Genomic DNA, 67263 nt, shown 5'->3' with positions numbered 1-67263 from the left:
AACTTAGAATACGAGGTGTTATATTCACCCCACCTTTTAGAATTTTGTCCGCAAAATTAACTCATACTTGTCCTCTAACTCAGGATATAGCCGGAGAATCTCATCCTCCCGTTCCTAAGTAGCCTCCTCAGGTGTGTATCTTTACCACTTTACTTTTATCACAGGCATAACCTCCTTTTGTAGTATCTATCGTTTCCCAATCCTTCACAATACTTGTCTAGTCTGGTGCTATGACATTTTAATTCACAATACATTAAACTTTTCCTGGTTCACGATTGCACTTTCGCTAATTTGTAGGTAATAATATAACCATATTACAAATTTATCTGTATCACTTCACCTCATTCTCATCTCTATCTATCTTTCTGACCCAATGTCGTTCTCAAAAGCCTCTAACCGTTTCCATAATAGGCTCTAACTGTTCTCATGCATACTTACTGATTATTCCTGGAATCTTCCCAACTCACACTTTCTTTAATAGTTAACTCTTTTCGCTGTCCTTACTGTTTCAACAATACCCCAACATCTCCATTATACCAGTCTTTTCCATTGATGTTACTAATCTTACTATTTCGTTGCTTCCTTAGCTTTCACATAAGCTCATACCTATTAGTTTCAGTTGCATGCCACAACACCCAAATAATCTCAACTCACATTACATTCTATTTTTACATACTTTACTTTACTTTGTCTCGTGTCTCCATATCTTTTTAGATAATCACCACTATGTCTTCCTCTTTGGGACACGAAGCTAATAATCCTCACAACAACTTATACTCCCCGTCAGTCATTTCAAGGTCTTCACCCACCATTCCATTCATGAATATTTCTATCTACAAAATCATATTTATAATTTACACTCCCTGTTAATCTATTTATCACTTAACCATTTAAACTCTATCAATTTAGCCCTCTCAGAGTCTAAACTCAGCATCCATCAATGCCCTTCGTATCAAAGGTCTTATGCCTAAGGTTTTCACCAAGTAACCATTTTTACTCATCATTCTGTAACAATATTATAGATTCAACATAATTTTGTCATTCATTTATACCACCATTTCCTCATTATCGACACTCTTATCATGGATGTCCAACTTTAAAATATTATAACCTCACAGCTTTACTAACTTCCACCACATATTGGCGAATCAATTTCCAAACCTATTCGATCTATCATATGGAACTACTTTCATTCTTAACAATTTTTAAAATTTTATCAATAATTTGTTTCTCAAGGGACCTATCTCTCACACTTAGCATGTATCACTACCGTACTCCAAAGCACTCCATCGAGTTATCAACAATTCTATCATTTCTCATAGGGTACGGACCCTTCGATCACTTCACAATTTCCGTGAAATCCAAAATACAGAACCCACACTTGGTACACACGTACACAGACCTCCTAATGCTCAGAACCATTCCTCAAAATACATTCTCATGACGTTTCACATATTATATTCCATTCGATATATTACTGTTCACTTAAAGTTACCCGATATCTCATCTTGCGTTCTTTACATGACACAACCCTCCCAATATGGTGGGTAAACACATCCTCAGGTTAAACCCCTCGAGCTCTTGTTGTCCTAAGGGCCCCGATGTAAATGACCCACCGATCAGAGAATCTATCCTTATGATTCACGCAGCAATGTAACCTACCACCAGCTGTCCCTGTTCTAGGAGCATCCCCAACATTTCTTATTTGTGCATTTATATAAAACTTCTCAACTATACTAGCGGTCACATCAATGCAGGATACTTCCTCGTCTCATATTACTCATACAAGATAATAATAGTCTCCGGGAACATAATCCGAACGGAGATGGCCATACACTCCGGGAACATAAGCCTCACAGAGATATTCATGCTATCAAGTCGTATTACATGCACTCAGTGCACAGAGGAACTTATATTTCTATCACTTATCTGTATATAACAACAAACGTGTACCCAGTACACTCCAGATCACACACGGACCCAGTCCATTTGGCGTCTGTATCACATCCGTATATAACGGCAAAATATCTTGGGTATATTCACATGGGGCTACCCCCTATAATAATAATAGTAGTGGTATAATATACCCTATTACATATAAGTCAATTCATTATACTCTCTCGTTTAATTCTTTCCACTGATAGTTCACTTTCATTTTGGTTAACCCTCAAACCTGGTTTATAACATAGTCACTATTATAATAATTCATATTCTCTTCGTAATTTCGTACACATTTCCTTACTCTTAATAGTTTCTTCTGTCATGTTACTGTTCCAATCCATAGTCCATTATTTCTTCCTTGATTATTCTTCTCATAGATTGTTTACTTTTTTTATTTCGGCTAGTCACCTGACATGGTTCATATCATAATCTCTATTCCATGAATTCAGAACTTTTCTCAAGGTTCTGTACACGTCTCACATCTCTTAGTATAATGTATCATATTTCCACATATAATTCTCATCACACAGGGGTTTTCTAAACCCAACAGTCCTTGCACTAATAATTGTTCATCAGCCCTTACACTGATAATTATAAATCAGTTCTTGCACTGAATTTACACGTCAGTCCTTGCACTGACAATTACCTCAGCTCATTAGCTAATCTTATCATTTTCATTTTTACATCTTAGTTCTTTCGCTAACTACATAATTCCACACTTTATGCACCTTAGTTCATACACTAATCATACCATCTCACTTTGTTGTTGTACAACAATAACTCACAAAATCCTGTCACCGTTCTAATCCATTGTCTGCTACGGCTCACATAAACCTATACTCAATATTGTAGAGCAACCCATCATTTTTCCTGCTCACTTCCACCCTTGGTGGTTGTAGAATATTCATTACATTGAAAATACCTCCACTCCGCCTATCAATCCACATCAAATACCAAATGATTTCACAAGCACACTACTATTAATAGTATATATATACAGATCACTAGATCATAATTTCTTTACAATTTTCATTACCATCTTACATATGATTATATGATTCAACCATCCTATCCATTTTATCGTCGCCAAGTCTTTCAATTTGAATCGACGTTCATTAACTACAATAGTGGCTTTATTGTACATTTACCTTATGCCATCCATGGTGATTCTCTCAACTTCTCTCCTATATACATAATACATAGTCAGTTCATCTCCCTATAATTAATCATTACTATACCCTTATGGATTTCAATTCCCTCTTTCAAAATCTCTCAAATTAACACTTCACTAACATAATAATTTCAAGTTTTCAATTCCTTAGGATTAGACATCAAATATTCCATTTGTTTCTCTACATTAACCATCCCAATTCATTCAAGTGTACACCACCTATCAGGGACTTATAACTTCTAATCAACATAACATATTCTAACTCGTACCTAAGCATACCTGTTCATATTCTCAAATAATTCGTCAGGTTCTAAGTCACTCACCTTAATGAAGTTAATTCACCAGGTCCACCTGTACATCATTGTTTTACTACACTACACATGTACTTAGAATTTTTTTACCAATCTCATCTTCATACCATAAACCCATCTCAATTTTTATATTTTTTATCCAAAGTACTACAAAATTCACCTATGCTAATACCGTACATACCAGAGGTTTGTTTACAATTTTTACTTATAATACAACTTTATAAATTTCATCTACAAGGTCAGACAAAACATTTAAGTATGTTTCCCTTCAGTTCTATAATATTCACATTTTACTTAACGCCATCTCTTGTCCATGGAGCAGTCAACACTGCAGCCACAACATCAGGCTAAAGACTTACATTCGGTGCTCCAGGGTTGCCACACAGGTTTCTTACGATGACCACACATGTAACACAAACGAATGGGTTGATCAGACCCACACTAAGGAATCACATATGCAGTAATCGATAAGAATCTACATACAACTATGCAGCACATAACACAGCTATACACTGTCAGAGTTCCCTAATAAAACTGCTCTGATACCATAAAATGTAACAGCCCGTTGTACACCGGTATTGTTAACATTCATTATGATATTAAGCGCAGTTACAATCACAACAATTCATTTATAAAAATGCGAGTAAGCTTTTTACGTTATTACGCGAGTATTTAAAACAATAAAAAGCGTAATAATTAATAGCTGTGACCATAACTGTAAACTCTTGCAGAATATTTTTTTAAACTATTTTTATATCTTATTTTACTCAATACAAGACACTAAGGGGTTCCCATAAACCCACTTAGCTAATTTCTCGATTTTACGTTTTCCACCCATCCGAACATGGTTCGGTTATTATTTTTCTGCGGACACACCGCACAAAACCAGTCCTTCCTCTTTAGCTATCTTTTTTCTTACTTAAATACCTTTCCAATGAAACATCACACGAGTCATTTTGATCTCGTTTGCTCCGGATATCGCCGTTTGAAGTTGGACAAGCAAAACTGCCAACCAACCCCAAAACAGCTCCCAACATCCTTCACTCCACGAATTACTGCAGAGAAACCACTCACTCAATTGCTCTCAAATTTTTATACCATGAACTAGACACCTCAAGCTTCAATTTGTTATATCATACACTTAATTTTACTGAGAAATGAAGCGGGAATAAAATTCCCAAAAACTGCCAGAAACAGCCCCTACACAGGTGCGTTCTGGATAGTCCGTGTTCGCAGGTTTGTACAGTGCTGTGTGCAACCCAGAAATTTCTCATATTTTAACACAATGTAGGGGATACCTCAAGCTTTAAAATAGCGTATGGAACGTCCCTATCAAACCTCTGTGGAGGGAGATATGCTCTCTCGAAGTTCACCTAAATTCAGCCAATTCTACAGAAAATTCGCTAGAGTTTCCTTTGTTTTTACAAAAAATCCCCAATTTGCAAATGTGATCTAAGGCCTCAAATGTACATAATAACCAATGGGTGGCACACACAAGGAACAACAATGCCTTGGGGCACTTACAACCTAACTCAGTTTATAGTTATTACTCAATGTATATCATACTGCTCACTTGATTAATACTTAATACGTTTCAATCATCCAAGTCCATTTACATGCATTTTCTAGGCATTCACATATCCATAATCCTAAAATAGGCATAAAGCCCTTCCATCATATTACGTTAAGTATCCAAGTGCAATTACAACATATTACAACTTACGATTCCTTGACTTTAAATTACAACTTGAAACATGCACTTTAATTTACAACTTGAAACATGAACTTTAATTTACAACTTGAAACATGAACTTCAAATGACATATACAACTAACTAGACTTAGGCAAAATGAAATGAACAAATATGACTATGAAACTCATCCTACATACATATGGAATGTTCATGCCCTAAGTCTAGCCTAGGCCAAATGGCCATCAAAATGCAAAAGTGCAAGTCCTCCAATGACTCATCCTACGGGCTTCTTGCCCGCCGCTCCCGTACCACTGCTACCTCCTGAAATAAAGCCCCCAAGACGGGGTGACATATACGAATATATCTCAGTAACCTAGAGGTTCTGGAGAAAACTCCGCCCAATGGCTCACTTCGATGCATATAAATAATATTAAATAACCTCTTTTCAAAACAGGATCAAGCAAGGGATTTAGAGAAACTGGGGAATATAGGAATACAAAATACGACGAAGCGGGAATGATAGTTACCAATACCACACAACGTCCTCAGCACATAAGCCTATGGGTCTCATCCAAGGCGTGTTCCTAGAACATCCAACCAAGGTACCCCTCCCATCCGCATACACCCGACACTTCCTAGTGTGCTCCTATCTGGATCACACACCACGACCCTGGGTCAACTGGAACTCCCTCTCGGAGACCTATCCAGTGGAAGTCCGAAATGCCCGAAGGCAAAAACTGTCTACTGGCCAGAGACTCGGTACATATGTACCCTCATAAATACTCAATGCTTGTTCATGTCATTCTACATTATTCATATACATTTCCTACCATCACTCTTAACGGGCATGGTGGAACACACAAGGGGATCAAGCCACAGTACCAAGAGGTTACCTCAATGAGCCTCTTCACTTAGCTCCACAGAATATACTCTCTGAGCTCGCTACTCAACAGAATGCCTCAATCCCACAAGGTCCAGGACCAAGGGCAATCCACCGACTCACGGTTCGGGGTTCAAATCGACGTACGACAACCTACAACACCATCTACGAATCATCAGTACACGAAAATTCGATCAAAATACGAAAAACACCAAAAATCACCCCTACACCTTGTAGGTTCGGCCTTCTTAGGCTTATTTCACAATTTATTCTTCTAAATTTTCTTTCTCATTTTATTATACCTCCTTAGGTTGCCAAAAGACCATACCAAGTGTCGTTTTTCACTTTACGTCTTTTAAACAACGTTTTGCCTAATATTTTACTCTAGGATCCTTTATGGCATTTAACACCTTTAAATAATTTTCATTGATTCTTCCACTTTTCAACCACCACACAACCCATCTAAATACCATTTAATACATGATACATCATCCAAGCAATAACAACAACATCAAATTTCTAAAATTCCCTAAATGGCCAAATTGTAAAATATGCAATTCCCAAGGATTTTCTCTCAATTTTAACCACTCCACACCTCATACAATCCCATTGTATCAACATATAATCATACAACAACTCACCAATACAATTCTACACATTTTCAAAACTCAAAGTCATGACAACTTCAAAATTTTCTAAGTTACAAAACCATATTTTTCACCAATAATTTTCATTGCATTTCTAGCTCTAACACATCATTCTAAGACATTATCATCTAATACACATTTTGCATTAGAGCTCTCTAACAACACAAATCACAAAATCCTCCTTTAGGGTTCATGAAATCAATCCAACAATTAAACCATCAATAGTGGAGCTTAGGTGGCTTAAGTGATTTTAAGTGAGGTGGGTCCCACCGCCACCTCACGCGATTTAAAACTAATCCGAATTTCCCTCTGATTCCACTAAACGTCCACAAATTCAAAACCTATTTCGAAACTCTAATTTCTAACATTAACCATTGTCCTTTAATTATACTTGATCAGATGAATCCGAAGTTTTCCGGTAATTCGGGGAAAATGCTGTTTCTCCCCAAACTAACTTATTTCCATCAAATTTCATCAAAAATCATATTTCCTAGCTCTATGAATCATTTATAACTTATTTTCAAACTTAGAGCTCAAAACTCAATCGGCACGTTTTACGGTGCAATTGTACCGCAGTATTTTTACTCGGTAAAAACACTATTCACTGATTTTTCTGAAACTTGCCTAACCATTCAATTTTTCGTTCTGAATCCATTTTCAGTGTTATTTTTACCATCTGAGACCTTCTAATCAATTTTTATCTTCCTAGGGTTGCGAGTTGGCTAATTACCGCTTTGCACTTTCTTTGTATTTTGGCTTTACTTTCAGGATTTTCACTAATCCTTCTCTTTAATTCTCATTTAATATTTTAATATTTAATCTTAGAAACGCGAGGTGTTATATCTTCAGTCAATACTGCTCCAGTTAGGTGTGGAATATGTGCAAGTGCTCATGCTACAGAAGAATATGATTTGATGAGAGCACCTGAAACTGCTGAAGTAAACGGACTCTGGTACGATCAGAAGAACCAGAATGATCCGGGGAGGAACTAGTTAGGAAATAACTACAATCCAGGGTGAAAAAAAATCAAAACCAACACCCAGGGTTTAGTTACAAATCAAATCATCAGCTGAATCTTCCTCCACCAGTACAACAACAGCCCCCACCACAAGGTAACACCTCAGAGTGGGAGAAAGCCTTTGCACAGCTATCCAAGACCACCTTAGACTATATTCAAAATGAAAATGCCTTAAGAGATGAAAAAAGAGCTTCATTCCGGAACCAAGAAGCTTATATCAGGAATTTGGAAACTCAGATTGGCCAATTGTCAATGCAATTTGCTGAGAGAGCTAAGTGTACCTTCCCGGGAGACACTGTCATTAATCCTAGAGAGCACTGTAATGCAATTACCAAAAGAAGTGGGACAATGATTCAGCCTATAGAGAAGCAACCCGAAGAAACTGAGAGAGATGTGGAGGTATCAGTTGAAGAAAAGAATAAAGAAAAGGCAAAGGATATTATTGAAGTTTATAAGAGCAATCCTGAAAAAGTTGAAAGGAAACTGTTTAAGTGGGAGAAGAAGAAAGCTTTAGAAAGGCAAGACAAGCCCTTAAATCTCTCCCCATATGCTCGAATTTCTTATCCTCAGAGATTAAAGAAAGAGATTCAGAAGCAGCAGTATTCAAAGTTTCTAGACATATTCAGGAGGTTGCAGATCAACATTCATTTTGCTGAAACTTTAGAGAACATGCTCAACTATGCAGGATTCATGAAGGATATGTTATCAAGGAAGCGTAAGTTGCGGGAATGTGAGACGGTGAATCGGACGGAGGAATGTAATGTTATCATCCAAAAGAAGTTACCCACCAAAGTCAAGGATCTAGGGAGCTTCAGCATTCCATGCACTATAGGAAAAGTGGAAGTGGACAACGTCTTATGTGATCTTGGAGCTAGCATCAATGTCATGCCACTCTCTATGATAAAGAAACTGGGGATTACTGAAGTGAAGCCCACAAGAACAATAGTACAATTGGCTGACCGCTCTTCAAAGCAAGCTTATGGCATCATTGAGGATATATTGGTTAAGGTTGACAAGTTCATCATTCCTGTTGATTTTGTCATCCTTGACATTGAAGAAGATGCCACTATTCCTATGATTTTTGGAAGACCCTTCTTGGCAACCTTAGGAGCACTGATTGATATACTTAAAAGTGAGCTGATCTTACAGGTAGATTAAGAGCAAACAGTATTCAAATTCTTTGACAAAGAAATCCCCTCATCTGTAGCTCAACCGGAATGTCAAGTATACTATATTGGTGAAAAGAAAAGAGAAGAAGAACACAATGAGGAGCCTTCTCAAGAAAGTAAGCTAAAGGTTAAAATGGAGAAGCCTAAGAGCAAGGGAAAGCATATAAATGCCAAATTCAAAGTTCTTGAGGCTACTCCATCTCACTTATATGCACAAGAGCAATATGGGAGGACACAATTTCTGAACGATGGAGCTTGGTCATCACCAAGCTCATGCTTTGAGCCACCATGAAAGTAAATCAGGTACGTCAGGCTCATGACGTTAAACAAGCGCTAATGGGTAGGCAAACCCATACTTTACTGTTTTATTTTAATTTCACTATTTTAGTTATTTTTACTTTGAATTAAATAATGAAAAAATACAAAAAGATAGGAGAAGGTGTTGAGATTAATGACTATCATTGAGTGAATTTTACAGGTGAAGAAAAGGGAACAAACAACAAGAGAGCGACTGATTGTTTTTATTTCTCGATGCGTTTTCTTTTTAGATTCAAATCTGTTGCTGAGGACAGCAACATTTAAATCTGGGAATGGGAAACGCGCATTTCATCTAAGCACAATTGAGTAAGCCGGAGGAACTTCATGAGCATACACAGAATATCCGGCTAAAACAGGGAACTATCTCAAATCATTTCTCCTTTGCTTTAGCTTAATTCTTTTTGAATTGAATTTTTAATATTTAGTTTGTTTTGAAAAACCCCAAGCCATTGTTTTGTGAAAATTTTAAAAATTTTCTTACTCAGTGCAAATAAATGGAAGATTGGTAGGAAATTTGATCAGTGATTTGATTTAGAGCATGATGATGTGCTTACATAATTTTTTGATAATGAGCATCATTGCAATAAGTGACATGATTCATCTAATATTTTCTTTGGTGATGGAATTATTGATATAAAGAACAGGAAAACTACTGTGCATTCATAGCCGTGAAGTCTTGAGCCTATACAAATTTTTTTTGTTGAGTGTGCATTCCATTGTATGAGAGACTCTAGAACTTGCTTTGTTTCTTGCTTGAAATGGTATGTGATATATTTTGTGGATATGATTGAGACATGTTTTTTTTCTTTAACTAGATGGCCAAATAGCCAACCATTGCTGACATTCCTTAGTTAAACCCTTTTGAGCCTAGGCCTGTTTATTCTTTGAAAATCTATGAAGATGAATAAGCCACTTTCCATATAAATCCTCATCTTATTTGAGATTAAATTTCAGATTTGAATTGAGGAACAAATGATAATTAATTGATTACATAAATTGTGATGTATGAGAGTACAGGGAAGAAAGGCAAAAGCTAAGGAAGTAAGGTAGGTTAGAATGAAAAAGAAACAAACAAAGAAAAGGAAAATTACTCAGAAAGAGAAAAAATAAAAGAAGTGAAAAGAAATAAGAAAACTTGTTATGAGAAAAGAGAACGACAAACAAGAAAAAAGTTCAAAAGAAGAAGAAGAAGAATGGACCAAAAAGAAGAAAAAAAGTTGTTTACAAATTGTAAACGATTACACCTATTCCTTTTTGAATATGGATTTTAATCTTGGAACTCATTCTCTAAATTTTTCCTTCCTTTAGCCAGACCAAGTTATAACCCTAAGCAAGACCTATTGATCTGTGAGATATGTCACAATAACTGTGGAGAGCGAGAACATAAGCAAGCCTATGGTAGTGTTGATTCAGTGGAAACTCATTCTCTATGACTGAATCTTTTGGATTTCTACTGTTTAAGTGTTTTAATATCTTGTATCACTATCAACTGACCTTGAATATGACTGAGAAAGCAACTTCCAAAGGTTGGATTTCAGACAACTGAACATTATAAGGAAGGTGAAAGTGTGGAAACACTTCAATGGTTGCCTTAGGAATAAGGGACCACCTCGTTCATTAAAGGTCATGTGCTGAGTCAACATTGGGAACGTAGTCGCCATAGGAATATGAGGCTTCGTATACCATTTAGCCTATGAGCTGACGAATCAGAGTTGACATTAAATAGACCTGGACAAATCCTTTGACAAGGTCTTGAGCCTAGATTACAGTTGGTTTAACAGTGGATTAATGTATCTATTTCTTTTCTTTAATTGTCGTTCCATTTCTCAAAACCACCCGTGTTTTTCCTTGCCATTGCTCATTTTATCTTTATGCATTTTATTTTCATTTCACATCACACAATACCACATTAATTAATTCCTATGATCTGTCGCTCCTCATGTATTAGGAATGACTTGAGTGTATAACGATGCAAGGAATTGTTTGAAGTTAAACTGAACCATTTGTCACAAGGGAACACCCTTGGGATACTTGGGAACGTCGACCAAAACAGTTCAAACTATTAACTTATTATTTTCATTCTTCAATATAGCTTAAAATATCAGTTAACAATACTTTCTCTGTGGGTATGATAATCTGGGACTTAAACGTTCCCTTTTATTACTTGACGCGGGAACTTGCGCTAAGTGATTTTCATTCTAGGGAAGGAATTTGTTTCCCTTGACTGATTGTAAAAAGGACCAAAAGTCATAATCTTGGGAACTAATGCATTTTTCTCGATAGACTACGAGAGAACCGATATATATATATATATATATATATATATATATATATATATATAATCGACTCACTTTTGCTACATATATTATTTTATTTATTTAACCAACTCATCTATGTCGACATTTGTGTGAAGCCTTTGGTTTCTACTTTCTTCGTAGCCTCAAATTCCAATTTTCGACTTTGTCTACTTTATCCATTTGATTGACAACTCATTAGCTAGTAGAGGCTACCAATTAATCTATGAAGCACCGACACTTCAAAAACTCTGACGTGTCGTGTTAGACACTTCAACACGCGTTGCAGAGACTCAAAAAAGGGTTCAAAGATTGCGTTGCGTTGTTTTTTTAGTTCCAACTATTTGATTCGGTGGATTACGAGTACCATTTTATTGAGTTGAATATTAATATTTGGGATATCTTTTGTTTCTTTGCGAAATTGATGAGTATTATAAGTTTAACTTCATTTTTCTGTTAAATTATTGAATATTAAATATAATATGCACTACATAAATTAAAATATTATTTAATATCAATATGTGTCCTAATATGTCAAAATCTAATATTTTTTACAATTAACGTATCAGAGTGTCGTATCATGCCCTATGTCGATGTCGATGGAATATAACACATGATTTTAACTTGGCGGTGGATCAAAGATGAGGCGGCAAAATCTAAATTTGATTTCTAAACGTATTCCTTATCAATTATATAAAACCACGTACTATATGTAAATATACTTGCAGTACAAAGTAGTATAAAGTTTGCAGAGAAGGCACAACACAAAAATCACTATTATTTTTGTGCGTTATTGACCTGTACTGTCGGTCAGGAAACAATTAAATAAGGGTGTACTTAACAACTTGGCCAAAGCAGCATGAATTGATTTTGTTAACGGTGTGTTGACATCATGATAGGGTGGCAATTCATGACCTTATACATATAATACGATTCTAAGTCAATCTTATATTACTACAATTCATGAAATAGTGCTGCTTTTTTTGTTTGTGAATAAGAGCCAAAGGAAGCATATTGGACTCTTATTAATGTAAGAACAAAACTATGGTGGTTCTTTCTTTATGCGGTGGTTTGAACAACCAACTAGAAGGCTTTGAATCCCAACAACTATATGCCTCCGTCAACTAACGCGCCCAAAGGCAAAACAGCCACGTGCGCCCCTTTGATTAATAGTCCATTTTTTGTTTGTCCTCACATCTCACACGCTCTTATTATTTCATCTCAACCTTACCCAGTGGACCACTCACAACTTCCTCTCTCTGTCTATAAGTTCATAAATACTATTTCTTTTTCCCACCTCAATTTCTCAAGCGCACAACTTCAACAACCCCTTCAATTCCCTGGAAATCCCGTGGGTGATTATAACCGTCAATAAGGCATATATAATGTTTTTCAATTGCTTGATCATAAGCGCCAATCTGGAGTGATATATATATATATATATATATATATATATATATATATATATATATATATATATATATATATATATATTAGAAACAAAGGTTAGAGAATTAGTGATGGAGATTCAGGAAAACCAAGAGGAAACAAGGTCGGAGACAGAGTCTTACAAGGACGAGGATGACTTCGTTGAGATAACGTTGGACCTCCGTGATGATACCGTACCTGTCCAAAACATTCGCGGCGGTGACTCCAAGACGGCGCTGCTGGCCAGCCGTCTTGAACTGAAGTTCATGATAAAAAACATTGGAACTGAAGGTTGGTCTCAGGTGGAGAAGCTCTTTGATGAATTGGCCGTTGATGGAAAATTGCCCAGATCGTGCTTTAGCCGGTGCATAGGTATGTATTATGCCCCCACTATGTGCCCAAACTTTCCTTAGTGGGCTTGGCAAGCATTGCATAACAAAAATGTAGCTAGCTAGGAACTAAGTAGTTTTTATATACTTTTTTTTTTTTCAGGTTATATTTATAAACTTTTTTGTTTATAAAATCTTACAAACTACACTATATTCTCCCGGGAGAATACAAACTTTTACAAACTACACTATGTTCTCCCGGGAGAATACAGTGTAAATTGTAAAAAAATTCAAAAAAGTTTGTAAACGAATCATGTTCCTTTTTTTTAATGGGAAAAAGAATTCTTATGTTGTAGGAGAGCTCTCTTCTCATGTTAGTGAGAGTTCGTTTTGCGTGCAATAATTTTTTTTGTTTTCTTTATTTTTTATGTGTGGACCCCACCATAAATTTGAGTGTGTAGAAAATTTCCTCCTCTCCAATAGCATAAGAAAAACATTGCCCTTTTTTTATATGACTTAAAACTAAAAGATATAACAGAAATAGCTTAGACTAATGGGCTAATTATACATGGAAATGGATTCTTTCATATAAAAAAAATAATAATATGGTCACATGAAAAGATCACAATCATATAAAGGTGAATAAACAATTATGCTTTTGTAATTACTTATTTCAATATTTTTTTCTCTTTTTCTTTCTTATCATTGATATATTTGTATATGGATATGATCATAACATGACCATGTCATATTTCTTTTCACATGAAAAAATCCATGTCCAATTATACTGTGATGATTTAAGAATATCTTTCCTAAAACTAATGTTGTTGATTTTGGACGGAAATGAAAACTAGGAATGCACGAGTCCAGGGAGTTTGCTGGTGAGTTATTCGATGCATTATCTCGTCGTTGGGGTATAACATCAGCTTCCATAACCAAGGATGAGTTGTGCGAATTTTGGGAACAAATTACGGATCGTAGCTTTCATTCAAGGCTTCAGACCTTCTTTGATATGTAAGACTTCATTTCACACTACAAGAAATTTTTTTATTTGTGACGAAAAATTTCATCATAAATTTTGTCACAAATGACAATTTTTGACACAAATAATCAAATTTCGTCATAAATAAACTTGCGACGCAGGAATTCGTGACGAAATTTACTTGCGACGTAGAAATTTGTAACGAAATTTCATAAAATTTCATCACTAATAAGATTTTTTCTTGTAGTGTCACTTTTCGTTTTTCTTTCGGTTAAGGATCCTTTTTTAAAAGAGACAAAAGAAAAAGAATCTTATAATTAGGATATGCCATGAGAAAACGAATGTAATTAAGAAGCTTAGAATAGAGTAAAATAGGGTGCTCAATATTCTAAAAACACTAAACTATAGGAAGATATAGTCGGCGATTGGCGATTGGGTGACTTATGAGTTATTTTTCGCTTTCAGACAGAAAAAGCGGCATATGGTGCAATTTGCATGTGAAACATGCGTCATAATACTCTTATTTTTTTTTGGTAAATAATACTCTTGTTTTTTTTTTCTTTTGGTAAACCATGCTCTTGTTGACCTTATACTATTACCACTTACAAACGAAAGGTACAGGAAGCAATAAGAGGATGAACTTTTTGATACCAACGTGGCACTGGAACAACTTTTTGATATCACCATCAATTGAATTTTCAGTGCGACGGTCATATTTTTATTATATATTTTTTAGAATATATAATAAAAATATTAAAGTTAATTTTTTTCTTTTTTATGTTAGTCGATAATTTATGAGAAAAAAATAATTATATATTTTTAGAAGTATATAGTACAAATATGACTGTCGCACTAAACACTCAGTGAGATGGTAATATATTAAATTTTTTCAAAAAAAAAAATTATTTTTTTGTGGGGTGCAAGAAATTAGATTTTTTTTTTTAAATGCAGTTGTGGAGTTGAAATCAAGAATCTTTACAAAGAAAAAAAAAAGCTGAGTTTGATTCTTGCTAATGGTCCTTGATTGTGGTCACATGTTAATATTATTACAAGTCTTTTTTAAAGTTTATGACATGTCTTAAAACTTTTGTCTATGCATAAGTCTTTAGAATCAGGCAATCTTTCATCATTTTAAACTCTTGTATATAAAACTAAATCAAAATAATAAATACATATACAAATTTTCAATATGTATTAAATTTATGAGTAAATATCATTTTTGGTCCCTAACAAAAAACATGATTCCCACTTTAGTCCCTTACAAAAAAAAATTAGTCTCGATGTCCTTAAGAAATTCAAAGTGGATCAATTTAGTTGAAATCGTGATCCCTCACAAATTCAAAAAAGACTTATATTAGTCCTTCAAAAGGACTAAAATGGGTATACTTTGAATTTCATAGGAACCAATCGACTAATTTTTTTTGTATGAGACTAAAGTGGGAACCGTGTTTTTTGTTAGGGACCCAAAATGACATTTACTCTAAATTTATTTAAATTAGGTTCCTTTTAAGTATTTTTTCTAATTAATCATAAACAAATCATCTAAAATAAAACCTTTTTTTTAAAGACTGAGGTATTTCCAGTCTTTTTAGTGTGGAATTCTAATTTTAACCTCTGTGGTTAACTTAGCCCAGTCACAAGATGTTTTTAGTGAGTTTGGGAACCAGCATTATAACTAAATTATGCTTATAGATGGAGGTCAATTTGCTAAATGAGCTACACCTGGTGGCCAAAATAATAAATTGACCTATACAAATTATTATCCAATTAAAAATAGTGATTTTAAGGAGTTTTACATTTTGTTTGTTTATTCTTTGAGGATATGAGTTATTTTATTAACTGTTCAACCATCAACAAATTTTGTGATGGGATTAGAAGTGGAATAGTCGACTTTGGAGCTAGAATATGAACATAAACCTTAAGTCAACTTTTAGAAATCCTAGCAGTCACGTCCACCGCGTCGTCATCCGAACTCATCTCAGCACGAAACTCTAGGAAAAGGATCATCGTGAAGATACAAATACAATGTCGCTGGAACCACCTGAAATCGGCCAGCCACGCACCTCCACTCTGAATATGTACCGGCGAGTGAAGCTCACGCACAACCACTTCAGGGGGTGCTTCAGGTGTCATTTCCGACCATTTCGACCACTGTTCTTCTTGTGCTTATGTCCCCTTTTAAGCCATGTTGTTAGTTTCTCAGATCGGCCATCGGAAAGTCACGAACACATCCAAACAGTGACAAACATCCTTGTATTCGGCTTCTCTTGGATCTTCTTTTTATTACAATTTTGTAGTACAACATAAAAATATGTACAAAAATTGAAATAAAAATCAAGGAGGAAACCTAATCATATGGGATTAGCCTCCTTGTTACAACCCAAGAAAATACATACAAATATCTACCATGGATTAAAGTCAAAAACCAAATAAAATAATGGTTTTTATGAAAAGAATTACACATGCCAATATTTAATAATAAATATAGAACCCTAGGTGCCATATTTCACGAAGCAAAACTAATTACATGAAAAATTATAAATCAAAACTAGATCCACATCCAAACATGCAATCTGACTTTGATACCAATTATAGGAATTATTGGATCTATGGAAGTTTTTAGACCATTGCAGTTTGGGATGTAATGGATTATCATTGTTTACAATTACCTCTTGTACAGATCTGGGATGATGTTCCACGAATCGGTGTCCTCTGTGTCACAGCACGAACTCACGAACCTATCTATTTTGTGTCGCATCACGAACATATATCTCTAGATTTTGGTAAACCTTCCAAGCTATCTCTCGGGGCGGAAGGGGAAGTGTATAAGCACTTTTCATATCTGAGCTTACCTCTTCTGTTCAATGACCTAGGAGACTTGATGGGACGAAAATTTATTCCCATCTAAGCCCATTTTTATGGCAAAATACCATTTGTTCCCTCACCTGATGAGTAACTTTAGCACTAAAAACACATGTTTTATATCTTTACTACAAAATCACAGTGGGGAACGGAAGGTGACGTAATCTTTTGGAAAATATATATAAAGGGGAACAGATTTGGAACATTAAATAAACCTGTTTCACTTACTCAATCTTTCTGACCACTTTTCAGGAAACGTTGAAAAGAAGTTTCCAATTAAGCACAAGTGGGCAGCAATCAACCAAGGAGAAATATGCGCAGCAGGGAATAAACGGTTCCTATTGGCTGAAAAGGAAAGCAAGGCATGGGGAAGATAAGAAGGAAAGACAAATCTCAACAATAACTGTCCCATCCAGCCACTTGCGCCCCTCAAAGCACTGTTCACTCCGCCCCTTTCATGCAGTCCAGAAAACAACTCCAAGAGATTTACAAGCTTGCCATTCACTCTTCTGCCTATAAATAGGACGTTCCAGCACGAAGACAAGAATCGAATTCCTTAAGAAGAGATCACTTAGTTTATTTTATAGTTTCCTTTATATTTGTATAGTTTTAACTTTAGTTAAGTGACAACACTTCTTCTTCATTCTGTATCATCCACTTTAGACTCCTCACGAGCAGCAACCATATTCTCCACTTTTCATTTTGTTGTAATCAAGTTGTTTTCATTTCAATACAAGTGTTATTTCTCTCATTTCCATTCGTTATCTCTGAACTGAATCTCGGGTCTATGGGACTTTAGTTTGGAATAATTATGTTTAAACTACTAGCCATGGGCTAAACTATCTGTGGAGCAGAAAAACTGCAAAATTCTTAAAGAATTATTTTCAAAACTCTTGTATTGCAGTTTTTGTGTTTCTCTGGTTAAGTAAGCTATATTCATTGTGTATCAATGGAAATTGAAAACATACTGAGAAAGGAACTTCCATAAGGAAGGGATTTCAGACAGCTTAACCAGAAGGGGAAGGCAGTCTTGTGGAAACAATACTGCTGGTTGCCTTAAGAATAAGGGACCACCTCGTTCACTCAAAGGTCCTGAACCTAGTACCAGTTGGAGTCAAAGGAGCCATAGGAATATGGAAACTTGTGAGCCATCTAGTCCATGAGCTGAGGAATCAGATTTGGTAGTAAAGAGACTGGAACAGATACAAAAGTGTTGAGTCTTGAGGAGAGAAACTAACTATTTAAGAATGAAGCAATGGATCCGTTCCTTCTCTTAAAACTGTTTTCAAACCATCCACCCTGTTGTCTCTTAATTTCTGTTATTACTATTTGTAGTATTTTTTTTATTTAATCTTGTATCTATAAACCTATCATGAATATTGTTGTTCCTTCCCTCGAAAAGAAGGATAACATACATAACGAAGCGATGAACTATTTGCTGTCAGATTGAACTTACTGTCCTTGAGGAATGTTGTCAAGACAGTAGGGAACGTTTGACCGAATATGTCAATTACTAACTTTTCTTTTCATTTCCATTCTTTGTAAAATAGTATAAGGCTTTAATTAGAGTTCCATCCTCATGGGAACGATAATCTGGGCATTAATACTCTCATTTATTACTTGATGCGTGCACTTGCGCACTTGGGTTGAAATTAAGAGAGAAGATGTGTTTTGTCTTAATGAACTGAGGAACGTTTTACAGCATAAAATATTTTTCACCCAACAAGCTTTGACCTTACAAGACTGATGACTTAAGTGATAGTATTTATAAGGTTCTAAGAAACCTTAACCCTAAGCTCATTGGACTCTAGGTTTCTTGGGCTCTTCTCATACTTTTAGCCCATTTGGGCATTAGTAAAAGAACACAAATCCAACAGCTAAATAATGAATTGATCTATACAAATTATTTTCCTATTAAAAATAGTGATTTTAAGTAGTTTTATATTTTGTTTGTTTATTCTTTGATGATATAAGTTATTTTATTAACTGTTCAACCCTTAACAAATTTTGTGATGGGATTAGAAATGTAATAGTCGACGTTGGAGCTAGAATATGAACATAAACCAGCAAATTAAACAACCAAATTGAATACAACGAGGAAGGGATATCGACCAATGTGTCACCTTCTTAAAGAAGTTGGAATGCCATGGAGGCCAAAAAATTTGTCAAACTGCCATGTCTTCAAACTTGCTACAACTGCTAGCGAATTTCATTTGACCACACGTGACATGTTTTTTGAGGGGTTCAAACTGGTTTCTACAATGAGTATAGTAATCAAAATGTCAATCTTTTTTCTACAAGAATGTGACACGTTTCATATCCTTACAAAATCGCTTGGGGGTGGAACGAGCCAAAGTTTCTTTCATACACGGGCACAATTCCCCACATTCATTTTCTCTTTCTATCTCATTCACTCAATCAATCAAAATCAATTTTTTTTTCCATTTTCAGCAGAAATGCAAGTCATTTTTTACTTTGTTAACTGATGATGTGAAATGATTATTTTTTTCAAATTGTAAAAACACAATTATTATAAATATTAGTATAGAAGAAGAATAACTGACTTATGTTTACTTATTTTTTTATCTTCTTTTAGAAAAAACCATAAAAAGAAAACTACCAAATAGTTTAAAATCATAAATTATTTTATATTTTATCTAGTACCCTTGATGTTATTTTATTAATTTTGACATAATTACAATGACTTTTATATCCTTAACTACTTATATTTACAAAATATTAATTTTTTAAATTATTTTTTGTGTCAGTATTTGACATATATCTTATTTTGATATTTTTATCGGATGTCCCCGAAGAGACTTAATCACCTGACTTCTCTGAATTTATGGGTTATAATTGGAAATCATGCTATGATTTCTGTTTCATCTTGCGATGTTTGTTAATCATTTGGGCAGATGGAATAAAAAGATTTATAGGGATATCTTTAATCAGAAAAGGAACTAGATTTAGAGCTCGGGCAAATCCAATAAGAGTGGGTTCTGCATGACTCAAGGGAATTGGAAGCTAAAGAAAAATGTGCAATCAACAGCTGATTGATATCTTAGAAAGGGAGGAAATGCTCTTGTTTCAAAAATCTCATCACAAGTGGTTAACAAATGGGGATTGCAACACCAAGTTCTTTAACTTAATGACAATCACTCGTCGCAGTGTCAATAAGATTATTAGGCTTCAGGATCACAGAGATATATATATGGTATATTCAAGATGAGCAACAACTAAAATTTATGGCGTGTAATTTTTTAATAAGTTGTTTACGGAGGATATCTCCACTCACAGATGGCTTACATCCTAGTGGCCGGTTACCTTGGGAGAGCTTCTTGACAGTCTATACAGGATGTCATCTTGCATGGAGGTTTGTCAATGTCAATTTCATATAGGAAGCTATAACGCCCCATGCCTAGACGGGTTTCTGGTGATTTTCTTTCAAAGAAAGTGAAACCTTCTACAGGACCAAATTCTGAACTAATAGTGGATGTACGGAAAAACCCAGCACATATCTCACATTTGAATTCCACCCTCCTGGTGTTGATTCCTAAAGTCCAGGTACCCGTTTCAGCGCTCCAGTTCTGACCAATATCTGTATGTTTTGTCATGTACTAGGTGATCTCTAAAATCATTGTCAAACGGCTAGAACCCATTATGAAAAATGTAATTTCCCCACACCAGGCTAGTTTTGTTCCTAATAGACAGTTTCATGGCAACATAGTTATCACACAATAATGTAGGTTGTATCTTCTTCGACTATAAATATTATTTGGAATGGAGGAAAGATGGATCTATTTAAACCTTCCTGTGGTGTAAAGCAATGAGATCCTCTAACCCCGTATTTGTTCACTTTGGCCATGGATAAGCTATCCCATATCATATGCGTGACTGTTTTAGGAGGTCTTTGGAAGCCTATCAAGGCTGGGAAAAATGGTCCCTCAATATCTCATTTATGTTTATTGATGATCTATTGTTATTTGCTGAGGCGGGGGAAGATTAGATCGATATTGTTCTAAAATGCCTCTCGTTTTTTTAGGAGACTTTGGGCATGAGGTTGAGCATTGTGAAGATGAGTATTTATTTTTCACCTAATACCCCTAAGGAGTTGGCATATCCGTTGAGAATTAAAAGTGGTTTCAAATGGTTTCAGAATATAAGGCAATATTTAGGCGTTTAGATGGTGTATGTTAGGGCCACAAAACAACATTACCAACAATTGTGGAAAAGGTCCATGTTAAACTTGGCGATTAGCAGCAAAGATGTCTATCTCATGCAGGGAGAGTAACTATAGTGAAGTCGATTATGTCTTACATCCCTTATTTTTTTATGTAGTACACAAAGATTGCAACAAGGAGTATGCAATGAGTTAAACCAAATCCAACAAAACTTTATCTAGGGGATACTCATCAAAATAGGTCATACCACGTGGTGGGCTGAGATATCCTGACTAGTCCAAAATAGATGGGTGGTCTTGGCCTGAGGAAAATAACTTTGATGAACGATGATTTTCTAATGAAATTTCTCTTTGGTCTCGTGTATTGCGTGGCAAATAAAAGGTGCAGGTTGAACAAGTGTCAATCCCAAGGCTGGATGCTCTCTTTTCTGGAAGGCAATCTGTAATATCATGCTCAATATGCAAGATAGCATAGTTTGGGAAATCAAAGATGGGGAGACAATATCCTTTTGGAAGGACAAGTGGGTCAACTCTTCTATCTACCTCTTGGATCATGTTCGAAGAAGTATACCCGAAGACTTGAAGGGCTGCCACCTAAATCAAGTGGTTGGTCAAGATGGTAAGTGAAATTACAACATGCTGCTACATTATGGCCCAAATAGAAGTTTTCAGTTACTTGGTGGTGCGACAGTAGTACAGGTCAGTAATTATAATCTATATCTAGCAAAACAATCCTTTCAGCATAGCAACTTTTCTAAGGAGGTTTGGAACAAGATGTGGAAATGGAAAGGGACTAAACGGATTAAAATGTTTATATAGAGATTACTACTCAAAAGTTTTCTTATAAAAGACTGAATCAACTAATGGTTAGTGGAGAACCTTCTTTGCTCGGTCTGTCAGCAGGAAATAGAGTCTTTGCTGCATAGTTTTCAAGATTGCCTGGTGATCTATGATATATGGTACAGTCTCTTGCCATATGATAGACTAGCTCAGTTATTTGATGCCAATTGAGATGATTGGACTATTGATAATTGAAGTTGCGATGTCATAGGTGTGGGAGGGTGTGTTTGGAGTTCATTATATATTGTCTGTTGCTGGTATATTTGGCGCTGGAGAAATGAAGTGACCCATGATAACTCTCCCAATGGGGATCGCCACCTTACTCCTCCAATCATTGACTGCTTGAAGGAGATACAACTTGCTTTTATAGACGTAAAGCCAAGGCTGCGACTCTATTTCTCTAAGGATGTTAGCTAGCAGCCTCCTTTGACTCCGTATGTTAAATTAAATACAGATGAGGCCTCAAATGGTCAAATAACTAAAGCAACTTGTGGAGGGCTTCTTCGCGACCACAAGGGAGTTTTGGGGGAAGGGGAGTTTGCTTCAAGAATTGGACATTGTGCTGCTTTACAAGTGGAACTGTGGGGTGTATTAAAAGAGCTTGAGTCAGCTTGGGAGGCAGGTTGGAGAAATATTTTGGTTGAAATTGACTGCCAAACAGTCATTGCATTGTTTTCTAAGGAATGGGATGAAGCTCATGAGTCACACCTAGTGACTCGAATACGAGCATTTATTAGTCATAATTGGAATGTTCGGTTTATGCATGTTCTTTGGGAGGGAAACCAAAGCGCAGATTGGTTAGCAAACAATCTGTTAGTGCACCTGGAGTTACCTGATGAGGCTCACTTCTATGACCCCTCCTCCCAAGGACTATGGTGTCATCTCTAGGCTAACAGTAGGGTTGTGATTTTTGCTAGACAGGCGCAGACTCGCTAGGTGCTTCCCTGTCTAATCTTTTCTACGTTTTTTTTCTTTACTTTATGTCTTTACTTCAATGTATAAAAAAATACTTAATAATTAAATAAATAATAACATTTTATTGCTTTGACACTACTTAAAACTAACATTTTAATATTAGATTTTTAATGTTATATTTTAAAGGTAATTTAAAAAAATTTCAGTATCTATATATTGGTATTATCAGTGGCGGAGCCACGTTGGCTCCAGCCAGTACCTTGGCACTGTCTAAATTTTAGAAATTAGCCATGGTTTACAAGTAGCTAAATAATCGTAGCTATCCACGTTTCAAAAATTTGTTATTTGGCCCAACCTAATTTTTTTTTGCCCTGGCTTAATTCGTTGGCTGGCTCCGCCACTAGGTATTATGTTATACCTGTATCGTGTATTTATATATGTTATAGTATATAATTAAATAATAATAATTTTTTACAATATATCCAAATGAAACTCTTATTATATGCCAATTTTATGAAACCAATCAGGATGCATCGTTTTTAAGAGACTATTGTCATATTTAATTTCAGATGTAAATCATAGATTCATTGAAGTATTGAAGAGGTTACCCAAGCCAACAGTGCTAATCAAGTACCTCTATGAAAGGCTCAGAGGATTTTTTTTAATGTGCTCAAGGAGCATATTACTATTTCGTGGTCCTTTTTCAAAAACGGCAAAATTTCATTCCATTTATATTCTCTCTTTTCTTTTAAATTCTTTTTTCAATCCTTTTTCCCCCATATTCGAAAAGAGAGCACATGCTCTCGGACCATAGAAAATGAGCTAGCTCACAGGAATATGTGGGGAAAAAACTTAAAAATGTTGAGATTGATTGAGTGAGATAGAAAGAGTAAATGAATGTTAGAAATCATGCCTATATGTGGAAGAAACTTTGGTTGTTGGCCAAACAGTAATTGCTTCACCCTCTACTGACTTTGTAAGGACATGACACGTGGTAATTATACTTTTGCAGAAAAAGAATTGACATTTTGATCACTATACTAGAAGCAGGTAAAAGCGAGTTTGAATCCCTCAGAAAATGTTTCACGTGGCTAAACCAAATTCGTTAGGTTGTAGTAAGTTTTAAAACGTGGCAATTTGGTAAATTTTGTGACCCGTGACATTTCAGCAAAGTTTTTTTAAAAAGGTGACATTACTCATTGTCCCCACAAAGGAACATTAAGGGGAAAAAGAAGGAAAAAAATCAACGGTTGGCTCCTTTAAGAGAAAGAACATGTCAACGGGTGGTTGAGTTGACAGTTGGAAAGTTTATATGAATTAGCAGCTATTTGATAAACATTATACGTATGTACGCTTAATAATCTTAACTCATGTGCCAGGGTGGACAAGAATGCTGACGGGCGAATTACCAAAGAAGAAGTTACAGAGGTGAGAGTTTATTATGGAAAAAAGAAACCAGATGTACCTAATCAGTAATAGTTTAATTTATCAAAGCACGTTGATTTGTGTGGTTTATACTTGATTTCGTTTAAATAAGGTTTAGAATTTAAATATTTGTGAATATAATTTTTTTTAGGAGAACTAGTTCCATGAAGTAGATATTTCAGGCTCGAACATAAATGCTTATTGTAAAAAATACTTGTGATTTATCAAAAAGAAGAAGAAGAAATGATAGTTTAATTTTATGCATTTGAGATCCAATCTTATATTAACACCTTATGTAATAAGTTTAATTATATTAACAACTAGATAATTAAGATGTTAAATTTATTAAACATATAAATATATTTTCTTTATATTGGCATTATATCAAAATTAAATTCAATCTGCAGTACAACTGGTAACCATTTTTTGCTACAAAAACACGTTCCTAGATCTTTAGAACAGCAGCACCAGAAGGGAACAGATGATGATGTAATCAGCTGATACTGAAAGAAAAGGGGAACAATTTGACTTATTTGTACACCTGCTCTACTAACCTCTTCTCTGACTCCTTTGCAGGAAATGTTAAGAAGAAGCTTCTAAAAGAAGAAAGGATTACAACAATCAAGCAGGAAGAAAAGCGTACAACAGAGAACAAAGAATGCTTATTGGTTTAGAGAAAAAGCAGGCATAGGGGTCTCAGAATAAAAAGGCAATTCTCAACCCTAAGTCATCCCATCAAATAACTTGCTTCACTTGTTAGAGCACTAGTTCACCGCCTCTCCATACAATCAAGGAACAACTGAAGAAGAATCACAAGATCCATCCATTCCTTCAGCCTATAAATAGAAGAATCCCATATGAAGAAAACATCTAATTCCTTAAGAAGAGATTACCTAGTGTAGTTCAAGTTTCTGTATTTTTCTTGTATAGTTTTAGCAATAGCTAAGTGACAACAACTCTTTCCCCATTCCTTTTCACCATTTGAGACTCCTCACAAGCATTATCCATATTTCTCCATTTTATTTCTTTGTAATATAAACTTGTTTCCTATTAATATATGTTTATTATTTCTCTTCTCTCCAATCGTTATCTTCAAACTAAATCTAGAGTCTGTGGGATTTCATATTGAAATAATTATGTTTGTGTTTTCAGCCATGGGCTAAGTTATTTTGGAATGGGAAAGCTATGAAATTCTTAAAGAACTATGCTCAAAACTTTTGTACTGAAGCTTTTGTATTTCTGTGATTTAAGTAATTTTAACTCTTTGGGTGTCAATGGAAATTGAACTCAAACTGAGAAAGGAACTTCCTTTAGAAAGTGATTTAGATAGCTTAATCATAGGAGGAAGGTAGGACTGTGGAAACAATCCTACCGGTTGCCTTAGGAATAAGGGACAACATCATTCTCTGAAGGTTCTGAACTTAGTAACTGTTGGAGTCAAGGGAGCCATAGGAATATGGAAATTTGTGAGCCATTTAGTCCATGAGCTGAGGAATCAGAGTTGGCAGTGAAAAGACCTGAACAAATTCAGAAGTGTTAAGTCTTGAGTTGAGAGCATAGTTATTTAAGAATGGAACAGTGGATCCGTTCTTTCTGTCAAAAGTTGTTCTTGTTAATCATCCATCTTGTTGTCTTTTAAATATTGTTATCTTTAAGTTTTTAGCTTTTAATATCTTGTGACAATATAACCAAACCTCCAATGATTTTATCGTTCCCCCTGAAATCAGGAAGGATTTAATACATAACGATGAGAGGAGTTGGTTAGAGTCAATCTGAACATACCACCTTGAGGGAACGTCCTAAAGGCATTCGGGAACGAAAGACCAAACAGTTCAATACTGTCTTTTCTTATATTTTGAATTCTTTTTAGAATAGTTCAATGTATTAGTTAGAGTTACTATCCTCGTGGGAACGATAACTTGTGCACTAATAATCCCACTTATTACTTGATGCGTGAACTTGCGCAACTGGGTTAATATCTAGAGAACAAATCATTATCTCTTGATGGACTAAGTAAAGTGAACATCCTTAAGAGCATCAGCACCCAACAGTGATGAATCCGATCACTTTACGAAGACCGGGAGAGCTTTGGATCCGAAAGTAAAAGTGCATTTAGCTGACTTCCTCAAGAAGAAAAAGGATATGTTTGCATGGAAGTCGCAAGAAATTCTTGAGATCGACCCTGAATTCTGCTGCCACAAATTTGCAATTGATCCCGAATTTACCCCAATAGCGTAGAAGAAAAGGAAGCTGAGATAGAAAGGCGATAGGCGTTGGACAAGCATGTGAAGGAGCTTCGAGAATCCGGCTTTATAAGGGAGATCCTATATACCACCTAGGTGGCAAAAATGCTTATGGTCAAGAAGCCTTGCGGATTACACACTTAAGAATTTTCACAGATTACACTGACCTCAATAAGGCATGCCCCAAAGACTCATACCCCGTTCCAAATATAGATCAACTGGTTGATAACTCATTTGGGTTCCGACTCATGTCGTTCATGGACGGCCACTCTGAATACAACCAGATCCTTGTGCACCCAGCTAAACAAAAGAAGACCACTTATTATTGCTACAATGTCATGCCTTATGGTGTGAAAAATTCTAGGGAAACCTATAAAAGAATGATGAATTGGGTTTTCGAAGACCAGATAGGTAAAAGTATCGAAGTATACATAGACGATATGATTGTAAAGTCGGCAGAACCAAGTGCACATGTAGAAGATTTAACACAGACTTTCACGAAATTTCGAGCTCACCGCATTCGGTTGAACCCAGGAAATGTGCATTTGGAGTCTTTGCAGAAAAATTCATAGGTTTCTTGCTTACTCACGAAGGGATTGAGGGAAATCTACACATTCGGAGTGCGCATGCAAAATCGTCTTTGATTAAATAAAGAAGTGCCTGGTAGCGCAACCGATTCTATCTAAACCCAACACAAATAGGACATGTTGGTGTCCACAAAGTATCAAAAATTGAAAATGGTCAATGATAAAAATAAAATGGTGACTATCAAGGAAGATCAGAAGGAATTCAGACATAGTTATTATCAGGAAGTTAAGGATAACGAAGGTGACTCATCCTCCCCTTCTCGGATCAGAACTAGAGAGAAACTCCAAGGAAAATTCGAAACCTCTGGCCATAAAGGAAATTCAATTAACATGGTTGAGCTTGACATGAGAGAAGAAAACCTTCTGCCGAGATCAAAGCCGGATGGAGAATTAGAAGAGCCGCACCTGGGTGATAAACCTGATCAATTTGCGAAGATTGGAAGAGCTTTGGATCCAGAAGTAAAAGTGCGTTTAACTGACTTACTCAAGAAGAACAAGGATGTGTTTGCATGGAAGTCGTCAGAAAAATCTAGGATCGACCCTGAATTTGGCTGCCACAAATTGGCAATCCATCTCGGATTTACCGCAATAGCTTAGAAGAAGAATAAACTGGAGGTGGCAGGCGTTGGACTAGCATGTGAAAGAGCTTTTAAAATCCAACTTTATAAGGGAGATCCAATATATCACCTGACTGGCTAATATGGTTATGGTCAAGAAGCCTAGCAGATTATACACTGGAAAGTTTGCACTGATTACACTAACCTTAATGAGGCATGACCCAAAGACTCATATCCCATGCCAAATATAGATCACTTAGTTGATAACTCATCTGGGTTTTGACTCATGTCATTCATGGACGCCTACTCTGAGTACAACTAGATCCCTATTCATCCAGCTGACCAAGAGAACATTGCTTTCATCACCGAAAAGGCAAATTATTGCTACAATGTCTCGCCTTTCGGTTTGAAGAATTTCGGGGCCGCCTATCAAAGAATGATAAACTGGGTTTTCGAAGACCAGATAAGTAAAAATATCAAAGTATATATAGACGATATGATTGTATAGTCGGCAGAATCAAGTGCGTATATAGAAGATTTAACATATACTTTCACGAAACTCCGAGCTCATCGCGTTCGGTTGAACCCTGCAAAATATGCATTCGGAGTCTCGATAGAAAAAATTCCTAGGATTCATGCTTATAGAAAGATTGAGGCTAACCTAGAAAAATGGAAAGCCATGAAGGATCCTAAGAATGAGAAAGAAGTGCAACAATTGATAAGACGACTTGCCGCACTCACTAGATTCTTGCCGAGATTAATAGAGAAAGCACTCCAATGTTTCAAATTATTAAAGAAAAAACTAAATACGAGTGCAACCCGGAGTGCGACCCAAACTCGGAGAGACGCTAATCTTATACTTAGCAGTTGGGGAGGAAGCATCGAGTGTTGTTACGGGAGACAGAGTAGGGACAAGCCCCAATTTATTTTGCTAGTTGATCGCTACAAGGTCCCGAGATAAGATACCAGAAGTTAGAGAAGATTGCATTCTCCCTGCTCACTATAGCAAGGAGACCTTGACCTTACTTCCAGGGTTACCCAATGATAGTCAGGACGAATCAACCAATACGACAAGTTCTCCACAAGCCAGATCTGGCAGGGCAAATGATCAACTGGACTATTGAATTGTCTGAGTTCGATCTCACATATGAAGCCCAACATGTTATCAAGTCTCAAGCTTTGGAGGACTTCGTTATAGAACTCACCCCGCCCTCAAAAGGATACCAAGAATAGGTTGACACATGGAAGATCAATGTGGACGGCTTGTCCAACACTAAAGAGAGTTGAGCCAGAATATCAATTGGGAGTCCAGGGGAAGTATCTGTAGAATATTCCATCCATCTGAACTGTCCAACTTCCAACAATCAGGACAAGTACGAGGAGGTGATAGTCGGGCTCCTACAAGCTAAGGAGCACGGAGCCAAAAAGCTTAAAGTCTTTAGCGGCTCCTAGCTTGTTACTTCACAAGTGGATGGAAATTACAAGCCAAAGGGCCTCTGATGGCAAAGTACCTTAGAAAGATAAGAGAACTCCTGGTCAACTTCAAGGAAGTGATAATTTTTTACATTCCAAGGAATGAGAACAGTAGGGTGGATATTCTCTTTAAACTAGCAAGCATGAAAAATCCTAGAAATCACAAAACGGTGGTCCAGTAAAGCATTCCAAAACCAACCTACATAATGATGACCACAACCATGGAAGATTCGAGGCAGCCAATCATTTATTACTTATAAACAGGAGTGCCGCCAGATGACTCAGTTGAGGCCAAAAAATTAGTTTAGAACTTGATTTGGTACACAGTACTGGAAGGCCAGCTATACAATAAATGGTTTCATTCCCCCATGCTGAAATGGTTGAACCCGATAGAAGCCAAGTATGTCCTAGCCGAGGTCCGCGAGGGGATCAATGGTCACCATATGGGAGCCAAAACGTTAGCCTGAAAAGTACTACGGGCTGGACACTACTGGAAAATGATGGAATCAGATGCAAAGGAGAACGTTAAACGATGTGATAAATCTCAAAGACATGCAAAGCTCATTCTGGCTCCTCCTGAAGAGCTGAGCTCTATCATGGCCCCATGGCCATTCAAGAAATGGGGGACAAATTTGCTGGGCCCATTTATAGCTGCAAAAGGACAATTGCTATGGCTAATTATAGTTGTCGATTATTTCACCAAGTGGATAGAGGCAGAACCCGTGGCGACAATCACGTCAGCATAGATGAATTTTTTTTTCCAGAGGAACATGATATGCAGATTCGGCGTCCCGGCTAAAATTGTGACAGGCAACGAAACCCAATTTGTTGTCAAGAAATTCGAGGAGCTTATGGCCGACTTTCACATCAAACACCATTTTTCCCCAATAGAACATCTGCAATCAAATGGTCAGACAGAGGTAGCCAATAAAGTTATCGTCAACGGACTATAGAAACGACTCTACGTTGCCAAATGAAATTGGGTCTAATAATTATGCTTTGTGTTATGGGGCTACAGGACGATTACCCAGTCAGCTATAGGAGAAACACCATTCAAACTCTTTTATGGATGAAAAGCAATGATCCCGATTGTGGCAGGGAAGCCATCCTGGAGAAGGATGAAGGCCCTAAATGCAAAAGGCGGTTCCATTGATGACAAAGAATAAGGAGAGCTGGGATCAAATAAATGAGCAGACATACTTAAATCAAAAGAGCTACTACTGTACGAGCTAGAAGTTTCATCCAAAATTTCAATAGGATGGTAGGCATTCCCAAGACCCAAACCCGGCTAAGAGAGATCTCTTTCATGATTACAATCGTCTAAAGTTGTCTGAGCCAGAGAACGTAAGCCGTGCTCGGAAAGTTTATCACTTAAAGATGAACAAGGTATACAGGCCCTAGACCCGAACTCGGTCTCCCAAGGAAGCGAACGCAGTCCAAAAGTAGATGAATGTGGATATTCTATTAAAGAAGTTATCACGGCCACAAAAAGATACGTTTGCAGAGAAACATGCCTAGAAGAAGTCGTAGCTGGGGAACTCAGAGATGATGACCTAGTATCCCGCCCAATAGTTATGAGCCACGACCTCGTCCAATAGAACACATCATGGGTCTCCTACTACTACCCTCGCTGTGATAACCACGGAGTAGCGCTGCTTGCTTCTCCTCCTCAGTCTGATCTACACCCCAAAGCTAAAACCTAGCCCCGGGAGAAAGGCTCCGCACAAATTTCACCTCCTTTTCATCACAACCACTTCCTCTCGAATCTCCCTCAGTCATTGCCAACGACAAACACACATGCTTTGGAAAATTTGGGTGAAAAAATATTATGAAGTTTATACCCAAAACACTAAAGTTCAGGACACCAAGAAGGAAACACGCGAAACACTAAGACAACACCTAGTATGCTGAGACAAAACCCAAAATGCTAAGTCCAGAACTCCAAGATGGGCACTATTTTTGCTCAAAAATGTATAAAGTATACGAAAATGAAAACACATAGAATAACTCAAAAGCAAAGGAAAATGCTTAAGAGGATACCTATTTAGAAAATGGCAAGAGTCAGGAAGTGTTCTTGACGAGTAAAAATGGAACAACACAGCCCTCGAAGCCAACTAAGTTTCACAAGAAGAAGAAAACCAGAAGAATGAAACTGTGGATGGAAATGCAAAAGATGAAATAAAGAAGACAAAGGAATGAAGGTCAAAGCAAGCGGGGTAAAACAAAATGATACAGGGCACGAAATGCAAAAGACAGAGACAGAAGTGTCAATCCACGAGAGACAAGACGATTTGAAAAGGCATTTAACAACAACAATAAATGGTCACAGAGCGGGAAAGAGGCATGTGCAGCCCTAGGCATGTCTCAACAATGAGGAAGCCCCACGTGTAAAGGCATTAACATCATTTAGAAGATACAAAGACACTCATCCATACCACACACTCTGGATGTCGGAATTGAGACAAATTCCAACAAAGGAAATGTTGACTGAAGTCGTAGAACTCGACAAGGAAAAACCTTGCCTATTAGGGACTCGACGAAGATGTTTTTGGCAAAGGAGGATGCCCAAAGAAGGGACTTTGCACGACCAAATTAGCACGACCAAATCAAGGATTGAATCCCGACATTGTAGACCAAAGCTGAAGATTAGACAACTCAGATCAAGAATATGGCCGACTCCCTAATACGGTGAATAGCAAGGCTAACAAATCAACTTGCCAAAAATGGCTTGCAGCATCTAGGTCGTACAACCCCGGTAGAGAGCACGAACTCAGCAACATCATCTACACCCCGGCAGCCTAGACACCTAGACTATTGGGCTGTGGGGCATATTCTAGAAGACTCAAGAAAGGGCAACAAAAAGAAGAAACTAACAGAAATAAAGGAAAGAATCCTTGATTAATATTAATCCTAGTATGACAGAAGTAGACCTAGCATTAGGCTCACAAAAAAGCCGCAAGATCTAGAATTTCACTACCCACATATAAATTATATAAAGAAGAGGTAAAATCTAAAGATATGACAGTTAATGTATATGCTATTATTGTGCACCATCCCATTTGGCTATGCTGTTATTCAGTGCATAATAATATTTTACCTCAAAGGTATCTCCTTCATAGATACCTGAAAAAACCCTAGATCCAAGATGTATTGATTAATCTTTAACTGACCATCTCTATCCATCGGATAGAATAAATACATAGAATGCACATGCTCGATCCACGTGACTTAATAACCTAATACATGGGCTTAGTAAAGTATAAATCATAAGTAAAAAAAAAAAAAAGTATAAATCGAAAGTTTCTTTTGTCAAGCTGTTTTTTTTTTCTAAGTACACCAAAAGTGATTGAACCTAAAGTTATCATTTTTACAGAATTGTACACCCAACAACTAAATTTAAATACTTAAGCCAAGCCCAAGTGATTTTTGTAACTGTATAACGTAAATGTCTGACATCATGCAGCTGCGCAACTTGGAAATGCTTCGTCTACAAGGCCCGGCAAAACCAACCCGCTTTACCACGGAGTACTGGCATGCCAGAGAGGACAACCCCATCGAGTCGGGCTTCTGGGCACTGGCCTACTTCATCGAGGAAAATTGGAAACGGATTTGGGTTATAGCACTCTGGCTTTTCATTTGCGCTGCACTTTTCACTTGGAAGTTCATCCAGTACAAGAACCGTGCCGTGTTCCACATCATGGGCTATTGTGTTACAACAGCCAAGGGGGCCGCTGAGACCCTCAAGTTCAACATGGCTTTAATCTTATTACCTGTTTGCAGAAACACAATCACTTGGCTCAGGAGCAAAACCAAGTTAGGAGTTGCGGTCCCCTTCCATGACAATCTCAACTTTCACAAGGTGATAGCTTTCGGCATTGCAATTGGTGTTGGGATGCATGCTATTTCGCATTTAACCTGCGACTTTCCGAGGTTGTTACACGCAACAGACGAGGAATATGTGCCCATGAAGCCTTTTTTTGGGGTTGAGAGGCCCAACAATTATTGGTGGTTCGTGAAAGGGACCGAGGATTGGACCGGGATAACCATGGTGGTTCTTATGGCTATAGCCTACACTTTGGCTTTACCTTGGTTCCGACGAGACAAACTAAACCTCCCCAAATTTCTCAAGAAGCTCACTGGTTTCAACGCGTTTTGGTACTCCCATCACCTTTTCGTCATCGTCTATGCGCTTTTCATCGTTCACGGACATTACCTATACCTCTCCAAGGAATGGTACAAGAAAACGGTATATATGCATGCATGCACTACTATATATATATATATATATATATATATATATATATATATATAAATAAAAGATCAGGATCATTTATTCAAAAAAAAAAAAAAATTAGGATCATTTTACACTAGTGTAAGTTACTCTCTTAATCTTGTCGGTTGATCCCATTTATATCTAAGGACTATAATTTTTTTTAGTAATGTGAGCCATTGGATACAAGTGGATCAATGGTCAAGATTGAGTGTAAGACTTCTAACTACACCGGTGTAAGAATATCCTGCCTTATATATATATATATATATATATATACACATATATATATATATATAGGGGGAGAGATCATTTGACTCCAGAGGAAGATTTATAAGTCTTACTCCTCATCTCAGCCGTTGATAGACGGAAATCAACGATTGTCATTTATAGTGTAATTAATAATTAATTAATTAATATAACTTCCTAAATTATAACCGTTGGATGGACGAAAATCAAATGATCTCTCCCCATATAGGGGAGGGTTCTTTACTTCTTTTGACTCCAGAGTAAGATTTATAAGTCTTATTCCTCATCCTAATCGTTGATTTCCGTCTATCCAACGGTTATAATTTAGGAAGTTATATTAATTAATTAATTATTAATTACACTATAAATGACAATCGTTGATTTCCGTCTATCAACGGCTGAGATGAGGAGTAAGACTTAAAAATCTTACTCTGTAGTCAAAAGAACCCTCCCCTATATATATATATATATATATATATATATATATATATCCCGTTTCCCTTTTTCTTTTGCTTCAAATTTTCTTCTCGTTTTCTTAATTTGGTTTCACAATATTCATTGGCACAGACTTGGATGTATCTTTGCATTCCTATGATACTATACGCATGCGAACGACTACTTCGTGCTTTTAGGTCCGGCAACAAAAGTGTCAAGATTTTGAAGGTGCATTATAATTCTCAATAATTTACCTTCTCTATATTAATTAATATCGATTTTTCATTTCGACTATTGATGGCATTACGAATTTGCTAAATTTTTAACGCTCTTTTCCGGAAAAAAAAAATCCAGGTTATAGTGTACCCAGGAAATGTATTGGCTTTGCATATGTCTAAACCTCAGGGATTTAAGTACTCTAGTGGACAGTATATTTTCGTTAACTGCTCAGATGTCTCTCCATTTCAATGGTGAGTGAATTTAAGCTCAAAATTCATGTTCTTATTATTGTTATTACTGTTAAAATGCATGAGGAGGGTTTCAGCAAAATTAATAATTTTGTGTTATGGAATCCATAGGCATCCCTTCTATATTACATCAGCTCCGGGAGATGACTACTTAAGCGTTCACATTCGGACTTTGGGTGACTGGACAGCACAGCTGAAGGCTGTTTTCTCCGAGGTAAGACAACCGCTTTTCTTTATGGAAAATACAGTTACACGACAAATGAATAGTTGTTATATTAGGAAAAAGACAAATTATATAATATTAAAAAAAATGAGAGAACACATAATTCAATGAATTAGTCTTGTTTTTCTTCTTAATATAACAATTATTTATTTGTGATGTAACATAACAAATGCATTTCTCTTTCTTTATTAGGAGAATATATATGGTAATGTTATAAGCTCTAGTACTCTACATTTCCTCAAATATCTTCATGACACGTGCAAATGCTTACTTACTACTCCGTCTACATGATTGATCCAGGCTTGTCAGCCAGCAAGTGGTGACCAAAGTGGTCTTCTACGTGCTGATATGTTACAAGGAAACAATATACCAAGGTAAGCTATCTTTGATATCGTTTTAAGGATGTAACCAACAAAAAGGGTTTAAGTGATTAAGAACTAGAGCCCGTGATTTTATTAATAAAATTATAATGCCAAAATTGAAATTAATTGCAGGATGCCAAAGCTCTTGATTGATGGTCCTTATGGAGCTCCAGCACAAGATTACAAAAATTACGAAGTAATCCTTCTCCTGGGCGTAGGAATTGGTGCCACCCCTTTGATCAGTATACTCAAAGACATACTAAACAACATTAAACAACAGAAACACATAGAAGAAGGAGTGGTAGAGGGTGGAGTTAAGAACAACAAGAAAAAGCCTTTTGCCACCAACAAAGCCTATTTCCACTGTGTTATTCGTGAACAAGGTTCCTTTGAATGGTTTAAGGGCGTGATTGATGAGGTTGCTGAGAATGACAAGAATGGAATAATCGAGCTTCATAACTATTGCCTTAGTGTGTATGAGGAAGGAGATGCTCGATCGGCTTTGATCACAATACTTCAGTCCCTTCACCATGCCAAAAATGGTGTGGATATAGTTTCAGGGACAAGGGTCAAGACACATTTTGCTAGACCAAATTGGCGTAGTGTCTTTAAACATGCAGCCCTCCAACATCCGGGAAAAAGAGTTGGTAAGTATTTTGATTTTGCTCTTTAATTTAAGGGAAAAATATCTATCATTTAAAATGATGGTCCTTTTAGATGAATGTAATGCATTTTTTTAAATTTGAAATTATAAATTTTTTCCTTCCACTCTCTCTCCTCATAGTTTATTCCTTTATCTCTCTTAAAAGGATATAAGTGTGTGTCCTTTAAAAGGACACACACTTTTCCCTTAATTTAATTGTCCAAATTCATATACCATCATATCTTGCTTAGCTCATGTTCAATGCATTTAATTATTTTCAGGTGTTTTTTACAATGGGGCGCCCGGATGGATTGGTTGGTGAACTTAAAAGTCTTTCTTTGGAGTTTTCCAGGAAAACCATCACTAAGTTCGATTTTCATAAAGATAACTTTTAGATTTTTCTCTCATAGTTGCTGCTTTTTTGTTCTGTAGGTAGATGAGCAGCTAGCTGCATTTGATTTATCTAATTGTATACGTGAAAAAAGAAGAAGAATAATTGTATTCACTTTGTTGTAAAGTGAAGTCATGATGTTGTTAGCTTTCATACCATCAAAGATATAATCAAATGATTATTGCCAGTAGGGAGTCCGAAAAAAAAATTATGTGTGCACACTTAAGGTGGGGGGTTAGGGAGCGGCGCCCCGAAGATTTTTTTTTTTTAAATTTTTTAAATATATTAATTGTAGGGTTAATTAATCAAAAACCAACCTCTATTGATGTCTATTTGATCCAAAGTTGAGCACTTTTGCTTCACAAAAAAATGTGAAAAATCTCATGCGATTCTCCTCCACTTGATGAAGATTGAATTTCAGGAATTATTAATGTCCATTAAGGTTTGGAGCTAATAAAGTTTATGTTTAAAAAAAAAAGAGACAAAACAATGGGGTAGAGTTTAAGCTTTAAGCTTTTAATTATATGGGTTGGTTGGGTAGGGCTTGGCCTATTTTTACTTTTTTCTTTTCAATCTTTTTTTTTTTTTTTACTTGACCTAAATCACTCACTCCTTTTAAAAAAAATTCTCAAATTTTTGTGTATACATGTATATGTGCAGACACACAGGCAACAACACCGGTCCCCCTCTGGTTATTGCAACATGCAACAAACTGTTTAATTTATTGAAGTTAATTAATAACATGTTTTACCGAAAAGAAAAATGAATTTACAGCACATAGCTATACATTGTAATTTAATTATTTGGGCTATTACAAGTATCATCCGGAATACTTGGAAGGATTCATGTTATTAGGGATATCATTTTAAATAAATATGCATATTTTGATATGCAATTCTCATTTTAAACAAATGCTTCTATGCATTGGAGTTGCTTTGTAAATATATTTATATCAAATAAATAAAAATTCGCATTCAAATGGTATCAAGAACTGTTAGAGTCTTTTCATTTTTATAGTATTAGTTATAAAGAGCCTGTTTGGATCCTCTTATTTTTAAGCTAGAAGCTACTTATAAGCTAAAGCTAAAAAAAAAGAGCTTAAAAAAATAAGCTAAAAGCTGTTTGGAAATTACATAAAAGTTTTAGCTTAAAAATTACTTAAAAGCACATATTTCAAGAAAATTATCTCTTTCTATCATTATCACTCTTCATTTTAAAAAAAAGCACACAATTCAAGAAAAACAGATAAGAGCTTAAAAAAAAGCTCCTCCTAGGAGCTTTTAGTTTTCAGCTTTTTTCTTCATTATAAAAAAAAGAGCTTTTCGTTATAAGAGCTTTTCCCAAAACCTGTTTGGCCTAGCTTATGCTTATAAGTAGCTTGTAACTTAAAAAAGAGAAGGATCCAAACAGGCACAAAGTTTAATGATTTTTCAAGACTGATCGATATAATGGGTAAGTGGTGGCTACACTAAAGTTGTTTAATGATCTTTTATTGGTGATGTAATAGGTCAGTTATAGGTTGTATAATAAGTCATTAAGTTAGTGTTTATTTAGGTGTAACGTGTCTCCTAATTGTTATGTTTTCAGTTTTAATTTCTGACTTATATATAATAAGTTTGGGTCTGTTGATGAATAAAGCAAGAAAAAAGCATTCCCTCATCTAAGATTTCTAACAGGAACTGATTGTGACGGACAAAAGAAGAAAAAGTGATCAACTGGTGGTAGTTCAGTTGGCGCATGGGAGCTGAGCAGGTAGGAGTGAGCATGTGTTCGATCCTCCCCAGTACCACCTTTGGAAGGAATTTAAAGCCTTAATCCTAGACCCACCCGAATCGGACTAGTTGCGAAGTGATGAACCGATTGAAATATTTCAAAAAAAAAAAGTGTAGAGGCATCAAATGATGAATTGATTGATGTATGGTATACAAGTTGAATTTAAATTGAATTGAATGACAACTTCCATTATAAACAGAAGGAAGGACCTCCTACACGTATAAGCTAAAGAATTTTTGCTTAAATGGTTTTGATGATGTCAAAACAAAGCAAAGTCTAATGAAGAACTCAATTTGAAGTTTGAAGCAAAGCAACTATGGGTAAGATGTTTTAGATTTTGTGTAACACACTAGTTATATCATTAAGAATCATTCCAAGCTCCAATACATTTCATATATCCTTGATGAGTCTCCAATTTATTATGTATTAAACGTTAATATGAGCATGGAATTGATTTAAAAATAATTAAAAGTTATGAGAATTATAACTAAAGTGTTATTTTATTCTCAGAAATAATCTAATAAAAAGTCTTATATTTTGCAGTAATTTTCAACTCTATAAAAAGATATATTTGAGAGTATTTTGAAGGGTCAAGAAGAGGAATTCTATTGTAGAGCATTGGAGCACTGAAGATTCAAGACAATATCACATCAATGGAGTCTTGGGGAATTATTTTCTTTCCATTTATTTTTTATTTCAATATGCTAGGCTAAGTTTTTATGTAGTTAGGGGAAGATGAAACCCAATTGAATCTTTGTGTTATGAATTAAATTGTCTCTGAATTCTTCTCTTTTTATATTTGAATGATTTTGTCTGTTTCTAGTTTTCTATGAGTTTGCTCCTTATAGATTCATTTAGGAGAATTGTATGATAATAAGGATGTTGGCGCATGAACCCTGATTTGATAAATCATAATCCTTGTGATCTAGGGATAGATTAGAGCAATTGTGCAATCTTTGAATTCTTGATTTTAATACATATTTTCTTGGAAAACAACCGGGGAACTAGGATTCTTTCAAGATCACATAGAATTAGGGTAACAAGGAATTGAGCATTAATTAACTTAAAGAATTGATTGGCATTATATTAAGAGCAAATTCTTGATTATTTAATTCATAGCATACAGAGGATATTTGGGGAAGTCGAAACCTTAACTACGCTCGTTCTTGATAATTAAACAACTCATCGTTTTAATTATTTTTAATTTTGAATTTCCATGCTATTAATTGTTTTTAATTTCAATTCTTTTTATCTCAATCTTGGTTGTCTAATTAAACCGCAATTACTGAACTAGTGCTTTAAAATTAATTCTCGTGTGAACAATCTCGTACTTAGTACACTTTATTACTTTTACAACCGGTGCACTTGCCGAAATCGCAACAAGTTTTTGGCGCCGTTGCCGGAGATTGCATCTTTCAACATTAGAAGTAGCTAAAGGCCTTTTAGATTAGACGTTTTTAAATTTCTGCAATTTAAAATCTGCAAAATCAAATTCTGCATTAATTTTTTCTGCACAATTTGCATTTTTTCCTGCATAACTTTTTCTGCATAAATTTTCTGTTTTCTTCAACTTTAAAATTCTGCATTGTAATTTTCTGCATAATTCCATTTTCTACATAATTTTGTTTTTCTGCAATTCTCTTCCTTTCTTAATTCCTTTAATCTTGGTTTATGCGAGGTACTGTTATTCCAAGATCCTTGCAGTTTGATCCTGAGATAGAGAAGACAACCAGGAGGCTCAGAAAAAGCGCAAAAGAGATAAAAGAAAAAGAAGCTTCCAGCTCGACGGACCTAAAGGAAGAAGCCACAGCTACCAATGATCGAATTCAGAATCTCCAAGAACCTTGGGAGATTACATGACTCCAGCCTGAGTTCCGCAGACGACAAGCATTGTTAGACCAAACGTGGATGCTAACAATTTTGAGCTCAAGCCAGCATTGTTGTAACTAATTCAAAAAGATCAGTTTGCCGGAGGAAGCACAGAAGACCCCTACATTCATCTCGAGAATTTTCTGCTTTACTATGACACCTCAAAGATGAATGGAGTCTCTCGTGATCCTATCTTGCTCAGGCTTTTCTCATGCTCTCTTAAGGAAGAAGTAAGAGGTTGGTTGCAATCATTGCTTCAAGGAAGCATCACCAACTGGGATGACTTGGCGACCAAATTCTTGGCTCGATTTTTCTCATCTTCAAAGATGGCAAAGCTCAAGGCGGATATCACTTCTTTTGAACAAAAGGAAAGTGAATCCTTATACAAAGCATAGGAAAGATTCAAAGGACTACTCAGGAAGTGTCCACAACATGGTTTTGAAGCCAGGGAAAAAGGGAGAATTTTCTTCCAAGGGATGACGCCTAGCACAAGAACCTTGGTGAACGCTGCATCAAGAGGATCCTTGAAGACGAAAACTCCCGAGGAAGCATTGGAATTGTTGGAATCTCTAGCCTCCCAAGAGTTTGATAATGCTCCAGTACCTCAGAGGAGAGTAGGGATTAAGGAGCTGGAAGGTTATGATGCATTGTTGGCACAGAATGAGCAGATATTGCAAATGAATAAGAAGTAGCAACAACAATTGGATTCCCTCACAAAGCAGTTCACAAACTTCTAAGTCTCTTCTGCCAATACTCCTCTAGTTACTTGTGGAATTTGTGCAAGTGCTCATGCTACAGAATAATGTGATTTCATGAAAGCACATGAAACTGCTGAAGTAAACGAACTCTAGTATGATCAGAAGAATCAGAGTAATCTTGGGAGGAACCAGTATGGGAATGACTACAATCAAGGGTGGAAGAATCATAATCAACATCCAGGATTTAATTACAAGTCCAATCATCAACTTAACCCTACCCTTCCAGTGCAACCACATCCCTCACCACAAAGCAACACTGTTGAGTGGGAGAAAGCTTTTGCTCAACTTTCAAAGATCACCTATGGTTATATACAAGGTGAAAATACTTTCAGAGAGGACACATCTGCTTTCATGCAAGAGACTAGATCAGCACTGTAGAATCAATAAGCTTCCATAAGAAATCTTGAGATTCAAATCGGTCAATTGTCAAGGCAGATTTCCGAGAGAGCTCGGGGTACTTTTCCAAGTAACACAGTTATCAATCCAAGGAAGCATTACAATGCAATCACCACTAGGAGTGAGACAGTCATTCAGCCTATAGAGAAGTAGCCTGAAGAAAATAAGAAGGATGGAGAGACATCAATTGAAGAAAAGAATAAAGAAAAGGCAAAGGATATTATTGAAGTTGACAAGAGCAATCCTGAAAAAGTTGAAAAGAAACTATTTAAGTGGGAGAAGAAGAAAGCTTTAGAAAGGAAAGACAAGCCCTTGGATCCCTTTCCATATGCTCGAATCCCTTATCCTCGGAGATTGAAGCAAGAGATTCAAAAGCAACAACATTCAAGGTTTCTAGACATATTCAGGAAGTTGCAGATTAACATTCCTTTTGCTGAAGCCTTAGAGAACATGCCCAACTATGCTAAATTCATGAAAGATCTACTATCAAGAAAGCGTAAGTTTCGAGAATGTGTGATGGTAACTCTGACAAAGGAATACAGTACCATTATTTAAAAGAAGTTGCCTACCAAGCTCAAGGATCCAGGGAGCTTCAGCATTCCATGCAACATAGGTAAGGTTGAAGTAGATAATGTACTATGTGATCTTGGTGCCAGTATTAATGTCATGTCACTATCTATAATGAAGAAGCTGAGGATCACTGAAGTAAAGCCAACCAAGACAATCTTGCAACTTGCTGATCGCTTAGCAAAACAAGCTTATAGCATCATTGAGTATATACTGGTAAAGGTAGAAAAATTTATCATCCTTGTTGATTTTGTCATCCTTGACATAGAGGAAGATGCCACAATTCCAATGATCTTTGGAAGACCCTTCATGGCAATCTCAGGAGCGCTGATTGATGTACCGAAAGACGAGTTGACCTTACGGGTAGAAGGAAAGCAAGCAATTTTCAAGTTCTTTGACAAAGAAGTCCCCTCACCTGTAGCTCAACCAGAAGATCAAGTCTATTATATTATTGAAAAGAAAGAATAAGAAGAGCACAAAGAGAATTCTCCTCAATAAGGTAAGCCAAAGATTAAGATGGAGAAACCTGGTAGCAAAGGAAAGCATGTAAAAGTCAAGTTCGAAGTTTCTGAGACTACCTTACCTCATCCATATGCATAAGAGCACTATGGGAGGACAAAATTTCTGAATGATGGACCTTGGTCATCACCAAGCTTATGCTTTGAACCACCATGATCATAATTCAGAGTTTTTCAGGTATTGTGAGTTGCAAATCATGCAACTATGAGACAGACTTTTGAGGAGAACGAAGAGTATGAGAACTGACCAGACCAAAGTTACCAAAGTCGTCTTGATCTCAAAGTTGTTAGCCTCAATTGTTGGCTTTGTTATGCTTGAGTTTGGTCTCTTGAAACTCGGCGTGAGAAACACATCCATCAGAGCTTCTGGAAGAGGTTGACGATTATTGTCAGCCATCTTGTTTGGTTCCGCTCTTGGCTGTGAACTGTAAGATTCTTCTTGTTTCTTTTGTTTAGTAAGCTTCATGTTCTTCTTTGCTGTCTTCTCAATCTCAGGATCAAATAGCAGAAAAGCAGGATTTACTGTACCTCGCATAAACAAGAAAAATCAGATTAAAAAAAAATAACGTCCAATCTCAAATATCGAAAGCTATAGATAATATTGGCGTAATTTAATCCCCGGCAACGGCGTCAAAAACTTGTTGCGATTACGGCAAGTATACTAATCGTTTCAAGTAATAAAGTAGTGAGAAAAGTGGAACAGTGACCAAAGTGCCACTGTTCACCAACTTTTTTACCTAAATGCCACGCGAACAGTCTTATTTCTCAATCTGCCACGGGGGAAAGTTTGCTACCCGGTGTAGCGAACTCAGTTTGCTGACGTGTCACATTTCTAGTGGATAACAAGTACCAAATTAAAAAAAAAAGGTTTGAAGGTCGCTACATACGGTAGCGAACTTGGTTAAAACCAAGTTCGCTACCCCGTGTAGCGACCTTGGTGTCCACTAGAAACGTGACACGTCAGCAAACCGAGTTCGCTACACCGGGTAACGAACTCGCCCCCGTGGCAGATTGGGAAATAAGACTATTCGCGTGGCATTTAGGTAAAAAAAGTTGATGAACAGTGGCATTTTGGTCACTGTTCCGAGAAAAGTATCGTCCCACGAGGATTAAAACACCAATTACTATCCTAACAATTTCCCTTAATTTGGACAATCCAATTTGATTCAACAAATAGATTTTGAATTAAAAGAAAAATAATTGAAATTAATTGCAATGAAAATCAAGAACATTCAAGAACGTGAAGAATGATTATGAGAGAAGAAACTGTAATGACAAACTGTAGTCAAGGTATACTTCACCTTTGATCCTCCTATATAAATTTTAATTAATTCTTATAATTACTTAACACAACAGTTCAAATAATTCATCTTCTTCAAATCAGTTTAGTTAAACCCTATTGTCTTAGTGTATTTAACTCTTTAACTCAATTAGAACCCTAGTGTCCTAGTGATTCTTCTTAAACTAAGCATTAAGTTAGATGAATTATAAAGTTTGCAATTCATACAAGCCTATGTCTAGATCATTCACAAATTGTTATTTTACCCCTGTCAAGATTAAAATTCCAATATGCCTATTGCGAGCTTTAACCCTCAAAACCCTATAAAATTGATCAGATCTCATAAGGATATATGAAACTTATGCAAGGTAAAATAAAGCTAATTGAATTAAAATAATTATAAAAATAATTCAGAATTCATAAAGGATTCACATCGAATCCATAAACTTAACTACAAAAGAAAATTAGTCAGACATATCTGACTTAAACACAATAAAATAATAACAAGAATTCATTAAGAAGAAAGAAAAGAAGAAGAAGAAGAATCAGAAGTCTTCAATCTTCAATTTCTCTGAAATCCTGATCTCCAGCGTAAGCCTTTTCAATCTTCAATTTCTCTGAAATCCTGATCTCCAGCGTAAGCCTCCAAGAATTCTCTCAATTTATTGATCTCTCAAAAAGTCTCCAGCCAAAGATAAAAAATCCTCAATCAGGGTTTACATCCCCTTTTATAGCTTAATGTCAAATCTGTCCAAATCCTGATCAAATCTTTGAGGTAGAATCCTCCTTAAATTGTAATTGGATCTATTTTTAAAATCGGTCACGTGCTTCCCGCACTACTAGCGTGGATCCCATGCTTGTAGCACAGTAAAAATAACAAGGGTATCTGAATCCCGCGCTTGTAGCACAGTAACACTGTGTATGTAGAAATTCTCTCTCGCTACTAGCGCGGATCTCGCGCTTGTAGCACGACACTTTTGCGTTTTGTGAAAATTTTCCCGCGCTACTAGCATGGATCTCGCGCTTGTAGCGCGGCAGCTCTGTCTTCAGATGAATTTCTCGCACTTGTAGCACATGTACCGTGCTTGTGCGCGGAGACTCTGCCTTTTGCTTTCTCTGGTGCTTAAAACACGTTCTTTTCTAGTACTTTTTCCTTCAAAAATCACAGAAATTCAGTGAGAGAATAATTGAGCATGGTTTATCAACTTTATAACAAATTTAAGCATTTTTCTTTCAAAGTGGATTAAATCCTTACTCTTTTTTAACTTAGAAAACTAAATATGCTGGAGGCATATCAATTAGACTTCTAAGTCATTGAAAATTTGAAATATTTACTATACATATTAAGAACATAAATATCATACTTGTATGAAACAATCATGACAACAGAATAAGAAGATATACGTAACCCTTCCTTTTTTTGTATGTTATAGAGGGTGTTTTAAGCTTTCTATTGATATATCATTTATATATTTTGGAGTACTACAGCTCTAGTTAGGCGCATATTAACATTTCTATCGAAAAGACTAGTTTTTTTTTTGGAAACGTCAGAATAATTTTTTAGCAAAACAGACATCTTCCTAAGGGAATTGGGGACAACGAACTAAACCAAAAATCCTGAAATTCTGATATGTTACAATAGGCTTCTCAAGCTTTCTGTTCTATCATTTTAAACCAAATTGAATGGGTTACCTACTACATAATGCTCACAGCCATGTACATGGACTAATGTTATGTAAGCTAAAACATTAAATCAGCCACATAACAGTAATTGATCATATTAATCCACATATATCATTGCCAATGTATTCCACTTATTGGTTAAATGAATATAATTAAAAATTACATTCAATAGTGCATACATTTACTTCCAGACATATCAGTTTGCATGGAAGCCACCAATCCTAAAATTCATGTGGTTGTTAACTTGTCATCATCATAACTTTCTCATAATCCGAAGATCTACATGTATGTCGTACGACAAGATATACTTCAAAGCATACATATGGTTCAAGTTTCATCACCAAAAGTACATCATTATCAAGCTTTCTATTCTATTTACATAAAACTCCAAGATTCTACCCAAGATATACCTACACAGCCCTTCACCCATCAATTTATATTTTATAGGTAAATAAAATTACACAGACCGCCCCTTAGACATCCTTACATAACTAAAATCCACATTCATTAACAAGTACCCATATCCTTCTCCATACCATTAAATAATCAATAGAATGAAAAGTTACACAGTACTAATCAGCTCTATCGTAACTCAAAATTACTCATAACCAGCCCTTCTGTATATCAAAACATACTGTACTTTCCAAAATAGTTCAAGGAAAAGTCAAGTGTATCAGTTCTAATATCTATGCAACTTCCAAAATCATATTGATTCTCTAAGGTTCAAGATTGATCCCTCAAATCGTATTGTCTTCAAATAGTTTGCGATTTCTGTGAAGAGTGAAATGCCTTTCATGTACACCTTAAAACATATAAAAAAAACAAGGTAATTTTAATGCAGGCAATGTATAAAAATTAGGAACATAACAACAACAAACTCAGTTTTGTTGTATTTCAGCCAGTACAAATCAAAAAATATGTAAATGAAAATAGCGTAATAGGGAACATACATTGTCAATCTCTTTCAAAAGACATTCTTGTCTTATTGCACCACTGAACTCTAGCTTTTGAGGAGGCAAAGACACAGTATAAGTGGTTACAGCAGAATATCTTAATATTGCAACCATGTGAAATAATCTGCATGACAAGGAAAAACAAAATAAGAGCCAAAATCAATGACATTTTAAAAATGCAAGATAAACATTCTGCCTAACCCACCTAATAATATTAAGCCACAAGATATGGACTTTTTAGAGAGCACAAGATGCAAATATGCAACTTAAACACAGTAAGGTACATGCCTACAAAAAATCTCTGAAATAGGTAGCACTTCAAATTTGTAATGGTCCAAAATGAAATGTACCTGTATTGGTGGGGACATCTTTATAATTGCAAAGACCGTGTACCTGTATATAAGACACCAATATGATATGTTCTTCAAGAGTTCAACGTCCTTTTCTCACACCTTGTTTATCACACCAAGGTGGTCTTCACATCTTTTCCTTGCACGTTTATCTTTGTATACTCCAAAAAAAATGTATAACTTTCCCTCTCTTGGATCTGAAAAGTAGAGTGTTACTATGAATACTACGACGACATTCCATTTATAAAAGAAAATGGAAAATCATAAACAGACTGAAAGTCAACAAAAAGTTCCTTTATAGCCAAATGCTTCTACATCATTACATCCAATGGTGCGTTATACATAAAATTTAGCATTACTATTCCATTACAACTCAACAAGCATTTTTCATTGTATGCAATACAACCCCAAATACTATTACAGTTACAATATGCAAAATCATAGAAAGTTTCAACAAATTGTCCTTTTGTATGCAGTTACGGCATATGGGTGCATCAACCCACTCAAAAAAAATTACACTTCCGACTTGTATTGAAATTAGGACATCCAAAGAACTTCCTCCCTGGGTTCCTTAAGGTCTAACTCTTGCGTAGTACAGGCGCCACTCCACAGTTGCACATCTTAAGGTTCGATGACGACAAACATGAAGATTGCCCGAAAAATAGACTTTGACACCCATCTCCACCCATTCTACTTTCGATCAGAGTTATGTGCGTGAGCCCGAGAGAAGCAAAAGAGTATAAGGTACAACATTAGCTTTATTATTACTACAAAACCACATACTCACGGTCAAAATTACATGAACCAAAAAAAATACTCCAATTAATTTAAAGTAGAAAATTGAAAATTAGTAGTGTCAAAATGACTAATAGGGGATTTTGGTCGAGGGTTACCACAGTGAGAAATTCCCACTGTTGAATATAACTCTAATAAAAACAAAAAATACCTACTTTTAATATTGGCTACAAAACGACAATCGTTTAGGTCCGAAGTTCGTGCGTCTCGACAACTTAGCAGTGCACGCTAGGGGTGTAAATAGGTCAGGCTGGCCCAGCCCGGCCTACATTGAGCCCAGCTCAGGCCCGGCCTTTCAGAAAAGTAGAGTAGGCTTAGGCTTATAAAAAAGCTTTTTTAATAAATAGGCCATAGGCCAATTTTGTCAAGCCCAGCCTACAGCCTTGTAGGCTGGCCTATTTAATTTATTAAAATAAAATAATAAAATAATATTTATTTTATGTGACAAAGACGCAAAGTACCAAATACCAATATCTCTTACTTTTTGTGCTATTTTATTTTATGAAATGAAAACTTGTCTAATGTCTCCAAATTTTACATGTTGTTGGAGCTTAATACCATGGAGCAATGGGTACCTTGCTGGATTATGATGTTACTGATGAAGATCTTTCAATAATACTCTTCTTTTCCTTGTCTTGAAGGTGGTTTAAAGATTTTTAGATGAATGACATTCTCTTGTAGACTTTATTTCAGCATCCAGTAATTGTATTTTTCTTATTTTTTTCCATTTCTTTGACTCTATTCCTCTATGATATACATTCTAGAGCTGAGGTATTATGTTGACTCTTTCTTGTTTGTCATTTTTTTCTTATGAGAAGTACTAGTGCATGCATGAATGGAACTTTCTTTGCTCTATACAAATATTTTTTTTGCTTAGTATATATAGTGAGAGGCCTACAAGGCCTGTAGGCCATGTCAGGCTTTCTTATTTTTAAAAATGGGTCGGGCTTGGCCTACAAATAAAGCCTTTAATAGGCCAGATAGGCTGGATTTTTTTTGACGTAGGCTTGGGCCAGGATGGCCAAAGCCCAGCCCAGCCCATTTACACCCTTAAGGGCAACCAGTCGGTGTTAACGGAGGAAATAGAGGCTTGGCACAAGGAGGGCTTGGCGGTGTTGATCAGATCTCCTCCAACTCTAATACCGAATAGAGAAATATAGGTGAAGCAAAATGGGAGCAGAGAAACAAACTAACGTGGAAAGAGGAGGTCAAAAAACGTTTTTATCACAAACACATCCAATTTTCAAATAGTTGGGTAATTTGGTTCACTTTCCCATCAATATTTTACAATCATCCAAACATAACATCAGTAAATTTCATCCAACTTTCCTGGAAAAAATTTGGCCTACCAAACACATTTTCTTAACTTACCCGGCAACAAAGTTTTCCCACAATATTTCCATAAACTTTTTTTTCCTGGTAAAAAAAAATTTCTTCTCTACCAAATGCCCCCTAAGGGGTTGTTTGGTACATGGTATTATTTTGGAATCCTGGAAAAGTGGAATTAGGAAACTTATTTTCCCACGGTTGGTAGAAGGAAGAGTTAAAATTTGGCTGGGAAAATTTTATTCCCAGGAATTTACTTTACACTACCGATGCTCAAAGTAAAATACCAATGAAGACATGGTATTTTTATTTTTCCACACCAAGGAAAAGTAGTCACATATACATTTATCTAACTAAATTATCCTCTTGAGCCCTAGCTTATGAGTTAGTGCGGAAAAATGGATTTGATATGAAAGATATGCTTGTTCTGGAACGATTCTATATTTCCATAGAAGCTTGGCTTTGCTAGGTTCGCACGATTTGTTGTGTTTGTTGGCTTTGTTTTGTGTGGTTCACCAAAACAAGTAACCAGCTCTCCACCATGGTGCATCACACGGTGTGAAACTTGCTTAAGCTCGTACAAGTCCGAGTTTATCGCTATATCACACCCCCAACGTGCTGTCTGAATGGTGAGTTATCTTTCAAGGTATCCTCTTGACGGTGTGGGTGGTAGGTCTCATTTCGTATATAATATAAGTTCGCTTGGTACCAAATGTTAGTTTGTGATCCACGATTCAGCGCATGATCTCTTATTTTGTTGACTTTATGTACGACATATAGGTTCATCTATTTATAAAACTAAACTTTCAGGGAACATTTTTCAGAGATTGTACTAGTACTATGCTGAGTAGAAAATGGGTATTTCTTTGTCTTTTTTTAATTTTTTTTCCTTTTTAATTGTGTGAAATCATATTTTGAAATTTGGGTGTAAAACTTTGCTAGGAATCTGTGAGACCCTCCCTTGTATGCATCCAGGAGAGTTGTCTGCTAAGCGGATTAGAGTCCAAACGTTCTTACTAAAATACTGAAACTCATTTTTAAGTTACTAATTAAACACTTAAGTTGAAATCTGGTTGTTCATGAAAATCAGAGTGGACTTTTAAAAATACATAGCTTACTGAAAATATTATTTTCCTGGCAGACCTTGCTGTCTTGAAATATTCGTGTAAAATCAAGTTTCCAAAATTCCATTGTAAAGTTTACAGAATCAAAAACTAGACACGTGGGGCTTCGCGTGCATATAAAATATAAGTGAATCGGAGGTCGTTAGCCCCTCGAAACCTAACTCGCAAAGTGCTCGTAAAACTGTTTATAAATCAGCACTTAATAAAACGTTCAGAAATTATTTTCGCAAAACATTTTCAGAATTTTTCCAAGGTACTAACTGATCATAAAAGTCTTAAAACATTAACTAAATCATAGTTCCAACAGTAATCCAAACTTTCCAAAATAATACAGTCATCCATCAAGTAAACAGTAACAGCAAAAATCCAAACAGCAGCAATTAACAGCAATTATCCATATAACCACGTCCTCATATGCTCTTTCGTCCTCCTGCAATTTTATAAAAATTGCAGCCCGAAAGGGGTGAGAAAAATCCCAGTAATATGATAGCGAAACCAATAATGCAACAGTATTAAACTAGGCACAAAATTATAAACAGTCACATCAATATTTCATTTTCCGGATAAATATTAACATATCATAGTGCGTATATAACGCCATCATTACGCTCATAGCACCGTCGTGCGCGTACAAACATACACAGTGGATATTCCATAATGGCTCCCTCAAAGGTGAATTCCAATTGTGGCCTATGCGGACGGAAGCCAAGTCTCCCATGCCCTGGTACCGAAGGGATGCCTATATGATGCGTGCTCAGACACATGAATCTTTTATAAATATTCTTAGTGTCAAGGATAACATGAATTCTGTACTTGTATGCCATGCTATGCTTTCACACACAAAATAGAAAAATAGATGCGGTATGATGTAAACGTGCATAACTAAATCATTATCATCATAACATATTCTTCATCCTGCCATACTATAATTGTACCTCGTAACAAAATTGCCATCAAGACATTTCCATAGGCAGAATACTTTCATCATAAATAACAGAATAATTATTAGGCACATGTGAGCAACATGTCACAACTTTATACACTAGTCAATAGTCACATTAGGTAATACCACCTAACACTTACCTCGTGCGTCACAATAAATTTACCAGGCAGCAGCGAAATAATCCAAAGTCTCAAAGGTTTTGCGCACCGAATATATCAACGTACCAAATCAGTATTGGTTTAAGCATATAAGGAGCTCATGACATTTATTCGAAATTTAACTCAACAAGACCATGGGATCGTGAAGATAGACCTAACAACATGCAATATTTTTAATCAAACTTGGTACATAACAAGGTTCATCAAAACAACATTTGTTTTATCCAAAAAAAAACATCAAGGATAATTTATTCCAAAACTCCACTAATCCATTTATGGTGCGCTACAAGGGGGTCTAAGCATGCTGTCCAATTAGATTTTAATATATTCAAAGCCATAACTGTTATCCTAGTTTCATAAAATAATCTACCCAGCGATGGGGGTTATTTCCTAAGCCTCATAAACGATTCTCAAACATGCTTACAGCAAGAGTTTATGGCTGGAATGAAATTAAAGGAGAGGCGACAACCTGAACTTAACTCCTCATGCCAACAAGATCGGAACCCAAATGAATAAGAAATGGTTGGAGATGACTTACGGTTTCTTGGCTCTATACTCCCAAGGTTCCCAATCGGCCAAAGGGTCAATTTTTCCTTTCCAACGTTCCAAAGACTCTTGTCCACACGCATGCAACGGAGGGGCTGACTCAACCAGACTGAACCTTATTCAATCGACATAACCCTCCATGAGAACTGATTCGAGTGAAGAGAGGAATAAGGAGCAAAGAAAATAGGTCACCTTCTTATGTGAACCTTCGGCTGAACAAGAGAACAAAGAGAAGATGGTTGAATTAGTTTTGTTCCTTGCTCATGGAGCTCACGGTTCTAACAAGATAAGGGGAAATGAATGGGAGATGGTAGAACAACTCGGTTGGGTGCTGTATGGTGAGGGTCACGGTTTTCGGAAGAAGGGCAGATTGTAGAGCTATGTTTGGGTCTTGCTTCAATAAGGTAGTCTTCAGCGCTAGGAATGATGGAATGAGGGTAGGATGGCTGGTTTAAAATAACTACAAGGGCCAGAAATGTTAGGCTCCCTCTCTCTTTTCTTGCGCACAAAAGGAATGAATAGCTGAAGGGATTTCTGCCTAATCAATTAACATGCAAATCTGACTACAACCTTCTTATTGGCTGCATGTAAATAAAGTTGTTTGAGTTTGGGAGGTGCAGCAGGCAATCAGCTTTCCTTTTACACTCTCTATGCGCATGTGATAAGGGAAGCAATGAGAGAGGCTGACTTACTTAGTATTTTATGCAAGCAAAGATCAGAATTATAGTTAAGCCCTATGCGCACAAGTGGAGGGGAAATAAGGATGGGCTTTGCCATGTGGAGATTACTAACCAATTAGGGCTGCCTTGAGGGATTCCTTAAGATGAGATAAGGAGCAATACATGATTAGGCTGAATCTTATTCATTCCCTAAGGCCTTAAGGCTTCGGCTAACTCATGGACTTGAGTCCAAAAATATTCTAGTCCAATAGCCTACTAATTCATAAACCAACTTACTAATTTATAATCTCCCAAGCCCTTTAAGCACCATGGTCTTTTAAATATTATTAGACATTCTATATATATTACCATCAAATTATTCATACATTTTTAATAAGGGTTTCACATGCCTACATAGGTACTCTCCTCTCATTGTAATTTAAATAATTCTCTAATTTACCCTAATTCCACTCTAGGAGAGATAGTTATACAATTCGCAAGCAACACATGTATTAATACAAAAATTCGAATTCTACTCATGCATTCACATTCCTTATAGCATTAATATATTTTACTAATTTACATGCCTACATAGGTACTCTCCTCTCATTGTAATTTAAATAATTCTCTAATTTACCCTAATTCCACTCTAGGGGAGATAGTTATACAATTCGCAAGCAACACATGTATTAAAACAAAAATTCGAATTCTAATCATGCATTCACATTCCTTATAGCATTTATATATTTTACTAATTACGTGGGATGTTACAGAATCGCTTTTGAACTCTGTTTGTTTGAATGTAATTCCATCTTGGTCAATTTCTGGACTACAACTTTGTTCACATATCTTGGCCTGCCTTATTGTATTAAAGACGTATCTTTCATATCATATTACATTTATGTAAACTTTAATTGAATAGTTGTTGAAACCTTATCTAACTTGTGGAGCTGGATTCTTTAGCTGAATAGTTGTTCATTGTGTCCATGTGCTCTTAAATTTTCTTTTTCTGTTATTTTTTTTATAATGTATATTTGGATGTCACAATTGTTAAGTTAACATTTGATTTGTTATTTTATTCAATTTAAGGCATGCAAACACTTAAAATTGTAAAAGAGTATTCAATTTAAACATTTTTGTTGTTTAATGCCCATTAACAATAGCAACAATGCTACTAGTAATATATTGCTATATGGTTCTGTCAACTCTTCATTGGGCTCTGTAAAAAACCATAATTTCAGTAAAGCCAATTATATGAAGACTTTTTTGAAAGGTTTTTCATTGTGTTTTATTTACCCCTTTTAATGTGATTATGTTGCATTTGATAAACTTTTCATGAAGGATGTTTTTGTAGCTGTTTTCATGCTATGTCTGACATATTCATCAATATTCCTATCACTCTGTAATATGGTTACAAGATACCTAAGTTGTGCAACTTGCAGTATGATGTGATATCCTGTTTTAAAATGATGTGACTATATCATCCGCACTTTGATTCATGGTTAATTAGTTCAATTCAACTTGGCTCTTTTGTAGTGTCTATTCGTATTATTTCTTAAGGATGCTTATTTGTTACATGCTTTGTACTTTCACTTCACAGTTGATGACTCCACGAATCCGCCAAATCTAGGAGCATATTCCAGCTTCACAACTCTACAAAATACATTGTTTTGCTTGTTTTTGGTACCATCTCTTTCTTCTTTTGCATTCTTCAATCTCTCTCTTTGAATATCCTTTTCTTTTCATTACTTTAGTGGAATTTTTGTAGTTGAAATCTCTGTATTTGGTGTTGTATATGCAGTTCCAAATGCTAAAATATTAGTGTGCTAAAGGCATAAACATATTTGACAAGGAAATGTTCAAACCAAAGACATATAAATTATCTCTTGTACTTGGACATGTACTTATAGACTAATACTCTTTCTTTCTTGCCTGTCAATACAGAAACCTATAATTGTCACTATATTAGTGTGTTGGTCTTTCACAATTAGCATAGGTCCATTTTTGAACTCTACCAACTCTTGTACTTTTCGTTTGAGGTCGTGGCAATGATGAATGGAATGGAATGCAATATCATTGTTGTATTCATATGCTATTTGGAGTGTTTGAATCAACTGACCATTATATTAATTAGTATATGTGGTTTGTTATTAGCCAATATCGCAAAAATGATAAATGGTAGGAAGAGAGTAACATAGAATTGTTATAGTAGAGCGAAGATAAGGGAAATCAATTTCCGCAAAGTAGTTTACATTAGTGAAACAGCTTGTATTGAGAATACAAGGATGGATAGGAGGTCCTTTTATAAATTGTGTGGTTTACTTAAAACTGTTGGAGACTTGAATCGACTAAGCACATGGTTGTAGAAGAGCGTGTTGCAGTATTTCTGCATATTTTGGCTCATGATGTTAAGAGTAGGATAATTAAAAGATAGTTCATGAGGTCTGCTGAAACGATAAGTAGACAATTTGCCAAGGTTTTGCAGGCTGTGTTATGATGTCATCAGTTTTACTCAAACGACCCGAGCCAGTCCTAGAAAATTCAAATGATGACAAGTGGAAATGGTTCAAGGTAAATATGAGTGTAGATAATGTTGCATTTAATAATCACGACAGAACAAAACATTTATATATCTGTGACTTGATTACTAAATGTATTTTTTTGAATTATAGAATTGTCTATGAGCGTTAGATGGGACACACATCAAGGTAAATCCCCTACAAGTTGATAAGGCTAGATATCGGACTAAGAAGGGTGACTTAGCAACAAATGTGTTAGGAGTTTGTTCTCAAGATTGTCAATTTATTTATGTATTGTCTGGAAGGGAGGGTTCAGCTGCAGATTCAAGGATCCTCAGAGATGTTATATCTTGTAGGAATGGATTAAGGGTGACAAAAGGTAATTGAACATAATAATTAGTTCACATTTTATGGTTGGTTAACTTACGAAATTTTATTAAATTGTTTATAAAGTGTTGGTTTATTTTTTTAGGCTACTATTATCTTTATTATCTTTGTGATGTTGGTTACATGAATGGGGAATGATTTCTTATACCTTATAGAGGGCAAAGATATCATCTTAGTGAGTGAAGACATGGTGCACAACCAACAACACCGCAAGAGTTTTTTAACATGAAACATTCATGTGCTAGGTATGTTATAGAACGATGTTTCGGGACGTTGAAGGGGCTTTGGGCCATTTTAAGATCAAAATCATTTTATCTGGTTAAAACGCAATGTAGGATTATAACTGCATGTTGCTTGCTTCATAACCATATAAGAAGAGACATGGCAGTTGACCCTTTAGAAGATCATGCAATGCACATCCAAGAAGCCCAAGCTGATCACCTAGAATAGGCTATGATAACACATGTAGAGACATCTAATGCTTGGACTCTTTGGAGGGATGATATGGTGCAACATATGTTTAACACGTGGATGAGACGTGTTTGAATTGGTTTTATATGTTACGAACAACATATATGGCTGTTCTTTTTTTATATTTTATTAATTTGGCATAAAAATACTTTGCATTTTCGGGTTTAATGTAATATTAACTATTAGACAGCTTATTGCATTGTGTTCATGTAATGGTCCTTTTGGTTTGATATTTCTATTTTAATTAGCTATCATTTTGTCTCTTGTTATTTTTGTGAATCACAGGTTCTCTAATGGTGTTTCTCACAAAACACTTTAAAACACACAAGGAGTTCTCTGAATATACCTCTTTGTATATCTTTAACATTCAAGCCTCACATTCAAATGATTTACATGGTACTATTTAATAGCAATAGCAAATAACTAGAAATACTAATGACTAACTTAGGAAATCTAAACACATTAATTGTCCACTAACAAATTCCTAAGGGACACACCTCTTCACCACAAAACCTTTCATTTTCTATTTTCTTTTAAATAAAGTTTAAAACCCAACAAAACTCCTCCTTAAACTTTAATATCTCTACCATCCTTCATTCCCATCTTCTTCTTGCAATTTTCAAACAACAACGTCGGAAGGGGCTTTGTAAAAATATCTCAACTTGATCTCGGCTTGCAACATGAGTGAGCTCCATTTTCCTTCTTTGACCTGACATCAATATGCTTGCTCCTTTCATGATTGACCGGGTTCTTTGCTAACTCGATCGCAGACTTGTTGTCAACTCGGATTTCGCTTGCGCCGACTTGCCCTTGCTCCAGCTTGCTTAGTAAATTTCTTAGCCATATTGCATGGCAAACACACCAAGATGTCGCAACATACTCGGCTTCACATGTAGACAGGGTCACAATGGGTTCCTTCTTTGACACCCACGTGAAAGCCGTGTTTCCCATGAAAAACACATAGCCTGCCGTGCTCTTTCTATCATCAACGTCTCCGCACCAATCACTGTCTGAATAACCCGTCAACTTATATTTGTCCGACTTCGAGTAATGAAGTCCTTGTGAGATTGTTCCCTTCACATATCTCAGAATTCTCTTAGCCGTCTTCCAGTGAGTGTACCCCGGGTCTTCCATAAATTGACTTATGATCCCAACACTCAGACACAGATCCGGCCTCGTACACGTCAAGTATCTCAGACTTCCAACTAGACTCCGGTAGTAACTCGGATCAACTCTCTCTCCTCCATCATACTTCGAAAGTTTCAACCCGGGTTCCATTGGCGTTGAAACCGGGTTGCAGTCTGTCATTTTAAACTTCTCTAGAAGTCCTTTTGCATAGGCTTCCTGAGAGACGAAGATCCCGGATTTATCTTGTCTTACCTCCAGACCAAGAAAGTACCTCATCAGACCGAGATCTGCCATCTCGAATTCTTCCGTCATTTTCTTCTTAAAGTCTTTTATCATTCTTTCATCATTACCCAGAAAAATTAAGTCATCAACATATAAGGCAACAAGTAAAATTTTACCTTCCTTCTTCTTTACATAGAGAGCATGTTCATATGGACACTGCTCAAAACCATCCTTTTTGAAGTAATTGTCAATTCTTGTGTTCCAGGCTCTTGGGGCCTGCTTAAACCCATACAAGGCTTTCTTCAGTCTCAACACTTTTCTTTCTTCTCCGACTTTCATGAACCCCGGAGGTTGTTCGAGATATACCTCTTCCTCGAGTACTCCATTCAAAAATGCCGACTTCACGTCCATCTGATAGATCGACCATCCGAACTTTGCTGCTTGAGAGATCAACAGCCGTATTGTCTCCATTCTTGCTACGGGTGCTAACACCTCGTCATAATCAATGCCGGCCTTCTGCCTATATCCTTTCGCCACTAGCCAGGATTTGTATCTTTCGATTTCCCCTTTAGCGTTCATTTTCTTCTTGTAGACCCATTTCACACCAATGGGCCGACTTCCTCTTGGTAGCTCGGCTAACTCCCACGTCTTGTTCTTTTCTATCGCCTTTATTTCCTCCTCCATGGCTGATTGCCATTTCTCATCTCGGATTGCTTCTTCAAAGCTTACTTCTTCAGAATCTGCCAACAGACATACCAAGTGTGCTGCACTGGTGGAATCATACAAATCTTGTAGACTCCTCAATCTCGGTTGTCTCTGCTCTTCATCACTATCTGAGTCATTCGGATTCTCAGGAATCCGGGTCGAAGGTTGTCCGACCTCAATTGATTTTAGTCCGGGTTCCACATTGACCCCGGATGGACTACTCCAGTCCCATCCATCTTCCTCATTCACTTTTACATCTCGGCTCACCAACACCTTTTTATTGACGGGGTCCAGCAACTTGTACCCCTTCGTCTTCTCATCATAGCCAATAAACACATACTTCTTACTTTTATCTTCTAGCTTTGTCCTCAATTGATCCGGTATGTGTGCATACGCAACACTACCAAAAATCTTGAAATGAGCCACTGATGGCTTTAGACCACTCCATGCTTCTTGTGGAGTTTTATCATTCACACTTGAGTGCGGACATCGGTTTTGCACGTACACGGCACATTGCACGGCTTCTCCCCAGAACTCCTTTGGCATGTTCTTCGTTTTCAGCATAGATCGGACCATATCCAGGATAGTCCGGTTCTTTCTCTCAGCTACTCCATTCTGCTGGGGCGAGTACGGAGCGGTCAGGAACCGCCTTATCCCATGTTCTTCACAATACTTCTTGAAAGCTGTTGACACGTACTCCCCACCTCGGTCTGAGCGGACCGACTTGATGTATCTTCCAGTACCATTCTCTATCATTGTTTTAAAACTCCTGAATGCCTCTAGCACCTCGGATTTTTCCTTCAAAAAATATACCCAAGTCTTTCGACTAAAGTCATCAATAAAGGTTACAAAATATTTCTTACCACTGAAGGACCCCGAAGTAATGGGTCCACACAGGTCGGTATGTATCAACTCCACAGGCTGCCTAGCTCAGTATCTCGCCATCCTTTGGAACGGGCTTCTCGCATGTTTTCCCAATACGCAGTCCTCGCAAAATCTTCCTTCAGAATTCATCTTTGGTAGTCCCACTACCATGTCCTTCTTCATCATCTCGGTCAGACCACCATAATGAAGGTGTCCAAACCGTCTATGCCACAAATCCATCTTATCTTCTACCCCGGCTTGCAGACAGCCGACCTCCATGCTCCTTAGACTCAGCTTGTACATTCTGTTCTTTTCCATCTGAACTCGGGCTATCAGACGCCCTTGTTTATCTTTCAACAGTAGAACTCGGTCTGTCATTAGAACCGAGTAACCCTTCTCCATCAGCTGTCCAATGCTTAATATGTTACTTTTGAGCTCGGGCACGTAATACACCTCCCGGATTGTACCAACTCATCCATCCTTTTGCAAGAAACAGATCGTACCTCGGCCCTTTACTTCAATTTTGGACACGTCTCCAAAAGAGACATGTCCGGCTTCCACCGTCTTCAACTCCTTAAACAAGTGTTTGTAACCACACATGTGATTACTGGCACCGGTATCCAAATACCACTCCGTCTCATTCTTTGAACTGGTTTCACCATGGGCTAGCATAAGAACTCTTCCATCTCCTTCTACAGCGAGGTTTGAAGCCTCGTCAACTCTTCTTTCATCTCGGCAATCCTTAGCGAAATGCCCAACTCGGCCACAATTGTAACACTTGTCCGAGTTGCAATCTCTTGAGTAATGGCCATACTTGCCACACTTATAACATTCCACATTTGTTTGATTTGACCACCGGCCTCTTCCACCTCGGCCACGTCCTCTTCCTCTCTGACTCGACTCAGCTCTTTCTTCATTTCTCACCTCATGACCTCGGCCACGACCACTTCGGCCATTTCCACGTCCAGCTCGTCCACGACCTCTACCTCAGACATTTTGAGAATAGAGCGCCTTCTCATCTTTAATGGTTGCTTTTGTCTGGAGTGCTTGCTCCAGCGACTCCTCCTTTTTCTTCTTCTTGCGCTGCTTATGCGCCTCAAGGGAACCTGCTAGCTCTTCAACAGAAAGCGTAGCCAAGTCCTTCGACTCCTCAATTGCACATACCACATTTTTGAAGTCGTCGGTCAGCGACCTCAGAATCTTCTCAACAACTCTAGTATCAGATATCTGCTCACCATTCTGCTTTAACTGATTCACCACGGCTTGAACTCGGGTGATGAACTCGGATACACCCTCTGAATCTTTCATCTTCATGCCTTCCAACTCGCCACGTAGAGTTTGAAGTCGTACCTGCTTTACTCGGTCAGCACCTTTATAGACATTTTCCAAGATGTCCCATGCTTCCTTAGACGTCGTTGCTCCTGCTATCTTCTCAAATCTGGACTCGTTTACGGCTCGGAAAAGCGTGTATAAGGGCGACTTGTCCTTCGCACGCGTCTCTTTCAACGCCTTGGTTTGAGCTGCTGTAAATCCTGCAGTGGTTGCAGGTTCAGCAAAACTGTCCTGAACAACATCCCAAGCATCCTGGGATCCGAGCAACGCCTTCATCTGGATACTCCAATTCACGTAATTCGCCTTTGTCAGGCGGGGCAAGATATACTGGAAGTGCTCACACTCTCCATAACTCAAGCTCTGATACCAATTTGTGAATCACAGGTTCTCTAATGGTGTTTCTCACAAAACACTTTAAAACACACAAGGAGTTCTCTGAATATACCTCTTTGTATATCTTTTAACATTCAAGCCTCACATTCAAATGATTTACATGGTACTATTTAATAGCAATAGCAAATAACTAGAAATACTAATGACTAACTTAAGAAATCTAAACACATTAATTGTCCACTAACAAATTCCTAAGGGACACACCTCTTCACCACAAAACCTTTCATTTTCTATTTTCTTTTAAATAAAGTTTAAAACCCAACAATTTTCAATACCCTATATTATTTTGTTGCATTCCATAGATGGCCGAGGAGACTCAAAAATCCAAGAAACATAGCAATCATACTTGGACAGCTGAAGAAGACAAAGTACTTGTAGATTGTCTTCTGGAAATTGGATTATCATGGAAGGGAGATAACAACTTTAGGCCGAGTTTTGCTAGTCATCTTGAGAAAATGATACAAGCAAAAATACCTAGTTGTCCTTTGAAAGCAAACCCACATACAACTTCAAGAATTAAACTGCTAAAAAAACACTACAACGCTATTTGCGAAATGATTGGCCCTAATAGTGGTAGTGGATTTGGGTGGAACGACAAGGCAAGGATGATTGATGTGGAAAAAAATTCACTGAGTGGGTGAAGGTGAAATATAATGTTACATTATGTCTTAAATTCTATTAACTTAATTTTGTTAGCATACAAGAATCATGTACTAATATTAACTATATGCTTATTTTGCAGACACATCCCAATGTCGAGGGGCTTTACAAAAAGCCATTCCCCTTCTTTGATGAACTAGGTCCAATCTTCGGTCGGGATGTTGCTTCCGGACAAGATGCAGAAGGTCCCGAAGATGCTGTAGAGGAATTGAAAAGAGAAGTTGTTATGTTTAATGAGAGTGGGAATTTTGCATACGATTTCTATGGCCTAATTGATGACACTACACAAGCATAGAATTATAATCCAATTCTCGATACTACAACTAAAGACTGTGTACAACTTTCTTCTGCCTCTACCTCAGCGGCTAAAAGGGGTAAAAAACAACGAGCTAGAAGTGAGGAGGCAGTCACTGTTGTGGTTATTGAAGCTATGAAAGTCCTTACCCATACTTACAGAAACACTAATGACAAATTGGACATATTGGTTTCATGTTTTACAAATCAAGTAGAGGGAAGTAACCGAAGAATGTCAATTCTTGATGAATTAAAAAAGATTGAAGGATTAAGTGTATCTCAAAGGGTTAAGGTTGCTAAGATGATGGCCAAGGATAGCAATATGACTGATATTTTCATGCAAAAAAATCATGAGGAGAGAGTGTTTGTTGTGGCAACGTTGTTGGAAATGTCTCACTAATCTAAGATACCGCCTTTTTTTGGAAGCCTATGTATATATATGGGTGCTTATGGTCACCTTTTTTGGGATGTACATGAGTAGGTGTACATTGCAAATTAGATTCATGTTAATTTTCTTGGAAATTTTTTTTGGTTCTCTAGGTCCTATGTGGTCCTTCCATTCAAGAGGTGACACTTGCACAAAAATTTATTTTTACTTCTTCTCTCTTCTCTCTCCTCATTAGTTGTATGATTTTGATTGGTCCGAACCACTGAATAAATAGTGGTCCAACATCATTCTTCTAATCTTCTTGGCAGTCAAAGGAAATGGATTTTTTGGTGCAGCAAATCATGAAGCACACGGTCTTTGATGTACCTTGGTTGTTAGCAACTTTACACTAATTGTGCATTGGACTTTTTGGAAGACAGCAAATCATGAAGCACACCGTTTACTGACAAATCATGTAGTCCTTCACAATTTTAGTTTGTTATAAAGAATCTCTTGATCACAAAACCTACGGGAGAAAAAATTCAATGGTACAGGTTCATTGAATTTTTTAGTAGTCGTTTTTACAAACAAAAAATTGTTTTCCCTATTTTATTCCTTTTTTTTCTTATTTACCCATCTATTTGCGAGGGAGCACCCAAAAATTGAGTGGTCTAGAAGCATAGAAAGACTTCTCAACCTACGGTGATATTTGAAAATATTCCACACGTAGTCTCCATTTTTTATACATACATGAATTTATCAATTACTCAATTAATTTGATTTAAATTAATATTATGAAAAAATAAAAAATAATACATAAGGTACACACAAAAACAGAAGTTAAATTTTGGATTGGCTGTTATCAAAAAAAAAAAATTTTGGATTGGCAACCTACCAATTTTTTTTTGGATTAGCCAAGAATCAAAAAAATAAATGGGAAATGTATTTTTATTTTAGCAAATAAAGATAATTGTAAAATACATGGTTAACATTAAAGTTTTTAGATATTTATATTTTTTTAATTTAAAAAATAAATTTATATTTATTACAATAAGATTAAATTTTATTTTTCTATGAAAAATAAAATTGAATTTCAAATACTAAAGAAGAAGAAAATATTTATCATTTTAAAAATTATGTCATTTTAAATAAAACGTGCAAAATTAATGATTTTTTTACATTGTGTTTCCTTTACAAAGTTAGTAAGAGAGAGAGTGGAAAAATAGTAAGAGAGAGTGGAGGAAAAGAATGTAAAAAATTATTACCAAAATGTGGGTGATTTTTTTAATTTAAATTTTAAATAAAAAATATTAATTTATATATCTGTATTCCTTAAAATAATATAATTTTATATCTTTAGGAGACAAAAAAAAATTCTAAAATATTTAAAAACGACATTATTTGTGTAATTTATTATTTAAATGTAAATTTTTAAAAAACAATTACCCGACTTGAGATTGAGACACCCATAGGCCATAGCTATTTCAAAAATTGAATGATTGGCACCCTTGCAAGAAAGGTGCAGTGGAAAACAAGAAAAGGGTGTGAAAGGAACAAGTGGAAATGGAAGATGAAGAAGGAGGAGGTGTAGAAGGAGAGGGTAAAAAATGGGCGACACATTATTGCAGTGATCATCAAATACTGTTGGTGGGTGAGGGTGATTTCTCTTTCTCCCTTTCCCTCGCCAACTCTTTTGGTTCCGCTGCCAACATCCTCGCTTCTTCTCTTGACTCCTTTGGTCTCTTTCTCTCTCTTTTTGCTTGGTTTTTGCATGACCCTTTACCATTCTGCTCGTGTTTTTGGCTTATGCAGCATGTTTCATTGAGAAAGTTTCGACCTTGGATACATGGGGTATAAAGAACATGCTTAAGAAAACCGTTTGTTTGTTATGGATGCTCCTTTTGTCCTCTGGAATAGAACGTTATTTACAGGAAAGAGTGTACTGGGTTTGATCATGTGTGATTCTTCTTTCAATGTGACACTTCCCCTTTTTTTTATTTGCAGGAAAGAGTATATTGGGTTTGTTCTCCTTGTCTTTTCTTAAAAATATTGTTTATTTTCACTTGGTTGTCTTGAAAATATATGTATTTTTTTCTCTTTTTTTATTCCCTTGATTGTTTTATTTATTTATTTATTTTTGGGTAGTGTTGTTTATGTAGTTTATTGTATATAACTAGTTTGCTCTAGTTTTAAATGTGCTTGCAAGGCGTGAAAATATGAAGGAGGAAAGAGGATGCATGAAAATAAGGGATAGCTTTAGATTCATGTAACTTATTTGTGTTCAAAATCCAAATGCTATGTCAGTTGTTTTTCCACTAATTTCTTCCCTTTCATTTTGGCTTCTACCAAGCACAAACACCCTTAATTAGTGTAAGTATATTTGTTGAATTGCAAAATGCTTCTGCCTGGCTTGTCATCAATGCTCACCCTGTTCATGTAGATGATGTTACCAAGAAGTACAAGAATGCAAAGTCAAATTTAGACGACTTACAAAAGCTGGGAGCATGCTTGTTACATGGAGTGGATGCAACCAAAATGAAGCTTCATTCAGATTTGAAAATGCGGAGGTTTGATCGAATTATATTCAACTTTCCTCACGCGGGCTTTCACAGGAAAGAAGATAATCCATTAATGATTAAGTGAGTTTTCTAGTATAATTCAGTTTGATGATTAGTTAATGTCTTGAGTACTTTATAAAGAACAAAAATTTATTTCAAATACTCATGGTTCTGCTATGCTTCTCTTAGGCCAAAATAGGGAATAGATTTAAGTAGAAAGTGTAGCTTGGTTCTGTCTTCTGTACTTTGTGGAAACTTTAAATGGCATTAATTTGGTTACTCAAATATGTTTCTGAAATGTGATCATGAATTTAACGTTTTATTCTGCTAGTTTTTTGCCGAATTGCTAATATGTTAAATTTCTTTGTTTATCACACTTAAAATTAAGTATGGAATTCCTATCAACCCTCCATGTGATTGTATGTGAAGTTCTTTGTGTCTTTCCTCCTGAATTACAGGATGCATAAAGACCTTGTGCTTGGTTTCTTCAAGAATGCAAGTTGCATGCTTCGAGCCAATGGCGAAATTCATGTTAATCACAAATGCACAGCTCCTTTTAGCGACTGGAACATAGAGAAGCTTGCTATGCAAAGCTTTTTGGCATTGATTGAGTGTGCTGACTTCAAGATTGAAGATTACCCAGGTTATAACAATAAGCGAGGTGATAGCTATAGATGTGATGAACCCTTTCCACTTGGTAAATGCAGCACTTTTAAGTTTGTTTTCAATCCTAGAGCTAAGGGAAAACGTAGTAGGAGAAATCGTAAGGTGGTTTCTAGACAACAAACAAAACTTCCATTTCAAGAGACTCGGGATGCTATGGAACAATTACCAACTCCACTTTATCTCAATTATTGTCCTCAAACAAGTCACATTCCAAAAATCAATGAAGCAATGACATCTACAAGAGCCAATCATTCTTTTTTCTCGGATAGATGGTTAGAATTAGACAGATGGTTAGAACATCATCTGGGTTCGAATTTTATTGATAGATCATCTAGAGATCATCATAAATTGTTGACCAATTACTATGGACCATTTACTGAGAGGTCCATTCAGGATTCTATAGAGCAATTACCAACTCCAGGTGATCTCAATTACTATCCTCAAACAAATCACATTCCAAAAATGAATGAAGTAGTGACATCTCCAAGAGCCAATCGTTCTTTTTTCTTTGACAAATGGCTAGCACTTCATCGGGTTTCGAATCATGCTGAAAGGTTCACTAGAGATCAGAAATTGTTAAACTTTGGCTTGACAAAGGGATACCCTCCGATCTCTGATGCCTACTTAAACAATGTGGCTGAAATACAGGGAAGAACTGCTCCTGGTATGAGTCTAAGCTCTCAGAGATCATTTCAACCTTTGCAGCCAATGGAGTCATTGCAATTGCAACAATGGCAAACATCAACTAATGTTAGATATTCTCAGACAGATCATGTTAGAAGAATGGATATTGTTCCCTTATCACTTGGTGCTAGAAATGAAGGCTATAAGGTCTTTGGGGCAAGTTCAAATTTTTTGCAAGAAGCACATCAGAGAACAAGTTATTCTTTTGATAGAGTAAGACCTAACTTTGAGAGGTACATTGCTGAAGTTCCCGAGAGGAATTTGAATGGAGACATTTATGTTCAGAGTGAGCTTCGCCAAAAGAGTTTTTTTATGTCAGAGAGGAGAAAGATGTATGATGGGTCCTGATGATGCCCTGAATGGAAGTGCAATAGAGGAAGTGGAGTACCAGTTAACACTATTTTTTTGGTTTTTGGTTGTCTTTTTGAAGTGTTTCTTGGTATATGCAAAAGCTAGTTGGAGATATGAAGCTGGAGAATTTTAAATAGTAATCAACAGTCATATGTTGATTTTTTGGCAGCATGCTTGTTTGGATCAATTGTGCTGTAAGAAATTTATCCCTTTTCCTTAAATGAATTGCCCAAGCAGAACAAATTCACTAGCCTTTCTATATTTCCAATAACAATAAGGAGGAGGAGGAAAGAGTGTTTCTCCGATACGACGTGGTTTTGGGGTTAAAAGAAAAAAATATAAAGCATTTTAAGAACTTTGCTTCTCTTTTGTAACATGAATTTTTGTCAAAATATCTGAATTTCTTTTTTCCACATAAAAACACTTCATATCTATTTGACATGTCTTATTTTTAGTTTCTTTTTTCCTTAGTCAAATATGTTTTTATAAAAAAATTTATTATAAAAAAAAGTAGTGAAAAAAAAAGCTAAAAGTTTTTAAGAAGAGGTTCTTTTAAGATGAATGTCAGCTTTTTAGACTCTTCATATTTATTTTATAGTTTTATTTTTATTCTAAACTTGTATTTATAAATTTTATTATTTATCTGAATAATTTATTCTAATAATAAATTATTTTATCTTCTTCTTTTATAATCATTAGAATAATTTTATATAATCACCAAATAACTTTTAGCTTTATTTTTTTAAGTTTTTTTTTAATTGTAACTTAAAAGTAACTTTTAACTTAAAAAAGAGAGGTGTCAAGCAGACTCTTCTCCCAATTATATAATATTACATAATAAATAAAGTGAATATAATAATAATTATTTGAAAAGTAAAATAGAGGATTAATTAATTCAACTAATAAATTTCTTTATAATTAATTATATGAGTTTTGTTATAGGAATTTCAAAATAATCTAATTACAGGAAAAACACATTTTTTAAAAAGCGAGTGATAATATATGATTTGTGGAAAGTATAAAAAGACTTTAGATTGATAACAATTTATATTTAAATTCATTATTTTAACACTGCATGCATGAGTATGAAGCCATTTATGCCACAGATTCCTTTATAGGGTCTTAGTGTGCCTTCACGTGGGTCAAGAGGCCCAACGGGCTTTTGTGTTAAGAAATACATATAAAGCTGAAAGAGAAAACAGCTTTATATGAGTTGAACTAGTTCAAAGCATTGATAACATGTAACTTTAATAATGAACTATAATTAACACAAAATCATGTGCAACAGGTCAGGATGGCCGAGTGGTCTAAGGCGCCAGACTCAAGTTCTGGTCCTCGTGAGAGGGCGTGGGTTCAAATCCCACTTCTGACATTTTTATATAATTTTTTTTTTGAAAAAAAAGAAAACTACTTTTAACAAATATGCATTTGGACATTTGTTTACGATAATTTTGGTCAAATAACATAAACAAAATTATGTTGTTGACTTTAAGGTAAACATTATCTTAGTCCAATCCAACTCATATAGCACATAGACTTCCACTAGTCATAATAAAGAAAGAAATACTATTTGGGCACTAGTTGCACATGGCTCTAGTACACCAAGATAATATGTATGTGTACATTGAATCATTTTTTTTTTTTTAATATCAAAAAGTTTAA

General features: G+C 36.1%; 2 protein-coding genes, 2 non-coding genes and 1 pseudogene across 4 annotated transcripts; 4 read left to right on the top strand and 1 right to left on the bottom strand.

Moving 5' to 3' along the window:
- Positions 1 to 7468: 7468 nt before the first annotated feature.
- LOC133298044 (uncharacterized) lies at positions 7469 to 8819 on the top strand (the record flags this gene model as incomplete). The annotated part of the gene is made up of 2 exons (XM_061497285.1): positions 7469 to 7581; positions 7713 to 8819. Coding segments are annotated over 2 exons (1220 nt in total), but the record flags the coding sequence as incomplete, so codon positions are not given.
- Positions 8820 to 12962: 4143 nt separating this feature from the next.
- Positions 12963 to 36307, top strand: LOC133298042 (respiratory burst oxidase homolog protein B-like; annotated as a pseudogene).
- A 3970-nt stretch (positions 36308 to 40277) lies between these two features.
- Positions 40278 to 40384, bottom strand: LOC133298048 (small nucleolar RNA R71). Its single transcript, XR_009749718.1, has one exon. It is a non-coding gene; the product is annotated as a small nucleolar RNA R71 (small nucleolar RNA).
- A 19939-nt stretch (positions 40385 to 60323) lies between these two features.
- LOC133298041 (uncharacterized) lies at positions 60324 to 60976 on the top strand. The gene is made up of 2 exons (XM_061497284.1): positions 60324 to 60620; positions 60764 to 60976. The coding sequence occupies exons 1-2, from the start codon at positions 60324 to 60326 to the stop codon at positions 60974 to 60976; spliced, it is 510 nt and encodes a 169-aa protein (XP_061353268.1).
- Positions 60977 to 66889: 5913 nt separating this feature from the next.
- On the top strand, positions 66890 to 66973 carry TRNAL-CAA (transfer RNA leucine (anticodon CAA)). The gene has a single exon. It is a non-coding gene; the product is annotated as a tRNA-Leu (tRNA).
- The last annotated feature ends 290 nt before the right edge of the window (positions 66974 to 67263 follow it).

The sequence above is a fragment of the Gastrolobium bilobum genome, unplaced genomic scaffold (assembly GCF_033153095.1).
Source record: "Gastrolobium bilobum isolate Gb01-03AN ecotype WA unplaced genomic scaffold, APGP_CSIRO_Gbil_v1 utg7520, whole genome shotgun sequence".
NCBI lineage: Eukaryota > Viridiplantae > Streptophyta > Magnoliopsida > Fabales > Fabaceae > Gastrolobium > Gastrolobium bilobum.
Note: the sequence above shows the minus strand (reverse complement) of the source record. Positions and strands in the feature narration are given on the sequence as shown.

Coding starts and splice junctions, on each gene's coding strand:
- LOC133298041 (XM_061497284.1), top strand. CDS start 60,324: ATGGCCGAGGAGACTCAAAAATCCAAGAAACATAGCAATCATACTTGG. Junction 60,621..60,763: donor GATTTGGGTGGAACGACAAG/GCAAGGATGATT, acceptor CTTATTTTGCAG/ACACATCCCAATGTCGAGGG.